Source organism: Euphorbia lathyris, chromosome 3 (genome assembly GCF_963576675.1).
Source record: "Euphorbia lathyris chromosome 3, ddEupLath1.1, whole genome shotgun sequence".
NCBI classification, from domain to species: domain Eukaryota; kingdom Viridiplantae; phylum Streptophyta; class Magnoliopsida; order Malpighiales; family Euphorbiaceae; genus Euphorbia; species Euphorbia lathyris.
Genome location: NC_088912.1, coordinates 70,498,542 through 70,570,630, shown reverse-complemented (window position 1 = coordinate 70,570,630; position 72,089 = coordinate 70,498,542). Strand labels below are relative to the sequence as shown.

The 72,089-nt window shown below is 37.2% G+C and overlaps 5 protein-coding genes and 2 pseudogenes across 11 annotated transcripts; 1 reads left to right on the top strand and 6 right to left on the bottom strand.

Moving 5' to 3' along the window:
• The window catches only part of LOC136222713 (ATP-dependent Clp protease ATP-binding subunit ClpA homolog CD4B, chloroplastic-like), a 1,645-nt pseudogene extending 1,568 nt beyond the window's left edge, over positions 1-77 (bottom strand).
• A 15,856-nt stretch (positions 78-15,933) lies between these two features.
• Positions 15,934-28,924, bottom strand: LOC136223049 (putative disease resistance protein At4g10780). 5 transcript variants are annotated; one of them, XR_010685797.1, is made up of 7 exons: positions 28,888-28,924; positions 28,726-28,783; positions 28,472-28,599; positions 28,060-28,194; positions 27,876-27,956; positions 20,051-22,885; positions 19,074-19,949 (listed from the first exon to the last, which is right to left on the bottom strand). XR_010685797.1 is itself a non-coding variant. In XM_066010833.1 (3 exons), exon 3 carries the CDS (start codon positions 18,311-18,313, stop codon positions 15,974-15,976), a length of 2,340 nt encoding a protein of 779 aa, XP_065866905.1. In that variant the 5' UTR covers positions 18,314-18,372; positions 19,578-19,949; positions 20,051-20,478; the 3' UTR covers positions 15,934-15,973. The 5 variants fall into 5 exon arrangements, 3 of the variants coding, with proteins under 3 accessions (XP_065866905.1, XP_065866904.1, XP_065866906.1); XR_010685798.1 differs by lacking the exons at positions 28,472-28,599; positions 28,726-28,783; positions 28,888-28,924 and having other exon boundaries at positions 27,876-27,938; positions 28,060-28,074; XM_066010833.1 differs by lacking the exons at positions 27,876-27,956; positions 28,060-28,194; positions 28,472-28,599; positions 28,726-28,783; positions 28,888-28,924 and adding an exon at positions 15,934-18,372 and having other exon boundaries at positions 19,578-19,949; positions 20,051-20,478.
• Positions 28,925-29,071: 147 nt separating this feature from the next.
• LOC136223048 (probable disease resistance protein At1g12290) lies at positions 29,072-31,846 on the bottom strand. The gene has a single exon (XM_066010830.1). The coding sequence runs from the start codon at positions 31,659-31,661 to the stop codon at positions 29,280-29,282; it is 2,382 nt and encodes a 793-aa protein (XP_065866902.1). The 5' UTR covers positions 31,662-31,846; the 3' UTR covers positions 29,072-29,279.
• Positions 31,847-40,199: 8,353 nt separating this feature from the next.
• LOC136221964 (probable disease resistance protein At5g63020) lies at positions 40,200-43,773 on the bottom strand (annotated as a pseudogene).
• A 7,806-nt stretch (positions 43,774-51,579) lies between these two features.
• On the top strand, positions 51,580-55,952 carry LOC136222126 (uncharacterized). Of its 3 annotated transcripts, none has more exons than XM_066009616.1 (2): positions 51,580-52,742; positions 54,721-55,952. In XM_066009616.1, exon 1 carries the CDS (start codon positions 51,580-51,582, stop codon positions 52,645-52,647), a length of 1,068 nt encoding a protein of 355 aa, XP_065865688.1. In that variant the 3' UTR covers positions 52,648-52,742; positions 54,721-55,952. The 3 variants fall into 3 exon arrangements, with proteins under 3 accessions (XP_065865688.1, XP_065865687.1, XP_065865686.1); XM_066009615.1 differs by lacking the exon at positions 54,721-55,952 and adding an exon at positions 52,988-53,280; XM_066009614.1 differs by lacking the exon at positions 54,721-55,952 and adding an exon at positions 52,979-53,280.
• Positions 55,953-57,854: 1,902 nt separating this feature from the next.
• Positions 57,855-60,875, bottom strand: LOC136222127 (probable disease resistance protein At1g52660). Its single transcript, XM_066009617.1, has 3 exons — positions 60,669-60,875; positions 60,163-60,301; positions 57,855-58,958 (listed from the first exon to the last, which is right to left on the bottom strand). The coding sequence occupies exons 2-3, from the start codon at positions 60,189-60,191 to the stop codon at positions 58,463-58,465; spliced, it is 525 nt and encodes a 174-aa protein (XP_065865689.1). The 5' UTR covers positions 60,192-60,301; positions 60,669-60,875; the 3' UTR covers positions 57,855-58,462.
• Positions 60,876-63,781: 2,906 nt separating this feature from the next.
• On the bottom strand, positions 63,782-67,651 carry LOC136222125 (probable disease resistance protein At5g63020). The gene has a single exon (XM_066009612.1). The coding sequence runs from the start codon at positions 67,352-67,354 to the stop codon at positions 63,977-63,979; it is 3,378 nt and encodes a 1,125-aa protein (XP_065865684.1). The 5' UTR covers positions 67,355-67,651; the 3' UTR covers positions 63,782-63,976.
• Between the last annotated feature and the right edge of the window lie 4,438 nt (positions 67,652-72,089).

Genomic DNA, 72,089 nt, shown 5'->3' with positions numbered 1-72,089 from the left:
TCCTCGAATTCCCCCACGATGGAAGCGCCAGCAATAAGTCTACTCATCTCAATAATAGCAATATGTGAACCGGTCATGTTTTGTGTGGGATCACGCGGAACAGTCAATGGAAAATAGAGGAAAAAGCCATGACGTATGTGAGTGGTGAATCGAAGTTTCTTCGGCTTTCAACAAAAATCAACTTTGAGATTTTATAAGACAGAGTCTACACTTCCACACGTATTGATTCAACCTCATTTGACCTACGTATGGACATGCAAATAACTTACGATCCAAATAAAGTTCTTGGCTTAGTAGTACCTATTATTGACTCCAGTGATGTTCAATGCTTCATAGAGTATTGTTGAATGAATCTAGGCGATGTGATCCCACTATATGTTACTTTTGAAGTGCGAACAATAGATGTAAAAATACCGTGAGTTATGAAGAAGGAGAATATCGGGACGAGTAACCTCCCGGAAGATATTACACGTTCAAACCTTATGTTAGCTCAATCAAGTCGTGATCCGACCATTGAAGTCGACACTCGCCAGCTAGGCAAAGAAAAGATTATGTATTTCAACCTCACATCCAATCCCAGTTTAGATGATATAACCGAGAATCCACTTTTTATCCCAAAGAAACAGTATATGAAGAAGATAGTTGGAGTCCTTATAACCCCAATGTGATGCGGGGCATCTTTCCTTAGGATCAGATCCGGACGAGGGAAGTCGGAGGAAGCATCAAGCACGAGCAACAAGCGAGTAAGGAGGCCAAAACTGTGCCACACAACAAGTGGGGCACGCTCCGCGTGGTTTATTACACGCTCCGCGTACTTGAAGGTTTGATCCGGAGAAAAGTCCAGGAGGTCATCTACGCTGGGCTTGGATCAGGCACACTCCGCGTAGAGGGAAAACACGCTCCGCGTGAAAGAAGAAATGACCCGAAGAAAGTTCAGAGACCAATATACGCATCACGTAGAATTAGGCACGCTCCGTGTACCTTCATTTTAAGAACCTACGCTCCGCGTAGAATGGGTACTGATCCGGAGAAGAGCTCAACAGCCAATCTACGCTCCGCGTAGAATTAGGCACGCTCCGCGTACCTTCACTTTAAGGAACTTGTTCCTTACTCCAGCTTCCTCCTTATTTACAATCATATCACTCCTTATTTACACCTTTGCCACTCCCTTATTACAACCATGCTACTTCCTATTTACCATCCATGCCACCCCTTTATATTTAACCCATTTACCCCTTATCTTTATGTGTTAATTAGTTATGTAATTTGCCCTTTATGTAATTTGGCAATTAGGGTTTTGAGATGATATAAATACATCTCTTTCTATTGTAATCTTTAACTTTTTTATCAATCAATATTAAAACTTCTTCAAGAAGCTTGTTAAGGTTTTCACCTTCAACAATGGGGAATTCTTATTTCCTATGGAGTTAGTCCATAAAACCCGGGATTAACTCCTTCTAGTTTAGCTAGAGAAGAAATAACTTTGTAAGTTTACGAGTTATTTGGTATCAAAGCCGATCGTTTTCCTTGAACGGAGACTTCTTTCGACAATGATTCAACCGAGTTATTCGCAAGCCTTAAAGGAACGTCTTGAAGCCGAGACACGTGAGATGGAGCTCCAATATGTCGAAATGTTGAGAAAGACAAGAGAGAACTTAGAGCAAGAAGAAATGGAAAGGCTCTAAAGAAGAACCCGAAATAGCCGGAGACGACAACGTCGAGCCCAATGGAAAAGAGATGGAGAAACCACTATTTCACCTCCTAAAGATTCATCCCAAATCTGTCCTATATTACACAAGGAGGAGGTAAATCCAAAGCTTTCAATTCTTGATGTGGAAGTTGTGGGTATGCCTATTATTAGTGATGATTTGGTTGTTTGTGATATTGAAGTAGATTTAAGTTCTCATTGTGGATTTATTGTTAATGAAATTGTTGATGAGAATTTAAATGCATGTGTGAATGAGGTGGAGTGGGGATTGAGAGGTGGAAGTTTTGAGGAAACCCATATTGAGAAGGGTACTCCCCAAGTGTTTGATGAAATGCCCATTAGGCATAGCCACATATGTATGCTTAAGGACATTAAAGATATTTGTCTTGAAGAGGGGGAGAATGAGTTTGGGCTTATTAATCTCTTTAAGGGGAAAGATGAAATTAGTTTATATATGGAGATTGATGGCTATGGTGATGGGAGAGATGTTGGTGGTTCTACCATATTGGGTTGTAACATGTCTTTTGAGTCGGGCGACTTGGCACGTGAATTAGTCGGTTCGAATTATGAAGAGGAGTGGGAGGAAACGAAAGGTCATGGGAAAAGACGGATCGTGGATGAAGATGGAAATGAATTTGAATACAACCATGAAGAAGATGGGTTAGAAGAGGAGATTGATGAAGAGGAGGACCAATCCGAGAATGAGCTAGAAAGAAATGAGGAACGTGAATATTATGAAGGCGAATTCGAGGATGGGGTTGAAGAGAGAGAGCGCGCTTCCGAAGATGAAATATGTGAAGATGGTGAACTATGTCATAGTGCATATGAGTTTGATTATGATGAAGATGGTAGAGTTTGCCATGGGAAGGATGAACGTTGAAGCATTGAGTGGAACCAATATGGGGCCGCTTATGAGGAAGACGAAGATGGGGTCTACTATGATGAGAGTGGGCGTCGGTGTGTTGAGTGGGATCGGCACGGGGCTCCTTATGAAGATAATGAAGGTAGATTCTATTGTGATGATGAATTGGAGGATGTTGAACGGAACTACCATGAAGATATCTATGAGTATGATGGAGGTAAGTTCCATCATGATGATGAGTTGGGAAATGTAGAGTGGAATCGAAGCGAAGAAGCTTATGATGATGAAGATCGGTTTCGAGACGACTATGGGTCGGGAAATATTGGGTGGAACCGAAATGAAGGCACTTATGAGTATGATGAAGGTCGGTTCCGAGATGACCATGAGACGGAAAATGTAGAGTGGGACCGAAATGAAGATGTTTATGATGAGGAAGAAAATCGGTTCCAAGATGAGGAAGAGTCGGGAAGTGTTGAGTATGAAGACACGTATGAAGTTGATGATGATGGCAATGAGGATAATGTGTATTTGGTAACTAGGGTGCCAATGCCTAGTGAAGAGGAGCCTTAGTCAACGTCGTCGATTATTTAGAACTCGATGCTTAGTTCTTGGGAAGAAGTGTGAGATGGTGATCGACGGAGGAAGCCAAGTGAATATCATTAGTCGGTCCACCGTAAGTCAGTTTGGGTTGGTTCCCGAGCCACATCCTAGACCTTACCACCTTGGTTGGGTCAACGAGGTGGAAAAGCTTCAAGTTACTCATTGGTGTAAAGTTTCTTTCACTATTGGAGCTTATGGGGATGAAGCTATATGTGATGTTGTGGAGATGGGTGCTTGTGATGTGCTACTTGGTAGTCCATGGCAATTTGATTGTGATGTCTCACATGCGGGAAGAAGCAACACCTACACCATACGCAAAGGCGGAATCTGATATGTCCTTACACCTTTGAAGAGTTTTCCTAGTAAGAAAATGGAGACCACTTTGGAAGATTGTCCAACTCGGGAGTTGAATGTGAATGGGTGCATTGGTGGAACGGTTGAGACATTAAATAATCTTGACTTGGGTTCCATGGATGAGCTAGCTAGCCACTCTCCTAGTGAAGTCAAATCCAAAGAGGAGAATGAGGTTGAGAATGGGGGTAGCGAAGTTGGAAGTGAGGAAGTTGAGCCGATGTCCGAGGGTGACAAGCACATGTTTTCCAACGAGCCACCTAAAGGGCTTCTTAAAGGGCTTCCACCTTTTAGAAACCTACCACATGACATAGCATGGGATCCGGGAGATAGTGCACCTAGCCCTACATATGGTGAGATGAGCTCTAGAGAGGAGGAGGAAGGATGCTCTATGAAGCCTATTGAAAACACTGAGATGCCTAGCACATGCCATATGCAAAGGAATCGAGTCTCTCATTGGGTAAAATCTGAACTTATTCTTTTGTGCTTTGTTGAGATATTTGTGTTGGAATCTTGAGTGTGTATGTTGAGGGAGAACCTTCCCTATGATGAGCCCATGAGAGGTGATCTTGTTGTGAGAAAGGTGAGCTTTATGTTGAGGGAGAACCTTCCCTATGATGGGACCATGAGGGGTGATCTTGTTGTGGGCTTTGGTGATTGTTCATTGAAGGGGAATGGCTTCCTGGGGAATATAGAGAAGATGGAAGGAAGTCAAGACTTGGTAAATCTGGAATTCACTATTGTGTGCCTTATTGACATGAATGTGTGTGGGTATGTGTTGTGCTTATTGAGGAAATATCAACCTAATGAGGAGTCAATGAGAAGCGGTCTTGTGATGAAAAGAGTGGGGTTTATGAAGTCTTTGATGAATGGGAATAGCCGCTCGAGAGATGTTGAGGAGATTGACGGAATTCAAGACTTGGAGAATAATGGCCAAGTTAGCAAAGTGGCAAGTCTTGAAGTTCCGAGATTGTTAACCCAAGGTGAGGGAGGAGCTACTATGTGTGTGTTTGGGTTCACTATAATATGGGTTGACGAATGTCGCCGGGATATTCCGTTTGATGTGGGTCATGGGCAAGGAGAGATTGAGCATGATAGCCGAGTTAGTGGAATGAGTAATAGCAAAGTCCGGGCATATTCAAGTCAAAATCATGTTTGGGTTGTGAAGAGTACTCAAGGGATCGCTCCAATTTGGGTTGATATATGGCATTGGGACATGGCATTTGAAGTTGGCTATGAGCGAGTAGAGGTTGAGCCTAGCATCCGGGTTGATGGCGTGAGGTATATTGAGGTCCGGGCATATTCGACGCAAGGCCATGTTGGGGTTTTGAAGAGTGCTTATGGGGTTGATCCTAGTTGGGTTGATATATGTCGTCGGGACATTCCATTCGAAGTAGGCCAAGAGCGGAAGATGAGCGTGTTGATTCCTCAAGTTCGTGATGGGGGGATCAAGAGGATCCAATGGTGGTCCGTTCAACGAAGTGAGGGGTATTGGAAGACCATCCAAGCATTTATTGGGAAAAGGTTTGACAAGCTTCGCCAAGACATACCATTCGATGTTGGTAGAGCATTCGATATTGGTGGGGATTGGGAGATGAGTACCACGGAAGATGAGGTCCGGGGTGCGGCACTTATGGAGATATGGGGAAAAGCTCGTGAGGAGAAGGTGAGTCCGGCAATATGTGGAGTGGACTTCTTGAATTCATCTCGAACAACACTTTGGTTCGATTTGAGGGCTTGGGTTCATTCACAACGAACACGTCTCATCAATATGTGGCAAGAAACTTGGGGTCAAGTTCTTTTTAAGAGAGAGTGTATGATGTGGGGCATCTTTCCCTAGGATCGGGTCCGGACGAGGGAAGTCGGAGGAAGAATCAAGCACGAGCAACAAGCGAGTAAGGAGGCCAAAATTGTGCCACACAACAAGTGGGGCACGCTCCGCGTGGTTTATTACATGCTCTGCGTACTTGAAGGTTTGATCCGGATAAAAGTCCAGGAGGTCATCTACGCGGGGCTTGGATCAGGCACGCTCCGCGTAGAGGGAAAACACGCTCCGCGTGAAAGAAGAAATGACCCGGAGAAAGTTCAGAGACCAATATACGCATCGTGTAGAATTAGGCACGCTCCGCGTACCTTCATTTTAAGAACCTACGCTCCGCGTAGATTTGGGCACGCTCCGCATAGAATGGGTACTGATCCGGAGAAGAGCTCAACAGCCAATCTACGCTCCGTGTACCTTCACTTTAAGGAACTTGCTCCTTACTCCAGCTTCCTCCTTATTTACAATCATGTCACTCCTTATTTACACCTTTGCCACTCCCTTATTACAACCATGCCACTCCCTATTTACCATCCATGCCACCCCTTTATATTTAACCCATTTACCCCTTATCTTTATGTGTTAATTAGTTATGTAATTTGCCCTTTATGTAATTTGGCAATTAGGGTTTTGAGATGATATAAATACATCTCTTTCTATTGTAATCTTTAACTTTTTATCAATCAATATTAAAACTTCTTCAAGAAGCTTGTTAAGGTTTTCACCTTCAACAATGGGGAATTCTTATTTCCTATGGATTTAGTCCATAAAACCCGGGATTAACTCCTTCTAGTTTAGCTAGAGAAGAAATATCTTTGTAAGTTTATGATTAAAACTTTCAGATAAAACCAATCTGTATCATAATGATAATGATGATGATGATGGTGGTGGTGGTGGTGAAGAACAACCTATCCGGCAGAAACAACCTCGTCGTAAGGGTGTTTCTGAAACAAATGCACAAGTTGACCATGTCCCATTAAGTATCTATGAGATGGATGATGAAGAAAGAAGAATAAGGATGACTGGTCCATTTCGATGGTGTCAGAGGTCTATGATGCACGTATGATTTCTATCGTATTTGGTGCATCAAAAGGGTTGGTCAGTTTAAAGGTGCATGATATATTATCAAATAAGAGAATTGCAAGATGCACTTGGAAAATATGCAGTTAAGAATAGGTTCAAATGGAAATTGTGCAAATCTAACAAGTCATTGTTTGAAGTTAGATGTAAGCATGATGATAAATGTAAATAGTGGGTTAGAGGTATTTTGATACATAATTCTGATATGTTCAGGCTTCGAAGAATAGATGAGATGGACCAACATACATGTAGCAGAGATCAAATATTACCACATCACAACAAGCGGGGAAACAAATTGTCGGTATACTACTTACAGATAAGTTTATTCTCGAGGATAGAGTATATCGATCAAAGGACGTTAAAGATTTTGAGAAAGTGTCTAAAATCAACATGTCTTACATGTAAGCTTGGGGAGCAAGAGGTTGAGCTTTAGACGATGTTGGTGATTCACTAAAAGAGTCATATATGTTATTACCAGACTTCTATGAAACATTGAAAAAAAATTAATTTAGGTATGATGACCCATATTGAAACTGATGATGATGATCACTTTAAGTACTTCTTCATGGCTATAGGTCACTCACTTAAAGCATTTAAAGAACATATTCAACCTGTTATTTGTGTTGACAGAGCTTTTTTTGAAAGGTAAATATCACAACCAATTGCAGTTGTCAAAGATGGTAATACCCATACCTATCCTCTTGCTTTTGGGAGCTGGATCGAATGAAACCAATGAAGCATGTGTTGAAACACCTTTCCACATGATTTTGATTTGACAAAATTATCTAAGTAAAATTAAATATATTCTAAACACACTAAGTTTAAATGCTTTGATTTATTTAACTAATGTGTTTGTTCAATGTTGAGTTAAATTGTTTATAAGACATAAAGACTAAAAGACTTAAAGCCCAATACGAAAGTCAAAGCCCAAGTCAAACAGATCAAGACAACTCGGCCCGTGTGTGCAAAACGCTGTCGTTATGATCAAAACGCAACTCATCAAGAGAAGGATCTAGAAGACCTTCGTTGAACAACTTCGGAATGAAGCTGCTGAGTTGAATCGACAAAGAGTACAAGACAGCAGCTGAGCAAGAACAACTTCCAGACAAAGTGTTTCCACTTTGGGTAAAGTTCAGAAGACACAAGACGCTGTCTAGTAGACCTTACCATAAATGGAGAGACATTCTGCCGAGCTGACTAAAAGTTGCTCAACACTGACCGAGGACAGAAGATACTCAAATCTGATTGGCCGAGAGCTCTGAGCAAAACTGAGTGACAACGACAGGAAGCCGTTTCTCTCCAACGGTTATTTCGAAATTTGAAATGACTGATGTCTCAGACGTCTCTATAAATAGTGCCCTTCAGTTGCTTCATTCCAACACAGAACATTATCAAGCCATTACACTGACCAAAATTCTACTCAAGTTCTGTGAAGAAAAGCAAAGCAAATTCTTACACCAAATTATATATCTTTCGTGTAAAAGTCTAGAGTGATTATCTAATCATCTAAGGTGTCTTAACAATTGTTGTTTAGGACAAATCTTTATCATTTCTAGAGATTAGAAAGGAGAGGCTGAGTACTCGGTTATAGTACTCAGCGAGAGATTAGGAGTGAGTAGAGGTATAGAGGAAGGTACTCTTGTTATACTCAGCTTCTAAGTTGTAAAAGGTTTGATGCTCTACCGTTAAAGAGCTCAGTAGAGAATTCGAAAGCTCGGAACGTGTTCCGGGGACATGACGTAGGCTTAGAGGCTGAACCTGGATAAATCTGCTGAGTAACATCTTTCTAACCTTAAACTCCTTAATATATATATTGCTTGCTTAAACAAAACTGACCAAGTAAAGAGGTCACACTGAGTTGTGTGCATTGAGTATCTGAGTTAAGGAATAGACTCAAGTGCTATCTCCTGACTCAAAGAAAGAAGCTGACTTAGTCACCAGTTGACTAAGCTAATGTCTTAATTAACTCAGCGCGCTGTGTAATCCTTTTTCAAAGAAAAAGAAGTCAGCCTTAACGTACTAAAATTTTAAATAGTTCCTACCCCCCCCTTGGAACTAACTTTTTACGTTATAAGGAACCAACATCATGGACCTAGTTTATGGTCAAGTTAAGAGAATGTATTGGCAATGTTGATAATTTTGCCATAATATCAGATAGACACAAGGGAATTGATTATGCAGTGAATTTGGTGTTTCCAAATGTGATATATGGATGTTGTTGTTAGCATCTGAGAATGAATGTGAATGCCAAATTTAGACAAATGAATTAATTTTCAACACTTCAACAACTATATGGCCCTTGTAGAATATTTAGAGCAAACTGGCATTGAGAAATGGTCATGTGCATACTTTCATACTCGTTGATGTAACATCATGACCACAAACATAACCGAATCATGGAATGTAGTTATGAGTATATGTAGACGTTTACTTATCATAATATTGGTAGAGTACATAAGAGCTACTCTTCAAAGATGATTTTATAAGAGACAACAATTAACAAGTTAGAAATTTCACCAGTCGGGTACTTTCTGTCATCTTTACTCAAACTTTAGCTAATCAACTAGAAATAATAAGTTATGTATTAAAATGCAACAGAATTAACTCAACTAAGAAACAAAAAGAACATTATAGCAGTGAATCGTTCATACCAACGAGGAGAAATGTGATTTGCAAAAAAAATGGAATTTCAGAAACATAAAACAAACTAAATATAAATTCAATCAAAACACAACGCTAAAATCCAGTGATGAACACCCAACTTCTGCTTCTTCACCAAGTTGTAAGATTATTAATTTCGAGTTCACAACCATGATTCAGTTGAGAAATCTCATACAGTTTAGATGGAAAGAAATCTTTATCTTTGTAAAATTTTAGCGTTCATATGCAAAAATCTGAGATTGAAAAGAGCAGATTATCAATCAAGAAGTACAACAAATAAATTAAACCAACTTGTTTATGGCTGGCGACTGATTGAAATTAATTTCGGCGACCAGAGGTTGGCTGAGATCGAATCATTATGGCCATCCTAAGGGGCTGAAGGAAAAATTAACACATAGAATAACGTGTTTGAAGAGAATATGCGCGTGAATATCAATTTTCTTGAAACTAGATATGCATTATATATCATACTTACGATGACAACATCAAATATTGACCTTAAACCCTAAACCCTAAATTTTAGCCCATAAACCCTAAACATTACCCTAACATGTGAATTTTAATTTTAAAACCCTATTTTAAACTACAAATTATATATATATATAGTATCTAATATGAATTTATAATATATATAAGGGATTGTGAAATTTCTGCGAGATCTTGATTATATTTTATATCAATTAATGGTTAATACATCGACCATCGTTGAACTTATCTAAAAATCTTGATGATCCTTTAAGTTTGATTAATTTATGCTTTAAAATCAACAATAATTGGAGGAAGCAATGGTTTGCGAACTTAATTCAATTGATTTTAGCTTTCTTTCTCCAGCAATTTGATTCACCAATTGCTTTATTTTGTTTTAAATTAATATTTGGGGTCGTAAACAATTGTTATTTATTTTGACTAAGAATATTTATTTCGTAGAGTCTATTTATTTTGCAAAAATAATTTGATATTTATTTTGTTATTAGTATTAAAGTTTTATGCAGTTGAGATTATTAAAGCTTTATTGTTATATTTTTCTTAAATGTTATAAAAATGAATATTATTTAATTGAAGTTATGTATGACAATATATTTTTATATTTGATTTTCATGTAAATTGTATTTTTAACTTATTTTTAGAATTAATTTTACGTAAACAGATGTAAATAATCAATAGTCATAGTGAGGAAAAACCGACTAAGGTGGTTTGGCCATGTAAGACGAAGAGTGTTACGGGTTTCCTTTGTAACCCCGACATGCCTAATAGATTGAAGGAAAAATTCTACCGCACGACAATCAGACCAACACTGTTATATGGTACGGAGTGTTGGGCAGTGAAATACTGTCACACTCATAAGATGTCGATGGCGGAGATGCATATGTTGAGATGGATGTGTGGTCATACGAGAAAGGATCGGGTGAGTAATAAAATTATTAGGACAAAAGTAGGGGTTACATCTATGAAGAATAAAATGAGGGAAAACCGACAAAGGTGGTCTGGCCATGTAAGACGAAGAGCGCTTGATGCGCTGGTTATGAGGACTGAAGGGTGGCAAAGGGATGTGGTGGTGAGGGGTAGGGGGGAGACCTAAGCAAACTTGGAGGAGGGTGATCGAGAGTGATATGAGTTTATTGGGGATTGAGGAAAATATGGTAGTGGATAGGATAGAGTGGAAGGAGAGAATTTGTGTTGCTGACACAACTTGATTTCACGGTTTTATACGATGGTTCATGTTAGCCGACCCCGAATCATTTCGGGACTAAGGCTTTGTTGTTGTTGTTTTATGTAGACAACCATCATCAGCTTCATGCTCTCTCAATTGTTTTTTTTTTCCTTGTAGGATAAAACTCTGATTTCACAAAACCTAAATAGAATTCCCTTTTCAGTTTTCTACATTTTGCCTAAGCTATGGTGAGACAAATTTGTATAGTTCAAACTCTAAGGAACTGATACGGGTGACGATAAGTTACAACATATAATAAACAATATTTCAAAACATATACGAGTAACAATTTACTCTTGCAAAGACGACTACGTATAAACTGACCAACCCCGTGAAGTGCTTAGATCGTGGCTCCCTCTTAAGATGATTCTAATTCTATGGATCAGAAACTAAGGCTCGTAAGTTCTGTAGCTTGTCAATTTCTACATTTTCCAGGTTGTTAATTCCGGTAGGGCAGCACCTATATAGTTCCCAATTGGTTTCGGAGTTCGTAATCAACCTACACAATAGTCAATTATGAGTATCAAAGCAAGTAATAAATATCAACACGTGTACAGAAACTCAAATTGCAAATCATATATTATAAATGTGGAACGCGTAAATGTGGAATACAACCAAGTCTAGTACATAGGAAGAGTGCAAGCTAATTAACAAGTAGAAAGGGAAGAAGAATCGACCCTTGGAACTAGCTAACCGGAATCAAAGTCGTCTCATAGGACTTGGAGGTAGAACTCTTGAGCTTGGAGAATGAGGATGGAACGGAACTTCGATGGAGTGGCGGAATGAATACACAAGCTCTCAAGGTGGTAGAGTTTTATTATACAAAATCTGAATATCTAAATGAGTGCTAAGCACTCCTATTTATTCAAATCAAGCTCGGGGGCATAACCGTAATTACATAGAGCTTTGGGATAGTTCACACTTTCCAGTTGATTTTTCAAACCACGCTCCGCGTGGATCAGGTCATACTCCGCGTAAAAGAGGTCTTCCTCATTCGTTGCAGATTTCACACCTTCGAAGACTGGATCCCCAAATCTTGACCGGTCCACGCTATAGAGGCCGGATTGGAGTGAAACGAAGGCTAATATATAAACTTAGTGTGCAAGGGAAGGGTCTGGAACTGGAATTTTAGAAAAACATTGAGTAATGGAGTCGGAATAAATTATTGAAAATGAGTATGACAGAATAGTTGTTTGATGGTTGAAAAACCAAAAGCTTGATTCTGTTTCATGGATGATACTTTAAGGGAGATTTTGAAAGCTATAGGAGGTCGTTTTTTACGAAATAAAATTGGGAGTTCTAGAACTGATGTAACTAAGGAGATTAAAATTAATTTGGGATAAAATGATAGGCTAATGAACTCGGAATAAATTTTGGAAAATGGGTCTCCAGAAAAGTTGTTTGATGAATTATTCAATAATGAAAAATTCAAAAGCTTGTTTTTGGGTCTTTTTAACTTATTGAGATCAATAAAAAAAAGTTTCTAAACATGATTTGGAATAGGTGTGTAAACTAAGAATGACTCGAAAATGGGATTTCGATGATCTCGGTTTCAGAAAAAATGCTTAAAGCTTTGAAGAAGATGATAATGGTGAAATTCGTTCTAGACTAAAAGAGCTTGAATTGAGAACTAGGTAATGATCTTACTGACTTAACTAAGAGATTGCATAGAACGATTTGGGAATTGATCAAGTAAACTGAGAGAATTTCGGAATTGAAGCTTCTGAAAATTGGAAGCTTTGCTGAAGAACTTGAGATTGAAGAACGAATTCTGAATATTGAGAGTTTGGTTAAACTAATTAGATACTAAAGAATGATTTCTAAGAATCTAATGATTGATAAAATGGTCGATTTTGCAAGGAATTTGATAGACAAATTGGTTTGTTGTGTTTGATTGATTTGAGTGGGAGTTGAAAATGAGAGAATTGAACTTCATTTATAGGCTTTTGAGCAACAAATGGTCCTTAAAATTCTCATCTATCATTCTCGTTACCTTTCCATTAGTTAAAGGCAGAACATGGGTGAGTTAGGAGCTAGAAATGTGGAGTTGAGACTATAAAACACGTTCTTGAAAGCGGTAGAAAAATTTAAACCCATTTTTCAGCACTAGTGCTCTTTGTAAAATTCTACCGGCTTCGTTACGGCACCCTTTTGCTCCATTTTTTATATTCCGGAAAGCTAACATCCCGTACTTTCTGAGAAAAATACTCTTCGTCCAATATTTCACTGTTTTGGGGTCCGTTTTTGTCCTCGAAGTTGCTATACTGGTTGTTGAAAAAATTGTGCAAATCTGCCCCTGATTTTTATTATTGCTTTTTCTTTTTTATTTCTGTTTTCTTTTTTGATAATAATCTTTGATATTATTTCTTATTTTTTTATCACATTTTTATTTTATTGGGATATGAATTTAATTAAATAAAAATAATTATATAGTAAAATTATAACATATGTTAAAAATATAAAAATTAAATTACCCCCAACAGTTTTAAATTAATATTTGGAATTGTAAATAATTGTTATTTATTTTGACTATGAATATTTATTTTGCAAAAATAATTTGATATTTATTTTGTTGTTAATATTAAAATTTTATGCAGTTGAGATTATTAGAGATTTATTGTTATATTTTTCTTAGATGTTATAAAAATGAATATTATTTAGTTGAAGTTATGTATGACAATATATTTTAATATTTGATTTTCATGTAAATTGTATTTTTAAGTTATTTTTAGAATTAATTTTACATAGTCATAGTCAATAGTTATGGTCAATAGTCAACGGTCAATAGATGTAAATTTATTAGTTTTTAATAGCTTTCCTTGTTTAGCTTTTTAAATTTTGTATAAATACATATAGCTAATCGGTAATAGTAATATAGAAGAACATTTTCCAAACTCTCTATTGTTCTTTACATAGTATTAGAGTCTAGTTAAATTCTCGGTATGTAAGTCCCCAACGTAACCTAACCTCCCCTCTTCAATCTCTAACGTCTAGCTCGTATTCACCGTTGAATTCGCTTACGTTGATCTTCACTACTTTTTTCGTAACCTTACCATCATTTGCTTTATTTTATTTTATTTTATTTTATTTTATTTTTGTGAAATTTCAGTAGAAAGACATTGAGAAGTGTATAAGCTAATTTGCTATTTGATTACTCAGTGAGTGCGGATTAGTACACCTTGCATATATCATTTTGAATTTGGTGGCAAAATCATGGAGTTTAAATTGGGTTTTTATCAATTCAAAAGCTATGGTGGATGATATGGTTGAATTGAGAGCAATATAGCTAAGCATTTTGTTTTTCAATTTTGGTTGCATAGCTTGAAAGAGTTATTTGAAGCCTAATACTATAGAATAAGATTTAGAAACAAATGACAAGAATCATAATAAAATAGAATAAGATTCAGAAACATGGAGGATGATATGATTGTCTTGAATTACTCAAAGATGATGGTTTGTTTTGACTTTAGCCCTCATTTTTTCATGTTGTTTCAACTTTTGGGTTAGTACCAATATTATTAAATCCGAACCGGCCGGTCTGGTCGAACTGGAAACCAGCCAAATATCCGGTCTGGATGGCTAATAATGCAAAAGGAGGCCTTAATTTAGAAGTCCATATTGTGTTTCTTGAGTAATAAAAAGTTTAATCCCCCTAGAAGTATGCATAATTTTCTTGAGAATCATGATGTTTAGAAGAAGCACCCCTTGACTCTTCAATTTCTTCAAAGTCTCTCTATCTCTAGCCGGGAACTCTTCTTCTTTGTCTCTGGAAATCTAGTCATCCCTATTTTTCTCTCGCTTTTACTCCGGCCTCCAGGTATGTGCTCCCACTCTCCATTGTGGTTCACTGTGTTTTCTAATCTATTATAGGCTGGGTTGGTTTTAATATATTCCTTCAATGCTAAACACCTGAAACTGAAAAAGGGGGCTTTCCATTTCTTGAATACCTTTTTGAGTTTGAGGTGATAGCATTGAAGGAATATATTAAAACCATAGTAGGTTAGAAGATGCAGTGAACCATGATGAAGAGTGGGAGGACATACGTGGATGCTGGAGTAAAAGAAAGAGAAAAAGAGGGATCACTAGTTTTAGAGGGAGAAAGAAGAAGAATTGCAGGCTAGAGACCGAGAGATTGTGAACAAATAATGCTAGAGTCAAGAGATGTTTCTTCTTCCATTGAGAACATCATTATTTGACAAGAAAATTCGTGCGTACTTTTAGCTCATCTCAAAAGTATCTCAAAGGTGATGATTGCCTCACATATTTAAGGAGCCAAAAGTTTTCTCATTTAGCAATGTGAGATGTCTAACACATTTTCGCTCAAATAATAGCCAAATTGAAAGCGGATGAAATTTACACAACTGTTTATATAGATGTGTGAGGAAGTTCTGTTTTGAGTTTTTATATGCAAAGTTATTCTGTATCTTTTTGTTTTTTCCTTTTATGTGTTCTAATTTTTTTCTAATATATAGTTAATATTGTTTATCTTCATTGAATTTGTAAAAGATTAAGTGGCATATATGTTTCTGAATTTACTTTGGTATTTTTGAAAGTTAGCATAACACATTAGACATAATCATAGTAGAATCAATATAGCGTGTGGTCTTTGACTTGTTAATACATAAATACGTATGTAATCAAAGATGAGTTAAATTAGTGTGCATATAAAAGTAATATGCATTTGTATGCATCTCATAATTTACAAATCAATAAATCAGCAATGGAGAATCTTGAGAAGCAACAGAGATAGAGATGCTGAACAAATATAGGAAAGATTTAACAAACATGGCACTAGAGGTATATATGTTCGCTGATAGATGAACACTAGTAGGAAAATAGTCCTTTGGGGACGATTTATTGGTGATGGTTTGTAAGGAAACAGACGGCAAAATTGCGACGGTTTGTATTTTGCTCGATGCTATGGCATCGGTTATTTGTAAACAACTGACCCTCCGGTTAAATTATGAAGTAAACACACAATCCGTTGAAAACATCATGATTTGACAAGAAAATTATGCATACTTCTAGGGGATTGAAGTTGAATTTATTACTCAGAAACACATATATGGATTTTAAGAACACCATCATAATTCTGACTTCAAGTATTATGAAAGACATTGGATACCAACGGAACTATATAATTAAAATGACAATACTTGATTAATTGAAGTATATTACATTCTAAACAGTGGGTTTAAAACAAGGTAAAAAAGTAACTCTGCTTTCATCGTCTTCCCATTCGATATTTTTCCACCAATCTTCCTCTGCTTCGATCATGAGTTGTTCATTTACATTGGCACTATGAGAGTCTAACGGAAGTCTTTTAAGCAGACAACATTCAACTACCTCTATTTTCTTCAGATACTGAAAACCCAATGTCTTCCAATATATACTCTTCAATTCTGGCAGATTTTCTAGTCTAAGAATTTCCAGTTTATCAAATGGCTCCCAATTCTCTCCATTACAATTTTCGCTCATTCTTCTACTGCTAATTACCTCTTCCATTTCTTCACAATTTTGTATTTTTAAGATTGCAAGATTCGGAACCAGAATAAGCCATGTCACGTCTACCAAACTTGAGCATTTATTCAAGCTTATTTCTTGAAGTTTTTCAAAGCATCTCCCCCTTTCTAACTCAAAATGGTGCGGGTAGCAATTCAGCTCATTCAAATCTTCAAATTGATGGATTTCCAGAATCAGTAGATTTTCCATAGCTGCTAAAGGAGAAATATCAACAGACTTGCAGCCCCAAAAAACCTCAAGGGACAAAGATTGAGTACAACGTAAGAACTTACGACTGCTGAAGAATTTGTGCAAAGCACGAGAACAGGTTATGGTGATGCTCAATACTTTCAAATGTTCTAAACAAAACAATGAATCTATATCCATATTGTTAAGGGACAGAATATTATCATCAACTTCCTCCACCGAAAATCCACATCGAAACATTTTCAAAATTCGTAACCAAGACAATTCAAGTATCAATTGCTTGGGAATCACACGCAACTGATCATTGTACTCCAAGTTCAAACACTTCAACTTCACTAATTTTTTAATCTCAATTGGCAGGTGATCTATCCATGTGCCTGACAAATTAAGATACTCCAATGAAACCAATTCTGCAATTTCCTGAGGTAATTTTTCCACTCCACTATTTGATAAATCTAAAACTGTTAGGGAACCTATAAATTGATAAACATTTTCTATTATCCGGGTACTGGTAGATTGGTAAAAACCTTCTTCTGTTTTGTATGTTGACTTTTTCTTTCTTCTGGTACCAAATTTGAAGATTGAAGATGCAGAATTTCGGAAGGAAAACCTGCCACTTATACTTTCCTCTTCATCTTGTGGGGATACATGAACTAGGCTAAATTTAGCTTTGAGCATGATCAAAGGATTGTGACTGAGTAGAAAGGTAAATAGATTATTTGGAACATAATGTCTCAGATTCCGGATTGAATTTCTCATTGCTAATATCCGTCCCACTGCCCTCCTTCTAGCTATATCAAGAATATAAACACGAAACATGTTTTTTAAACCGAAGTCGCGAATCAAATCTAGCAATTTGACATAATTGACTTGTTCTTCTTCTAATAAACAAGCTCCAATGAGTGCATCTACAGTCTTATATCCCAAGTTTAGAACATCTAATACCTCTAAAGGATAAACATGAAAAACTTCTTCACAAATCCAAAAATCAATCAACTCATTTTTAAGGATTGTGAAGTCCTCCGGAAAAAAGCAAAAGTATAACAAACAGATTCTACTCACCGTATCCAAAAAATCAAAGCATAATTCTAACAAGATAAATACGTACTCTTTGCTTCCATCTAAGAGCACTTGAGTTTGTACCCTCTCAATAGCACTAACCCATTCATGGTATGTTATCATGCTGGCCATGGCACGACCAACAGTACACAGCAACATCGGCAGACCTTTACATGTTCTTGCAATGGTTTTAGCCAGCTCCAGAATTTTTGGATCGCTAAGTCGATCTTCCCCAACCTTATTCTTGAACAACTCCCATTGGTATTTCCACTCCAGAGCTACCATTGGTATAGTAGATTGAGCTCTCATTCTGGTGCACACGTCCTTAGAACGAGTTGTGAATATTACCTTGCATTTGTTTTCTTCCGGATCAGGATTGGGAACTCCGACTTCTGTAAGGTTGAGTTCCTTCCCTAGATCATCTAAAAGCAACACCAACTTCTTTTTGGACAAGACCTCAAAAATGGCTTTGGCTTTGTCTTCAAAGGTTTTGTCCACCCATTCAACATTCAAAACCCCTATTTTTTTCCAGATGTCATCCTGGACCTTCTCCACAGACAAATTTTGGGACACAGTGACCCAAATTACAGTATCAAAATGAAGGGGTGAAGTGGTTAATTTGGTGTAGATATGTTTGAGGAGGGTTGTCTTGCCAACTCCCCCTGTACCATATATGCCAATTATCGCCGTTCTTACATGTACCACTGATCTCCAAACCTTCATGATCATGGATTCCAATCCCACCGTTGACATTGATCTGAAGGAAATAGAATATCACCACAAGAAACAATTGAATACAGAGAGTTTTTGAACTGCAAAAGAAAGAAGAAAAGGTATGCTGTCAATTAAGTTATATGAAGATAAACAGTTGGGTTATGGAGTTTTTAAATTAATTTTTATTTTTCCTCTTGGACGGTAACAATATTTAATATTTGTTTTCAAGTTTAAAGGGGGATCCATATCTCTATCTAAAGTTTTAATTAAATTGCATACCATTGACTCCATCAGCTCTCACATGGCATTTCAGAATATTGGAATTTCAAATACCAACTGTCAAGAATAATATATAAAAAAATATTATAGGAAGATTAAGAACATACATTTTATACATATTTGGTGATTAGTTCTAGTGTATTTTTAGTACATTTCATACGTTTTGTCATGTATTTTATGTTGTTTGAAATTTTCTTTAGCATTTATTCACTACAAAAAGAAACAGGACTTTAACAGCCACTTTATACCAGCACATATAAACACAGGGTATCCAGACAACCTTCATCAGCTTCATGCTCTCTCAATTGTTTTTCTTCTTGTAGAGTAAAACTCTGATTTCACAAAACCTAAATAGAATTCCCTATTCAGTTTTCTACATTTTGCCTTAATGCGATCTTCTCTCATTCTCTCTCAGTCTCTCTCACATTCAATCTTCAGTTCCAGTCATTGTGACCTGCCATGATTGTTTTTGTTTCAATCAGGTTACAATTTTTGGATTTCAGACTTGTAAATTGGACAAGCTATTCGTATTTTGAATTGCTACAAATTCCAGGTTTTGGTCTCTGCATTTATCATTGTGGGTTTCATTTTCATATGTTGAACTATAAGTTATGAGAACTTGGGATTTACAAAAGGTGATTATACACAGGAGATTACGTTGTGTTGCTAGAGATTCATAGAATCTTGTAAAATTAAAATTTATTATTGTGTGAACCCTTGGATTAGTGGAACTTTATAACAACAATCATCAAATTACAGAAAAAAAAAATGAATACATAAACTCATTTTTCTGAAATAGGTACTAATGAATAGAACAACCAATTTCAGAAAAAGAAATCAACATCACAACTGTAAATAAGCTCTAAAAGTAGCCTATTTCAACTGTACGAAAACCTGAACGACACTAGGGTCTTTGACTAGCAAAACCTGGCTGAAATATGTAATTAAAAATGGGTGCATCAGTTGCAAAACAGAACGTAGAAATAAAATGATATGAACATTAGAGAGAAAAAGATCAGTTTACCTGAAGAAGCTTGGAGGGAGCAACCTCTGCTGTTACATGGCTTCTGGTTTTATAGTATCAGCTCTTCTGTTGGCTGTTATTATGTCCCAAAAGCTTTGTTTCAATTCACTAACATTTATTTGGGAAAGGATGATCCTTCTTCATGTATATAGCTGCGAGTTAGGCATGGTTGAAATGGAACTTAAGGAATTTTTTCTTAATCATATATATATGCCTAGTCAAACTAGTGATTTATGTGGTCTACACAAACCACTCACTAATGATCTTTAGATTAAGCAGGTGTCATTATAACAACAATGCATATAACTCAAGTATATATTTTTCCTCAATCGGGTTGCCCTCTGTACTTTTCCTCTTTCTGGTCTTTCACCTCTGCATATATTGAGACAACATTTCTTCATATCATTTTATTTTAACTCAAGTTTTTAATGGATGAAAAGGTTTCACAAGACGATAGAGTTAAGTAAGCATACCAACACAGTGAGCAGTGTCTGATTTTCGAAAACAGACATCACATTTGCAGCAAGGCCAAGATCTCCAATCTTCACCTCCTCTTCGTTTCCATTAACAGACATCACATTTCAGATCTCTATGGATCACAGGAAGGTCATGGCTATAGAGATAGAGAAGTCCTCTCAAGATCTGTCTACACCAATGCTTCACAACTCTAATGAAAAGAAAAATGATGTACTAATTTCAAACTAAAAGCTTAAAAATGAGTGGTGGATTGTATAATCAGAGAACTCCTCGTCAAGAGTTGAGAGACCATTCATTCTATAGAACTTCAATTTATTGAGGATAAACAAAGATGATTCCACAAGCCGCAGAACCATAAAATGAAGTAAAACAAACTGAAATGGAAATCCTCGATTGCAATTAAAATATTACATTCTAAACCTTAATCAAACAGTGGGTTTAAAACAAGGTAAAAAAGTAACTCTGCTGTCATCATCTTCCCATTCAATATTTTTCCACCAATCTTCCTGTGCTTTGATCATGAATTGTTCATTTGGATTGGCAATATGAGAGCCCAGTGGAAGTTTTTTAAGCAAAGAACAATCTATTACCTCAATTTTCTTCAGATTTTGAAAAGCCAACGCCTTCCAATATATACTCTTCAATTCTGGCAAATTTTCTAGTGTAAGAATTTCGAGTTTGGCAAATGGCTCCCAGTTCTCTCCATTACAACTTTCACCCATTCTTCTAGTGCTAACTACCTCTTCCATTCCTTCACAGTTTTGTACTTTCAATATTGCGAGATTTGGAACCAAAATAACCCATGTCACCTCTACCAAACTTGAGCATTTATCCAAGCTTATTTCTCGAAGTTTTTCAAAGCTTCTCTCCCTTCCTAACTCAAAATGATGTGGATAGCATTTCAGCTCAATCAAATCTTCGAATTGATGGATTTCCAGAATCAGTAGATTTTCCATTGCTGCTAAAGGAGAAACATCAAGAAACTTGCAGCCCCAGAAAACCTCAAGGGACAAAGATTGAGTACAACGTAAGAACTTATGACTGCTGAAGAATTTGTGCAAAGCATGAAAACAGGTTATGGTGATGCTCAGTACTTTCAAATGTTCTAAACAAAACAATGAATCTATATCCATATTGTTAAGAGACAGAATATTATCATCAACTTCCTCTACTGAAAATCCACATCGAAACATTTTCAAAATTCGTAAAGAAGACAATTCAAGTATCAATTGCTTGGGAATCACACGCAACTGATCATTGTACTCCAAGTTCAAACACTTCAACTTCACTAAATCTTTTATCTCAATTGGCAAGTGGTCTATCCATGTGCCTGATAAATTAAGATACTCTAATGAAACCAATTCTGCAATTTCCCGGGGTATTTTTTCCACCCCGCTATTTGATAAATCTAAAACTGTTAAGGAGTGTTTAAATTGATAAAGGTTTTCTATTTGGTAAAAATCTTCTTCTCTTGACTTTTTCTTTCTTCTCATAGAAAATTTGGAGATTGAAGATGCTAAATTTCGGATGGAGAACCTTCCCGTACTTGTACTTTCATCTTCATTTTGTGGGGACACATCAATGGAGCTAAATTGATCTGAATTTTGTCGTGATATATCAAGTAAGCTAAATTTAGCTTTGAGCATGATAAAAGGATTGTGATTGAGTAAAAAAGTAAACAAAGTATTTTGAACGTAAAATCTCAGATTCCGGATTAAGTTTCTCATTGGTAAAATCCATCCCACTTCCCTGCTAATAGCTCTTAAACGAATATGATCATTCAAAAACTTGTTCACTGAAGCAAAGTCGCGGATCAAATCTAGCAATTTGACATAATAGACTTGTTCTTCTTCTAATAAAGAAGCTCCAATGAGTGCATCTACTGTCTTATATCCCAAATTTAGAACATCCACCTCCAAAGAACAATGACCTAAAAGTTGTTCACAAATCCAAAAATCGATCAACTCATTTTTAAGGATCGTGAAGTCCTCCGGGAAAAAGCAATAGTATAACAAACAGGACCTCACCTCCCCATCCAAACAATCAAAACATAATTGTAACAAGGTAAATACGTTCTCTTTGCCGCCTCCGTCAGCCACTTGAAATTGTACCCCCCTAATAGCACCCAACCATTCATCAAATGTTGTCATGCTGGCCATGGCACGACCAACAGTACACAGCAACATCGGTAGACCTCTACATGTTCTTGCAATGGTTTTAGCCACATCCAGAATTTTTGGATCGCTAAGTCGATCTTCCCCAACCTTATCCTTAAACAACTCCCACGCGTATTCCCACTCCAGAGCTTCCATTGATATAGTCATTTGAGCTCCCATTCTGCTGCACACGGCTGCAGAACGAGTTGTGAATATTACCTTGCACTTGTTTTCTTCGGGATCCGAAACTCCGGCTTCTGCGAGGTTGAGTTCCTGCCCTAGATCATCTAAAAGCAGCACCAACTGCTTTTTGGACAAGACCTCAGAAATGGCTTTTGCTTTCTCTTCAAAGCTTTTGTCCACCCATTCGACATTCATAACCCCTATTTTTTTCCAAATGTCATCCTGAATTCTCTCCATAGACAAATTCTGGGACACCGTGACCCAAATCACAGTGTCAAAGTAATGGGGTGAAGTGGTTAATTTGGCGTAGATTTGTTTGAGGAGGGTTGTCTTACCAACTCCACCTATACCTTGTATGCCAATTATCGCAGTTCCTACATCTAAGAGTGATCTCCAAACCTTCATGATCATGGATTCCAATCCCACCGTTGACATTGATCTGAAGGAGATAGAGTATCACCAGAAGGAACAATTGAATACAGAGTTTTTGAACTGTAAAAGAAAGAAGAAACAGTGAGCTGTGAAGTTATAGAAAGATAAATACTCGTGGAGTTCTTAAATTATGTAATTTTTATTTTAATAATAGTTGGCTTGGTTGTTGCCTAATTGCTTCATTGTGAACCCCGCTGAACCGGAGGACTACTTCCAATTATTATTATTTTCCTCAATTGTTTGTACTTTATAGCAGAAACTTCTGTTAATCGTTATATTTACAAGTGGCCGGCAAAAATAAATTTTGTTTTTAAATCTAAAAAGATAGTTACAAGTGGCCGGCAACAATAGTGTATTTGTTTTTAAATTTAAAAGCGTACCCATCTCTATCTAATCACATATCGAGTTTTCATTAAGTTGCAATTGGGCAGAGCATTTACTTGAGTGGAAATTCAGCATAACTGTATAGCTATCGACTCGGATAGAGATCCTCCGGAGTTGAAATTCTCTAGAATTGGTGGAGTTGTATGCTATCTCAATCATTAATTACAAAATGAATGGATGGGATTTGATTGATCAATAAATAACTAATTAAATATTAAAATTTATCAATTAAATCTCATCCATTAATGTTGCAATTAATGGTTGAGATTACAACTCCACCAACTCTAGAGGCTTTTCAACTCTAGAGGATCCCTACCCGATCGACTCCATTAATGCCATTTCAGAACACTGGTGTCATGAAACCATTTGAAGGTCCACTACATATTAATATCAATACGGGCTCATATTACCATGTACTACATTTAAATCAACAAATGAGAGTTGTCAGGAATCAAAAATTCTAACTAATTGGCACCTTACAGCGACAAGAAACAGATTAAAGACAGTATAAATGAGACAATAATTCAAGAAGAAAATTTAGGAGGACAAGAAAACATATTGCATCATACCAACATTAAGATGTGCATAACTCAAAACATTGTTCATCTAATTAAAACATAACTCAACCAGACTCAAACTAGCCAGTTTGTAGACTATAAGCTAGGACTTCTCAATCAATAGTAAAGATTCAGCGACAAGCAATAAAAACCATAGATATGTGTGAGAGACAAAAATGTTATCTTCTATTTCCTCCACAGAAAATCCACAACGAAACATTTTCAGAACTTGTAAAGAAGGCAATTCAAATATCAACTGCTTGGGAATACTCGCAACTGATCATTATACTCCAAGTTCAAACACTTCAACTTCACTAACTTCTTCTTTATCTCAATTGGCAAGTGGTATATCCATGTGCCTGATAAATTAAGATACTCCAATGAAACCAATTCTGCAATTTCCGGCTGTACATTTTCCACCCCGCTATTTGATAAATCTAAAACTGTTAGGGAATCTATAAATTGCCGAAGGTTTTTTATTACCTGAGGATAAGTCGGACTTTTTCTTTTTTCTCATAGCAAATTTGGAGATTGAAGATACTAAATTTCGGACTAACAACCTTCCACTTGTACTTTCATCTTGATTTTGTGGGGACATGTGAACTGGGCTAAATTTAGCTTTCGCCACGATAAAAGGATTGTGACTAAGTAAGAAAGTTACAAACAAATTATTTGGAACATAATATTTCAGATTCTGAATTGAAATTCTCATTGCTAAAATCCGTCCCACTTCCCTCCTACTAGCTATCTCAAGAATATGATCATTGAAAAACCTGTTTTCTGAACCAAAGTCGCGAATCAAATCTAGCAATTTGACATAATTGACATGTTCTTCTTCTAATAACCAAGCTCCAATCAGTGCATCTACAGTCCCAAATTTAGAACATCTAATTCAAAAGCATAATGACCTAAAATTTGTTCACATATCCAAAAATCGATCAACTCATTTTTAGGGATTGTGAAGTCCTCCGGGAACAAGCAATAGTATAACAAACAGGACCTAACCTCCCTATCCAAACAATCAAAGCATAATTTTAACAAATCAGAAACGTACTCTTTGTCGCCTTCTCCATCCACTTGAAATTGTACCCCCTCAATAGCATTTAGGCATTCATTGTATGTTGTCATGCTGGCAATGGCACGACCAACAGTACACAGCAACATCGGCAGACCTTTACATGTTCTTGCAATGGTTTTAACCAGCTCCAGAACTCTTGGATTCGCTAAGTCGATCTTTCCCAACCTTATCCTTGAACAAATCCCAGGCATATTCCCACTCCAGAGCTACCATTGGTATCTTTTGAGCTCCCATTCTGCTGCACACGTTCTCAGAACGAGTTGTGAATATTACCTTGCACATGTTTTCTTCAGGATCGGGAACTCCAACTTCTGTAAGGTCGAGTTTTTCCCCTAAATCATCCAAAAGAAGCACAAACTTCTTTTCGGACAACACCTCAAAAATGGCTTTGGCTTTCTCTTCAAAGGTTTTGTCAACCCATTCAACATTCAAAAACCCCTATTCTTTTCCAGATGTCATCCTGAACATCTCCACTGACAAATTTGGACATGTGACCCAAATCACAGCATCAAATGAAGGGGTGAAGTGGTTAATTTGGTGTAGATTTGTTTGAGAAGGGTTGTCTTACCAACTCCACCTATACCGTATAAGCCAATCATCGTGTTCTAACATCTACGACTGATCTCCAAACCTCCACCATCGTGGATTCCTGTCCCACCGTTGACATTGATCTAAAGGAAATAGAATATCACCAGAACGGAGAGTTTTAGTATTGCAAAAGAAAGAAGAAACGGTGAGCTCAAGAGCATTGGGTTTGGGTGCTTCGTGGAAATTCAGAACAACTGTACAGCCATTGACTTCATCAGCTATCACATGGCATTTCATACAACAACAACGCCTTAGTCCCGAAATGATTCGAGGTCAGCGACACAAATTCTCTCCCTCCACTCTGTCCTATCCACTACCATATTTTCCTTAATCCCCAATAAACTCATATCACTCTCGATCACCCTCCTCCAAGTTTGCTTAGGTCTTCCCCAACCCCTCACCACTACATCTCTTTCGGTCCTCCTAACCGGCACATCAAGCACTCTTCGTCTTACATGACCAAACCACCTTAGTCGGTTTTCCCTCATTTTATTCTCAATAGATGTAACCCCTACTTTTGTCCTAATTATTTCATTACTCACCCGATCCTTTCGCGTATGACCACACATCCATCTCAACATACGCATCTCCACCACCGACATCTTATGAGTGTAACAGTGTTTCACTGCCCAACACTCCTTACCATATAACAGTGTTGGTCTGATTGCCGTGCGGTAGAATTTTCCCTTCAATCTATTAGGCATGCCGGGGTCACAAAGGAAACCCGTAGCACTCTTCCACTTCGCCCAACCAGATTTAATCCTATGAGCAACGTCTCCATCTACTTCTCCATCCGTTTGGATAATAGATCCTAAATACCAAAAGCAATCCGATGCCTGAACAACTCTAGGGTGATTGTCCCTGCCTCCCTACTTACACTCCAAATATTCTGTCTTACTTCGGCTCAACTTAAAGCCTCTGTATTCTAAAGTTTGTCTCCATAGTTCCAACTTCCTCTCCACGCCTTCTTTCGTCTCATCAACCAACACAATATCATCTGCAAACAACATGCACCATGGTATTCATCTTGAAGTGAACTCGTTAGTTCATCCATAACGATGGCAAAAAGAAATGGGCTTAGTGCAAAACCTTGATGCACTCCAATCGTAATAGGGAACTCTTCAGTCTTCCCAACACTCGTGCGTACACTTGTGCATGCTCCCTCATACATGTCCTTTATGATGTTAATATATTTCCGCGAAATGTCTTTCCTTATTAAGGCCCACCAAAGTACTTCTCTTGATACCTTATCATATGCCTTCTCCAAGTCAATGAAAACCATATGCAAGTCTTTCTTCTTATTTCGATAGTGCTCCATTAATTGTCTCATTAAATGGATGGCTATCATAGTTGATCTTCACGGCATAAAGCCAAACTGGTTTTCCGAGATCACATGGCATTTCATAATACTGAAATTTCAAATACTAAGTGTCAAGTATAATATTAAAAAGAATTGCTCACTAGACAAAAAAAATGTCCCTCAGTTCTTTTGCATACTCAGCGAGTTCTCATGGAATTCCAGCATACCTAGCTCGCCAACTACAAGAAAAAATCACCTATGGAAATATCTGCTGGTAAATGTCATAATTCCATCCGAAATTACAGTCAGACAGATCTCCAACAGACGAGAATCTGTCGAAGATACCCTCTTTCTGTCGGAAAATTCTCGTACCGCATAAATTATTATACAGAACATCCCTAGGAGAAATCTCATACAGAAAATATTCCTACAAAATGTAGTAGGAGAGTTTTCAACCTTTTATAAATATACAGAACTAAAAATGATATTTGGATTGAAGGGGACTCAACAAATAAATATACTTATACAACATTGATCAAGCCCTGTCGTATCAGTATAAATCTAGGAAGCACCGAAATTTTTAGGAGGTTAACGTACGAGTATCGACACTCTGACTCTCAGGACACACGCACCTTACACTCCAAAATAAATGTCCCCTCTTTTTTCTTTTTTCTTTTTTCTTTTCAATATGGGCACGTTTCTTGGACACGGCTTTTGAGTTAATTAAGTAGAATATGGGGTTAAGTTAATTCAAAAATCAAAATACCTGAAACTGAAACCAGATGGAAAATGACTAGTGTTAAGTTAATTCTTACAAAGAAAAACATAGCTACCATCTTTTCTTAAATATTTAGATGGTCAATTCAACCATCTAAATGAGCATTGTACAAATAAGAGCATCTGCGACATGAAGAATAGTCATCAAAGGACGTGCCACGGTGCCACAAAGAAGGCAGTTACCCAAAACATTGGGATCTGAGCTCCCAACATGAATTAAAGAGGTCACAAAGAATAGCACATCATCAATAAGTCTAACTACAAATCTACAATGCATTTATAAAAGTACGGTAACTGCAAATGCAAGAACATATATCTCGTATTAAATCATAACATAACGTAGAGAAGCAGAAAAAATAATCATACCCATTATCAAACACAATAATTTCCTTTGAGAAAGCCGCCACCAGGGAATTGTTCCAAATATCGCTGTATTCCACCAAATAACTGCAATGGAGCCCGTTACCAAGTACAATATTATCATCAGCGTCAAGGAATGTTCCTTGAACTGACATTCTGAATACTAAGCAACACCGAGTCTAAGATGTACCTTCATGTATGCAGCAACATGATCTCCATAGATGTACTTGCGTTGAACTTCAGCATCAAACTGCTTGTTATCCTTTAAAAAGCCAGCAAACCTCTTATCACTATGAGGTACATCCAGACCACCATCCACCGCTCCCTGCAAACAGTAACCAATAAGACTGCTTCACGGTGCCATTTGCAACATCATAGATATACAACTCCAAAACTCTAATCTATCACCAGACAGTTTTTTAATAAGCAGCATGTGGTCTTCAAATAAAAGACAATTGATGACATTCACCAATGTAGTCACAATTTATTAGAACAAATAGTTAATGTAAGGGAAACTGACATGATTAAAAACTAAATTACAAGAGAATATTTCTATTAAAAAATACTTTCTTCCACAGACCAGAAAAGGAACAAAAACTGACATATTTGAAGATACTTTGGGGCACCAAAGACCAAGTTCCCTGACGCGGTTTTGAATGCCCAGCATCAAGTAAAGCACGGAAGAGCCTCCTAGTATTTGTGCGTTCAACTGAGAAGTCCTCTCCAGTAGCTTCTTGACAATAGAGAATATAAGTTCATTAAAACAACTATTGTTATTCTTTTTCATGTTATACCAGTTTAGTATGTCACTAACTTCTTTCTTTAATCAAAAATTTAGTAAAGAAGACAAACATACAAGTCCTTATAGGCTGATGTCATCTCACATCTGACTCCTCCAGGCTCCATTGCAATACCTATAGCACATTGAAGATAAGTCAATAGAATTTCTCATATCCAATTTATATTAGAAAACTCAAGAAAAATTTATATAAGAAAACTTAAGCATTTTTTACTTTACTTGTCAGAGTCTTCTGAAACCTTTTTCTATAAGCAACTTTGAATCCTGGAAATGTTAGTAGATAATCATGGACTGGTTGCTCAAGGTGAAATATCAAAAAACTTTCAACTCCAGAATAACCTCGAATGATAATATTTTAACAATTTAGCAAAGCAATAAAGATTGAGTAAAATTTAGCAATTCAGGATATGGGACAATTTTATTGTGATGCTCAGTACTTTCAAATGTTCCAAACAAATGTTGGATCTATATACATATCATATGTATTTCTATTTCCTCCACAACGAAATATTTTCAAAACTTGTAAAGAAATCAAACCAGATACCAACAGAACCATAGCATTAAAATGACAATCCTTGATCAATTAAAATATATTACATTCTAAAAATTAATCAAAAAGTGGGTTTAAAACAAGGTAAAAAAGTATCTCTGCTCTCATCATCCTCCCATTCAATATTTTCCCACCAATCTTCTTGTGCTTCGATAACGAGTAGTTCATTTGTATTGGCAGTGGCACTGTGAGAGTCTAGTGGAAGTTTTTTAAGCACACTACAATCAATTACCTCCATTTTCTTCAGATTTTGAAAAGCCAACGTCTTCCAATATATACTCTTCAATGCTGGTAGATTTTCTAATCTAAGAATTTCCAGTTTTGCAAATGGCTCCCATTTGTCTTCATTACGATTTTCGCCCATTCTTCTACTGCTAATTACCTCTTCCATTTCTTCACAGTTTTGTACTTTCAATATTGCGAGATTAGGAACCAGAATAAGCCATGTTACCTCTACCAAACTTGAGCATTTATCCAAGCTTATTTCTCGAAGTTTTTCAAAGCTTCTCCCCCTTTCTAACTCAAAATGATGTGGATAGCAATTCAGTTCATTCAAACCTTCAAATTGATGGATTTCCAGAATCAGTAGATTATCCATAGCTTGTAAAGGAGAAATATCAAGAGACTTGCAGCCCCAAAAAACCTCAAGGGACAAAGATTGAGTACAACTCAAATATTTATGATTCCTGAGAAGTTTTTGCAGAGCAAGAGCACAGGTTATGGTGATGCTCAGTACTTTCAAATGTTCCAAACAGAATAATGAATCTATATCCATATGAGTGAGAGACAAAATGTTATCTTCTATTTCCTCCACAGAATATCCACAACGAAACAGTTTCAGAACTTGTAAAGAAGACAATTCAAATATCAACCGCTTGGAAATCACTCGCAACTGATCATTATACTCCAAGTTCAAACACTTCAATTTCACTAAATTTTTTATCTCAATTGGCAAGTGGTCTATCCATGTGCGTGATAAATTAAGATACTCCAACGAAACCAATTCTGCAATTTCCCGCGGTACTTTTTCCACTCCACTATTTGATAAATCTAAAACTGTTAGGGAATCTATAAATTGATGAAGGTTTTCTATTACCTGGGTACTTATAGTAGTCATAGATTGGTTAAAAGCTTCTTCTATTTTGTATGTTGACTTTTTCTTTCTTCTCATTGCAAATTTGGAGATTGAAGATGCTAACTTTCGGGCCAACAACCTTCCACTTCCCCTTCCACTTCCACTTGTACTTGTACTTGTACTTTCATTTTCATTTTGTGAGGACACATGATCTGGTCTAAATTCAGCTTTCAGCATGATAAAAGGATTGTGACTGAGTAAAAAGGTAATAAACAAATTACTTGGAACATAATATCTCAGATTCCGGATAGAAGTTCTCATTGCTAAAACCCGTCCCACTGTCCTGCAACTTGCTATCTCAAGAACATGATCATCCAAAAACCGTTCTGCACCAAAGTCACGGACCAAATCAAGCAATTTGACATAATAGACTTGTTCTTCTTCCAATAAAGAAGCTCCAATGAGTGCATCTACAGTCTTATATCCCATATTCAGAACATTTTCCTGAATATGATAATGACCTAAAAGTCGTTCGCAAATCCAAAAATCGATCAACTCATTTTTAAGGATGGTGAAGTCCTCCGGGAAAAAGCAATAGTATAACAAACAGGACCTAACCTCACTATCCAAACAATCAAAACATAATTGTAACAAGGTAAATACGTACTCTTTGCCGCCTTCATCAGCCACTTGAAATTGTAACCCCCTAATAGCACCCAACCATTCATCGTATGTTGTCATGCTGGCCATGGCACGACCAACAGTACACAGCAACATCGGCAGACCTTTACATGTGCTTGCAATGGTTTTAGCCAGATCCAGAATCTTTGGATCGCTAAGTCGATCTTCCCCAACCTTATTCTTGAACAACTCCCAGGCATGTTCCCACTGCAGAGCTACCATTTCTATAGTCTGAGCTCCCATTCCGTGGCAAACGTCCTCAGAACGAGTTGTGAATATTACCTTGCACTTGTTATCTTTCGGATCGGGATCAGGAACTCCAACTTCTGTAAGGTTGAGTTCCTCTCCTAGATCATCTAAAAGCAGCACCAGCTTCTTTTTGGACAAGACCTCAAAAATGGCTTTGGCTTTTTCTTCAAAGCTTTTGTCGACCCATTCAACATTCAAAACACCTATTCTTTTCCAGATGTCATCCTGAACTGTCTCCACTGACAAATTTTGGGACACAGTGACCCAAATCACAGTATCAAAATAAAGGGGTGGAGTGGTTAATTTGGTGTAGATTTGTTTGAGAAGGGTTGTCTTACCAACTCCACCTATACCGTAAACGCCAATTATCGCCGTTCTTAAGTGTACCACTGATCTCCAAACCTCCATCATCGTGGATTCCAATCCCACTGTTGACATTGATCTGAAGGAAATAGAATATCACCACAAGAAACAATTGAATACAGAGGGCTTTTGAATTGCAAAAGAAAGAAGAAAAAGTAAGCTCTCAACTAAGTTATAGGAAGATAAATACTTGAGCTATGGAGTTTCTAAATTACTGTAATTTTTTATTTCTTCGGGTTTGCAACAATATTCAATATTTGTTTTTAGGCGTAAAGCCTATTAGCCCTTAAACTATAAAAAGCAAAAATCAATTAACCCCTCATTCTACCTAAATCAGCAATTAAGCCCTTCACTCACCCAATTTTCATCCATTCAGCCCCTAAAGTCATGAAAGTGGGATCCACCATTAGCATGCAATTCTGATCCATTCTCTTCCTATTTGTTCTTTTAGATCAAACTACCAAGTTTTTTATCTTTTTAAAAGACATTTGATACCTATTGAAGCTTTTGATAGATAGAAATGTTTTGACACATAAAATTTACTATGAACTTGTTATTTGATTTTATTTTCATATGAAATCTGAAATTGGAGACTTTTGAACTGTACAGTCTCTTAATCTCAAGTAGTCTTCTGTTGATTTATAGGAATTGCAAATACCAAGTGTCAAGAATAATATTGGAATTGCAAATACCAAGTGTCAAGGATAATATAAAGTCTTTTTGTACAATTTGTTATTTAGTTTTTCTCTCTTTTTAATGTACTTTTATGCATTTCATATGTTTGCTTTGTGTTTTATCTTGTTTCAATTTTTCTTTAACACTTATATTTTTTACTCATTTCAAGTGTTTTGCAGTTATTTCGAATCAAATCCTCGAAGAGGAAGCAAGTAGGAAGCGAGATTCTGTAGATGGAAAAAGAGCTGCTCGCTCGACAAAAAAAAGTCCCTAACTTCTTTTGTATACTCAGACTGTTCTCATGGAATTCCAGCATCCCTAGCTCACCAAACTACAAGAAAAAACACAATCACCTATGGAATTATCAAACTCACTAAGGTAAAGTTTCAGCAAAACAAGAGTTACAGGAACAATGAAGGAGCAATGGAGGTTTTTCGGTACATGAGGAAGAGGAAGAAGAAGACCTTTGGTTTTCCCAGAGAGAAGAAGAAGAGTTGTGTCAGGAAGTAAATGAGTTTGGATTCCCAAACTCTTTCTTCCGGTTAATAAAAGCCAAATTGCTTAAGGGCAATTTGGTCCTTTCAACAACAATAAGGGCGTAATGGTAATTTCCCATTAATAGCACATTCCAGAAGCATTGCACCTCCTTATGATGGACCATCCTCACTTAATCAAAGCCCTAGCAAATCACCACCATCCATTTTAATCAAGACCATCACAAGGCTCAATTATTGGCACTTGTCATGTCCTTTGTTTTCTTAATTATCAAGTTTGCTTGGTAACCACACCTAGCAAATATATAAAACAATGTATGTAAGTATTAATTTCTTAATGAGAATATGTCAATTTAGTGATTCACTCATTCAAATCATTATGGTATCAAAGCAGACTTAAGATAAAAGGCTATCCTTTTACTTACCCATTATGGCCGGACCGATGATCACGTCCAGCAGCCCTTACCACCTTCCTCAGAATGAGACTCCGGCGTTGTCGCTGGTCTCGCAGGTCCTCACCGGGCCGAACTATCACCAATGGTCTAGAGCTTTCAAGGTAGCTCTAATGTCGAAGAACAAATTTGCGTTTGTTGACGGCACCATCACCGCACCTGCGCCCGAAGACAACATGTTTAGTCAATGGGAAAGGTGCAATAATATGGTCATATCCTGGCTAAATCATGCAGTTTCACCTACCATTGCAAGAAGTGTAATGTGGCTCGATAAGGCAGACCTGAAAGAGCGATTTGCGCAGACAGACTCACTGCGGATACTCGAACTGCGAAGGGAAATACACAGTATGAAGCAAGGAAACGGGAGTGTTACTGAGTATTATACAAACTTGAAAGTTTTGCAAGATGAGCTAACAAACCTGAGGCCAATGCCAAAATGTGTTTGCCGGCAGGCATGTAGCTGTAATGCCTTCAGGATCCTGCGGGATCAACAAGATGCTGACCAGGTTATTACCTTCCTTCAAGGGTTGAATGAGTCTTACTCTACTGTCTGTTCGCAGATCCTATTGATCGAACCAATCCCCTCTTTGAACAAGACCTACGCACTGGCCATTCAACACGAGAGACAGCTTGGTCTTGTACCTGCGAAAGGAAATGAAGGAAATGAAAGCAGCATGTTTGCAGGGTTCACTAACACCAATGGCAGACAGGGTAAACAGAACAAAAAGCTCATCCTTATGCACTTATTGTGGCAACACTGGACACACAGAAGAAATATGTTTCAAAAAGCATGGATATCCGCCGAACTACGGTAACAGAAACAAGAATCCTTTCAGAACAAATCAACCCAGGGCAAACTCAACAGTGAATCAAGGCAACGAGGAAAACTCAGGAGAAGAAGACAATAGGCAAACTAATCCAGAACCATTCACTCTAACCAAAGACCAGTACCAATCACTTGTTGCCCTATTGCCCATGAATCAAGGAAAGACCCCGGCCTCGGGCAACAGCGTTAACACCTTTGTCAAGGGAGACAGTTCTGGTAACAGTTTTAACCCTAATTTTGTCTCATCATGTTGGATAATTGACACAGGGGCTACAGATCATATCATTTGTAATAAACAAATGTACAGCTCATACAACCAAATTGAAAAATGCTGGGTAAACTTGCCAAACAGAGAAAGGGTCAAGGCAGAATATATTGGCACTGTGACTCTAAGTCCGCAGCTTGTTTTGCATAATGTTCTGTGTATACCTGCTTTTGATTACAATCTTATATCGACTAGTAAGCTATTGAGTACTAATGGACTATGTGTTGTGATAACGAGATCAATGTGTGTGATACAGGACACAACAAGTTCGAAGAAGATTGGCTTGGCTAGAGAACATGGAGGCCTTTATTACCTGGAATACCCACTACCAAATCACATTTCTGTTTTTCTGTTAAAGCCAGTATGTGGCATTTACGTTTTGGTCATCCCTCTCATGAGAGGTTGAAAGGCCTCAATCTATCATGTAATGATTTTGATTCCCTTAAAGAAATGCCATGTGACATTTGTCAAAAAGCCAAGCAAAAGAAAATGCCTTTCTCACTGAGTCATAGCATAGCAGATGAATGTTTTGATCTAATTCATGTAGATATATGGGGTCCAACACAAGAGTCACATTCTAGTAAACGATATTTCCTAACCATATTAGACGATCACAGCAGGTATATATGGGTCACATTAATGCAAACAAAGGGGGAATCAAGCACAGCACTACAACAGTTCTGCACATATGTAAATAGACAGTTTGGCAAGAATGTGAAAACAATCCGAACGGACAACGGCCCTGAGTTCATCATGAAGGATTTTTACGCAGACAATGGAATCATACATCACACATCATGCCTAGAGACACCACAACAAAACGGCAGGGTAGAACGCAAACATCAGGACATCATGAATACCACCAGGGCACTCATATTTCAAAGCTCACTGCCTCATATTTTTTTGCCAGAAGCGGTTAGTCATGCATTTTATCTCATAAACCGATTACCATCCACACCAATTCGGGGCCAGACGCCTTACGAGCGACTGTATGGGAAAGGGGCACATGTAGACGACCTTAAGGTTTTTGGGTGTCTTGCATACGCCTCAGCTTTAGACAGACACAAAGGCAAATTCACAGAAAGAGCAATGAAGTGCATATTCTTGGGATATAGACATGGCACAAAAGGATTCAAACTTTTGAATCTAAGCACTAACATTGTTTTCTTTTCCAGGCATGTGAAGTTTTTTGAAAACTTCTTTCCTTTTTCAGAGGAACATAAGAAGAATGACACATCATGTTGCAGTGAGGCAGAACTAGAGTCACTTCATAAAGCATGTGTAAATGAAGATGAGGATGAATCATACAGTACAAATGAGGAACAAAAAGGCACATCGGAAACAACACAGCATGTTGATGAAATACAAGAAATTGAAGAAAATATCGAACAACCAGAGACATTAGCATATGAACATCAACAAACCAACACAAGACCATAAAGAGCAAGGAAACTTCCAACCTATCTCAGACATTATCACTTGACACTGGTCTAAGGCTCTACTCTGCCATGCTTGACTAATTCCCCGCATGCCTTGTGTAAACATCTATCTTATGATAGACTCTCTCCGGCCAAGAGAATTTTTTCCATCAATCTCACCTGTCATCGGGAGCCTGCAACATATCAAGAAGCAAAGTTAGAGAAAGGTTGGGTAGAAGCAATGAATAAGGAATTAGCTGCGTTAGAAGCTAATCAGACCTGGAGCTTAGTTACCTTGCCAAATGGTAAAAGGCCCATAGGCTGCCGATGGGTCTACAAGATCAAGCACAAATCCGATGGGAGCATTGCCAGATTCAAGGCCAGACTAGTGGCAAAGGGCTACACTCAACAGGAGGGAGTGGATTTCACTGCAACCTTCGCCCCTGTAGCAAAATTCACCACCATAAGAACTCTATTGACAGTAGCAATTGCAAAAGAATGGCATATACATCAACTCGATATTGATAACACATACTTACATGGGGAGCTGAGCGAAGATGTCTATATGACAATGCCACCAGGGGTAATTCCGGAGAGCCCACAGCAAGTATGCAAACTCAATAAGGCCCTCTACGGGCTCAGGCAAGCAGGCAGGCAGTGGAACGCCAAGTTGACCAGCACCATCAAACAAATGGGATTCTTTCAGTCAGTAGCCGATCCGTCCTTGTTCACAAAGGAATATGCGGGACAGGTAACCATGTTACTAGTATATGTTGATGATGTGGTTCTCGCAGGAAACAACATGCAATCCATCAACCAGGCCAAGCAACACCTAAATGATGCTTTCAGCATCAAGGACCTTGGGGTCATACACTACTTTCTGGGCTTTGAGTTCTCTCGCGGCAGTCAGGGACTCCACATGTCACAAAGAAAGTATACATTAGAGTTGTTACAAGACCAGGGCTTCATCGACTGTAAACTAGCCTCGTCCCTGGCTTTACCAAACTACAAACCGAGCCAAAATGACAAACCACTTCTAGAAAACACATCATATAGACAGTTAATAGGGAAACTGCTCTATCTCACACATACAAGACCAGACATCACATATATTGTAAATCAACTATCCCAGCATCTCATGCAACCAACCATAGAAGACCAAAACAGAGCAGAAAGAGTTCTGTGTTACCTCAAGGGGACCATAGGTTTGGGGTTGTTCTTTCCCGCATGCAAAGACTTGAAATTATAGGCTTTCACCGATTCAGACTGGGCAACCTGTCAAGAGACTCGGAAATCAATCACCGGGTACGCCGTCTTCCTCGGGCCAGCCCTTATCTCCTGGAGATCGAAGAAACAGAACACTGTCTCTAGATCTTCCTCGGAATCGGAATATAGAGCCATGGCTTCCACGTCCTGTGAACTTCACTAGCTCACAAACCTTCTGACAGACATGAAAACACCACCGGCGACGGCCTCCCTCTTGTTTTGCGATAATATTTCGGCCATGCACATAGCCCAGAACCCGGTTTTTCATGAGCGGACGAAACACATAGACATCGACTGTCACGTAATCCGTGAACGCGTTCAAGCCGGTTTGATTCGTCTAATGCCGATTCCGTCGGCTTTGCAGGTGGAGAACCTTTTTACAAAAGCCCAGCACTCTCCGCAACTTAGGTTTTTGGTTAGCAAACTAAGCTTGACGAATCTGTGCCAAGCATAGTTTGAGGGAGGATATCAAACTCACTAAGGTAAAGTTTCAGCAAAACAAGAGTTACAGGAACAATGAAGGAGCAATGGAGGTTTTTCAGTACATGAGGAAGAGGAAGAAGAAGACCTTTGGTTTTCCCAGAGAGAAGAAGAAGAGTTGTGTCAGGAAGTAAATGAGTTTGGATTCCCAAACTCTTTCTTCCGGTTAATAAAAGCCAAATTGCTTAAGGGCAATTTGGTCCTTTCAACAACAATAAGGGCGTCGTGGTAATTTCCCATTGATAGCACATTCCAGAAGCATTGCACCTCCTTATGATGGACCATCCTCACTTAATCAAAGCCCTAGCAAATCACCACCAACCATTTTAATCAAGACCATCACAAGGCTCAATTATTGACACTTGTCATGTCCTTTGTTTTCTTAATTATCAAGTTTGCTTGGTGACCACACCTAGCAAATATATAAAACAATCTATGTAAGTATTAATTTCTTAATGAGAATATGTCAATTTAGTGATTCACTCATTCAAATCATTAGGAATTATCTACTGGTAAATGTCATAATTCCGCATGAAATTACAGTCAGCGACGGATCTATTACAGATGAGAATCTGTCGAGAGACCCACATAGGAGATGGTCGTATGTTCTGTTAGAAAATTCTCCTACACACTATCTGCTACACAATGTTGCTGAAGATTCTCATACTGCATATCTACTACAAAACATACATAGGAGGAATCTCCTACATAAAATTTCCTACAAAATTTAGTAGGAGATTTTTCAACCTTCGTTTTTGTACATATAAAAAACTAAAAATGGAAATTGGATTGAATGGAACTCAATAAACAAATATACGTCTGCAACAACATTGATCAAAGTCTGTATAACTATGATTTTCGGCATAGATTGTAAGGACAAGTTTTAAGCTATAAAGAGATACTTCAGAATGGCAATGCATGTTTCCCATAAATATACAATCAAAATACCTGAAACCAGATGGAAAATGACTAGTGATAAGTTAATTCTTACCAAAAAAAAAATTATATCTACCCTCATTGCTTAAAACTTTAGATGGTCATTTTAACCATTCAAAACTTGAAGGACAGTAACATACCTGACAGCAGGACAAACCAAAATAAGCATTCTACGATAAAGCATCTGCAACGTGAAGAATAGCCATCAAAGAACGAGCCACAAAGAAGGAAGTTACCCAAAACGCTGGGATCTGAGCTCCCAACAATATCCTACAGCCCCAAACAAAAAAAAAAGAATAGGAATTCAACGGTCACAAAGAATGCCATATCATCAATAAGTCCAGCTACAAATCTACAATGCATATATAAAATCACAGGGAATTTCAAATGCCAGAGCATATATCTCATATTATATCATAACATAATGTAGAGAAGCAGAAAAAATAATAATACCAATGATCAAACACAAAATAATTTCCTTTGAAAATCCGCCATCAGGGAATTGTTCCAAATATCGCTGTATTCCACCAATTAACTGCAATGGAGCCCGTTACCAGGTACAATATTATCATCAACGTCAAGGAATGTTCCTTGAACTGACATTATTAATACTAAACAGCACCGTGTCTAAGTTGCACCTTCATGTATGCAGCAACATGATCTCCATAGATGTACCTGCATTGAACTTCAGCATCAAGCTGCTTGTTATCCTTTAAAAAGCCAGCAAACCTCTTATCACTATGAGGTACCTCCAGACCACCGTCCAGCACTCCCTGTAAACAGTAATCAATATCCTCCAATTCAGAGTGAAGAAAAGAAGAGACTTGCAAAACACATATTTTTACAACAAAATAATATTTTGGATGGCAATAAAGGAGCTAAAGACTTTTTGTATGTTGACCTTCAAGTCCTAATACGAAAAAAACATACCTTTTCTGTGGAAGCTTTCCCAGATACACGTCATCCTCCAAAAAAGACAAACCAGTATCAGAATTATGAGTTTGAATGCTCGTATAGGCTTCAAGTCCAACCATGAGACTCTGAATCTCCTCCAGAACTTGCTGCATATAAATGTCGTAGATATACATTAACAAATTGAATGAGTGTGTGAGAGAGAACATCTATTGACAGCTAAAAGAAGGTCATTAAAAGATAAAACCATGAATTAATAGGAGATGCTAAAACAAAAAAGCCATAGGCTGACAAGGCAAAGAAACTAAAAGAGTGAATACTCCAGTACTTTGAAAGAAGCAGACTAATCTTAAATTCTTAAATACAAATACCAGAATTCTATAAAATGATGAGACAGAATATCCTAAAAATAAAATCTCATGGTAATTAATTCTCAAAAAGATTAAAAAAAAATGAACGCGTTCACCTCATCCAGAATCATATTTACCATGCATTAAGCAAATCAAGCATCAAGTGTTTTCCATTACTTCATTACCACATTCAACATATCTTCCGTATGCAACTTGAGAGGGACACTTTAAAAGTTCAGAAGGTTCTTTTTGAACAAGTTCAGAAAATGTAGAAACCATTCATCATAATTTTAACTCCTGAAATCAGAGAAACTTGTTTCAAAATTATTGTTAAACTAGTTGCAGCGACAATGAATCAATCACTAAGTTGCAGTGGTGAAATCAGAGCTCCCAAAAATTAGATCACCTCCAAGCACTTTGCAATTATACCTATCAGGATTTGCATTTTAAAAGGAACTTTCCGTAAATGTGCCATAAATTGCAGAAAAAAAATAACATTAAACATCAAAAAAAGTAAAAATAATATTCAAAATTGGAGTTTACATGAATTTTGACAAGCAAGTGGAATAACTAACAACACACACAAAAATTCTTGTAGTTCGGTAATACCTACATCCACAATAACTTACACATTACACTTTCACACAGGCTGGTAAAAGAAAAACTTGAGCAACAAAAATACCAAAAACAGCAAAGGAATCAAGAATAAATTGAGTTCCAGATATCAAAATAATGATGCGGAGCGCGACAATTTCGTGTTCTTGGTGGATAACTTCTGAAGCATGATTGAAAGGCATCTTTCATACCTTGATCCTTCTTTTCCAATTCCTTCCACCATTGATCTTCTGCTTCAATCACAATCACAATCTTACGTGAGAATCTCAGAGTTCAATGGAACCTTCTTTAGCAATGGACAATCAAGTACTCTTATCCTCTTTATACATGGCAATAATGATGCTTTGCAGCATATGTTTTTCAGTTGAGGCAGGTCCTCTAACTCCAATACTTCAAGTTTCGTAAATGTCATTGCATTATCACTTATTTCCACCATTTTCTCACAAACAGCTACCCTCAGTACTGCCAAGTTCGGGGCACGAACAAGCCAGTTCAAGTTCAACAAACGAGGACAGTACTCCACGACTACTTCCCGTAGACTGCTGAACCGGAACTTGGGACTTAAGTTAATCTGTTCCAAATGCTCACTTGCACTGATCTGCAGTGTCTCCAATTGGTCCATATCTTCTGTTGGTGAAAACTCGATCAACTTTGGACCGTCTAGACATTCAAGGGATAGAGATTGAGTGCAGCTTTGTACATTTTCAGTGCTGAAATAGAGCATAAGAGCATCACTAGATCTTATTGTGATGCTCACCACATTCAGATGCTTCAGCTACTGGATTTCTTCTATATCGACTTTGCTGTCGCACAATATGTTATCATCCTCTCCCCCGTAGAAAAAACCAGACCGAAACATTCTCAAAACTTGCAGAGATAAGAAACTAGATATAACTCCATTTGGAATCATACCGAGCAGATCATTATGCTCTAAGTTTAAGTATATCAACTTCCTCAGCCTTTTCAATTCAGGTGGCAATTGTTGAATCCATGTGCGAGATAGATTAAGATACTGCAAGCAGAACAATCCTGTAACTCCCATTGGCAATACATGTATTCTAGTGTTGGACAGATCAAGAACTGTTAGAGCACGAGAGTACTTGAAGATGCTGCCATTGATTTCGTACAAGCGAGGATTGCGACCAAGAAGCAACGTTCGAAGATCACGACACACAGAGACCTCAGGTAGATTCCGAATTGAATTTTCCATCAATGAAGCTCTTCTTACCCCTTCCCATTTCACCACATCTGGTGCTTTATTCAATTGTTTACCAGCTTGCACCAAGAAGTTATATTTCTCCTTATCAAGGTCACATGATATCCACAAAGCCATATCACGAATCATATCATGCAATTTCACAAATTTCCCTTCTTCTTCTAATAAACACACACTAACAAGATCACGAACAATTAGATGCGCCTTAGCCCGAGTAATATGTTCTCCATCATTATCAGATTCAAATTTCTCAGAAATCCAATAATCTACCAAATCATCCTTGTTAATTTTATAATCTTCCGGAAACAAGGCACAGTATATGAAACAAGATCTATATTTATCATCAGGCAATCTATCATAGCTAAGCTTCAATCGAGCAAATACCAAATCTTTGATGCCTTGTAAATCTGAGGCTGATTGCTGCAAGCCAGAAAGAGCATATCTCCATTCTTTAGCTGTCTTGCTGCAAGCCATAGTACGAGCAACCACAATAAGTGCCAGAGGAAGACCATCGCACTCTTTAGCCACCAATTCCGCGACAGGACGGATGTCTGGATCAGCAGAAAAGGTATCTCTTCCAACCTTGTCCTCAAACAATTGCCAAGCTAGATCTGGGGGCAATTTCTCCACCTTGATCCTGTTTTGTGCATCCATCAAGCTGCATACTAGCTCAGACCGTGTAGTGAGAACGATCTTGGAACCATTTTGTCTTCTAGTAATGGGAACTCCGGCTTTTTCCAGATGGAATTTCTCCCATAAATCATCCAACAACAAAACGAACTTCTTTTTCCGCAGTAAGTTGCGGATATCTTTTGATTTTTCACCAATCTCCTTCTTCTTCCAATCATTGACAGCAATGCCTATCCTCTCCCCAACTTCTTCATGAACCTTAGAAAGTGTAAAATCCTTGGAAACCACAATCTAGATTACATAATCGAAATCACTTGGGGTATGAAGGAATTTGTTGTCGATATGAGTCAAAAGTGTAGTTTTACCAACTCCTCCGAGACCATATAAGCCCAAAATTCCAACTTCTGGTTTCATCAGCACCCTCCACGCCTCATCTAACTTTGTCTGCAAACCCACAGTTTCCCCATTGTGATCAAAGTCCCTTTCAACCACTGTTTGTGGAGGTGCTGCAGCAGTTACTTCAGAGAACTCTCCTTTTTTCATTTGATAAACCACATCTTTTAGCATGTTCTCCAACTTTTTCCCAAAGCTGCTGGAAGAACAGCCGTGACTCAGTTTCTCAATTTCTGCCGAATCTTTATGCAGCAGCTCATCAGCAGCAGCTATTGTGGTTAACGCACTTTCGTGCCACACTTGGACATGTTTTAACCGATTCTTTTTCACCGTTTCTTCCTCATATTTGACTCTACTCATTATGTCGCCGGCCAATCCCGATAGTTCTCATCGATACCTTTTCAATTCTTTCATATCATCCTCCACTTTGCTTTTGTACTCTGATTCTACAGATTCAACCACTACTGGAAACTTTCCATCTTTCATTAGCCTTTTTACATCTTTTAAGCTTTCGGCAACTGTTTCCCCAATTCCCCTATTGGAGAAATTTCTGACTTGTTACCATTTCTGAATTTCTTGAGGACCCTCCATTAGTAGTAGGTCTACTTCAGTAATCAACTTTTCCGCCTCTGAAATCCATACTCGAACTCGTTTCAATAGCTTCATTTTTCCTCCTTCCTCGCTGTTGACCCTCCTCACCAAATCGTCCTTGGTAGCCTCTAATTCGTTTCTGGCAATCCTCAAATCTTTAAGATTTCTCTTGAGTTGGCGAATGTAATCCGGTTCGTCCGGAATCCTTTCGACCAATGACTCGAACTTCCCATTTTGAATTAGCTCGTCAAGTTGTTGCTTGGCATCGACGATATTCCTACCGAGAGAGTAGGTGGATATGGTGTTCTTGTAGCAACAGCCTCCACAGCATGATTTCTCATTAATCTCAACTTGAGCATCAGTGATTAGCTTATCAGCTTCGGTCAGCTTCTGTTCCACCGATGTGAACCAGAGGTCAGCTACATGAAGCCGCTTGATTGGTGGGACTTCCTGGTTTTGGACACTTTGCTTGAGATCTTGCATGGATGCCCTTAGTTGAGCTCTAGAAGTCTTCATAAGTTCAAGATTATCCTTTAATTGCCAGATGTACATGGCCTCCTGAGCAGCGCGATCAGTACAGCAAGTGAATAACTGATCCAAGCCCAATTGGAGGGACACGCAGTTTCCCATAGCCTTTGATGATGATTAAGATGAAGAAAGTTGGTTAAAAGTTAAAAATTGGACAGAAAAGCTGGAGACATGAAGCAACTTTGGAGAATCAGACTCCTTTATATAATGTTTCCCCACCAACCTTTTCTTAAAATGGGATAACTGTTTTGTTTTTGTTTTTTCCCCTACCCACCCGTTCTCCTTTTATTTTGTTTTATTTTATTTTATATTATATTGCTTTTTCTTTTTTCGTTTTTCTTCTCGAAGTTACTTTTCTTTTCTTTTCTTTTCTTTTATATCAAAGTTTTAATATCAATTCGGTCTTAAAATTTGACCTCAAATACAACCAATTTTCATACCTAAAAACTTACCCAATTTAGATTAATTTATCAAATTTTACTAACTTCAAAACTAAATTAACACCTAAATATTAATTTGAACTAAATCGAATTTTGATCATTAATTCCTTTTTTCTATTTATTATTTTTTAATGTAGTGAAAAAAGAAAACAAAAATTTTAAACATAAAAAAGAAAAGGATATGCGAAACTTTCTATTCGATGTTTTAGGGGCGCCAATCTAGTTGGGATGTCTAGCCACTTAATTGCGTCTCAATCTTTCATAAAAAAAAATGAAAGAAAGAATAAAAAATTTATATATTAAATAATAAAATCAGTGAAAAACAATTCAAACATTTAACGTTTTCTATGTACAGGAAACAATACTTAACTGTTTCCAAAATACAGGAAACATCATGTGCAAGGTAAATTTCATTAATGGTATACAATTTTTATCCTAAATCACACTTGGTGTACCACCTCAGAGGTGACATTTCACTATAGTATACCACATGTAAAATTGACCGGTCAAAACAAAATCAACGCGTCATTTTCAGCAATCTGACCGGTCAAAAAGTTAAAATTTGACCCACCTAATATAAGATTATTATTATTATACCCTCTTGTTCTTCCTTTTCTTTCTCATTCTCCTTCCCCTTTCTCTCTCCAAATCGCTCTATCTTATTCGTTTGTTCGGTGTAAAGAGAATTAATATGGAATTAGCTCAAGAAGGATTCGTAGCCTCCAATGATCTTTCTCAGATCGTTAAAGGCAAGCGTCACACCAACGCTCGTCCTCACTAGACAAGCCGGCTCCAGGCCCAGCTACCGTCGCTTCTAGTTCATGAAGCGGATGCGGCGACGGAGATAGAGATAGAAACAATAATATTGCTGTTTCGGAGGAATATGACGGCTCAATTTCTTCTCCAATGAGTTCTAGTGAAGTTTATTAGAGCACAAAAGAAGAAGAAGATATGAGGGAAAGATCTAAGAAATAGTTTCTACAAACAAACATTATTTGCATGATACGAAGGTTTAATAGAAAAAAAAAATGAAATGAATAAAGGGCTTAATTGATAAAGAAAAACCAAACAAAATACAAGGGAATCATCTATTATTGCACTATAAACACTGAAACCATATATCCAATTCAATTCTCTTTGCTTTCAATTACAATCTATGATCTGTCAAAGTGCAACATAAGATTATAACTTAGAAGCTGTATAGTATAATGTTTTCACAGTAAGTTAAAAATTTAATACGAAATTGAAAGAGAAAAAAACAAGGTAAATGTATTTCAGCAAGTATAAATACTGAAGTAACCTGTATAATAGAGTCCAATTACAGCTCTATAGTGAGAAGGATAAACAATAATGGTTACCACTGTCTAGTTTACATCAATTGCCTAATAGCACATGTATCCTATCCCATAAATCTTTCAAAAATTCTTGAACAGTAGAACCAATGAGACAGAATATCCTCCAATTCAAAGGGAAGAAAAGAAGAGACTTGCAAAACACATATTTTTACAACAAAATATATTTTGGATGGCAATAAAGGAGCTAAATTCTTTTTGTATGTTGACCTTCAAGTCCTAATTAAACAAAGTAAAAATGACAGTACCTTTTAATGGAAGAATACAGTTGTTTATGGTTTGGATTGTAGAGTTTGTATTAGATTAGGACTGAGTCTTGGACTAGCAGTCCAGTTGTTTCCTGGTTAACCTAAGTTTGGATTACAAGTATTGGACAAGGATTTGTCTCCTTGAGATAGTCAGACACTTGATGTCTATATATAGGGGATCAGCTAAATATTAATATTGTGTCTATAAATATATCAGAGATATTATTCTTATACCTTTGAATGCAAATAACATCTAATAGAAAGAAAATATACCTTTTATGTGGAACCTTTCCGAGAATTATGATTTTGAGTGCTCATATAGGCTTCAAATCCAACCATGAGACTCTCAATCTCCTCCGGAGCTTGCTGCATATAAATGTCGTATATTGGTCCCTTATAATGTGAGAGATAGTTTTAAAGGGGGTTAATGGAACTATTACTAGTTTAAATATTTATCTAAGTAAAACGACTTCTCACAGTTTCAATAGCACGGTACAGAGGCAGTATTTTAAAAATAAGAAGCAACTTTAGTTGACTAGCAACTAAGATTGTTTCTACCCTTGGTTCGGAAGGTAGTGCCTCAGAGGGGCTTCCGAACTTCGTACTTTTAGACACAACCCAGACTGGTCTAAATTTGAGGCTTCCAAAACTAAAAAACAAGCAATAATAGAAAGTAAGAGAGTTAGAAAATGATACTCAACAATTTATCCTGGTTCGGCCATCTGCCTACCTCCAGTCCCCGGAATACCCTCTTCCGAGCTTTAATCCACTACTAAGCTCTTTGATGGTAGAGCACAAACTCTTACAGCAGATATTGAGATATTACAGAGTATCTTCCTCTATAATTAATCTACACTCAACTATCTATCTCTCTGTTTGCTTAATACCACAAACAGAAGAGCTTCTGAACAATTCTAAACTATTGATGGTTTTATTCTAACTTAGAACACAATGAATGAACTTAGAAATATTACATAGATGAATAGAATAAGTGTGTAAATGATTTTTGTTTTGCTTTTTGGAACTTCAAGAATGATTCTCTTTGAATTTCAGCATTGAAGATCAAGTTCTAATGTAGCAAGTGATGGGGCTTGTATAGTGACACTTCAAGGCTTTGTTTTTTCGAATTTCAAAATAACCGTTGGAGGAAAACGGCTCTCCTGTCCCTTTCATCCTCAGAGCCTAGTGTCTTCAGCCATTTTTATTCCTTCTCTTTTCCGTTATTTTGTCTGGTATGCCATGCTTCAGATCGTGGTCAGAGGCAGGTTGTTTGTCTAACCAAATCAGGCAAAGTTTCCAAGTTGACCAGGGGACAGGCCGTCTGGTGCTCCTGTTTCTTTTCTTATTTGGTGATGCATTGTCAGTTACACAGAGTCAACGCCTGAGCATGTCTCACGTGCCTTCATCTTTTATCCTCCGAATTCGACTTGTCTTGTGACAGGTTTTGAGCTTCTGGATCCTTCTGTTGGTCCCTAGTGAGATAGTATTAGTTCCAAAAGGGGGTGAATGGAACTATTAGGTAATTTTACCTCTTTAATAAATTCTCACTTAGTTAGCATAAGATTCGTAGAATGCACAATAATTGGAATTAGAGGCTGACTTAAGATAGACAGGGGGGTTGTTCAGCCTTACGGCTCTAATCACGATTATTGCCTTCTGAGCTTGATGTTAAACTTATTAGATGACAGAACACAATGCACTACTCAGATAAATAAATGATGAGGCAGAAGTAGTAATACAGTTTTATGCAAGATCAGTTATAGCATGTAAATGATCAAAAACAGCACAGGTCAGAGATTAGAAAATAGTTACTCAATAGACTTATCCTGGTTCGGCCTCCAGCCTACGTCAAGTCCCTAGAATACCTTCTTCTGGGCTTTAATCCACTAGAGCACTCTTTTAGAGGTAGATCATAAACATTTTACAAATAGATAGAGCCTATGTAAAGTACGTTCCTCTACAATCACTCAACTATCTATACTTCTATTACTTGCCTACTACCAAAGCAAACAACAGGGCTTCCGATAAAAAAATATTACGAACAATGATTTTTCTTTTGCAAGAAATACAATAAAAATCTAGAAAATATCCTTGGACGAATAAACTAAGAACAATACTTGAGTGTTTGAATATTGATTTTGAAGATTGATTTTGCTTGAGAGCTTTTTTATTTCGTCAAGTTGAATTGGAGCTTGTGAGCTTCTATTTATAGCTAGAGGAATCAAGAGATTCGTTTGAAATTGAAGTTACCATTCTGAAAGAACGGAAGTTGTCTTGTCCGGTCCTGACACCTTTTTGTCTGGTAGGTGGAAAGGTCTGCCACACGTCCACAACTTCAGTCTTAGCCTGTGTAATTCTACCACCTCTGTTTGTGAGCATGGCAGAGGTATGCTGACCTGACATGCCCACTGTATCACTTATCCTTTTAGATCAAGCCTTGGGAATAAGCGTGCCAGCTGTTTATCCCTCTATCTTGCGACTCCAAATGTGGATATGGTCTTCCGGGTGGATAATTAAGCTCAAGTCCCTTCTATTTTACTTTGCTACAACTTAGTTCAATACATTCAACATACAAGATTGGTAAATAAACCAATTTGAGCCTTAGTTTATTTATTTGGGGTTCTGATTAACTTATTTTTGTCATATTCAATAACTTTGTGGAAAATTGTGTTTCAACACCTTCTAGTTGTTGGGCTGAAGTTGATCCATGGGCTTTTGATCCTTCTCATGAGGCCTTTGATTATTTACTTTAATCTTACACTTAATTTATCAGGAAAAAAACAATTAACAAACACATTAGTCCAAATAAATCAACATTTAATTTTAATGTGTTATTAATTATGGAGATATTAATTTCTTTTAATGTTTTTGTCATAATCAAAATTAACGTGGAAATATGCTTCAACATCGTAGATATACATTAACAAATTGAATGAGTGAGAGAGAAAGAGAAAACATGACAGATAAAAGAAGGGTATTAAAACATAAAACCATGAAGTAATAGGAAATGCTAAAAGAGTGAATACTTCAGCACCTTGAAAGAAGCAGACTAATCTTAAATTCTTAAATACAAATACCAGAATTCTATAAAATGATGAGACAGAAGAATATCCTAAAACTAAAATCTCATGGTAATTAATTCTCAAAAAGATAAAAACGAACATATTCACCTCATCCAGAATCATATTTACCATATGCATTAAGCAAATCAAGCATCAAGTGTTTTCCATTACTTCATTACCACATGCACCAAGCAGAATGAAGGAGTAATTCCAAACAACATGGAATACAAGCAACACAGCAAGAATGCAAGGATAATTATTGAAAGGACTCAACTGAAGTGAGATCTAATTAAAATGATGGAGCAATAGATGTCTTATGTCTATATTAACCAACTAGATAACTCAAAATTAAGATATTTAGTACACGCTAGTTTGAGTATACTAGTAAGGCAGTCATCGGGGAGAGGGAGTTGGGTCGTTCATCTCAATAATACGTTATGTGGTAAATTTAGTCTTGCATGTTGATGTGTGCTTGGTGAGGGTGATTGTTTAATTAAGTCCTCACTTTCTCAACATAAAATAGAGGACCGACAAATGGTTTATATAACTACGCTCGATTTCAAGCTGAAATCGGCACAAATCTATTAGAATATACATTTATCTGTTATTCAATTTGTATTATTGATATAGTCAATTCCTTATCTATAGCCTAGAAGATAGGTTAGTGCACTACAAGAAAAATGTTTTTTGGCAACAACAGAAGTAGTTGTTGCTAAAAATGAACTTTAGCAACAAGCATTTTCATGTTGTTACTAAAAGTTGTTGCTGTAAATTTCTTATCTTTGCCCAAATAAAAATGTCAGAGGGTGAGATTTGTAGAAAAAAAGCAACAACTTTTGCAACAATAGCCTCGTTATTATAAATACTATTATTTACAGCAACAACTATGTGTCATTGCTAAAAATCATAGCATTTATAGCAACGATCATGTGTTGTTGCTGTAAATAATTGCATTTACAGCAACGACAACGTGATGTTGCTGTATATGATAGCATTTACAGTAATGAGTGCCTATTGTTGCAGTAAATGATAGTTTTTACCGCAACAACTTCGTATTATTGTGAAGAAATTGAACATTTTGATAACAAAAAAGGTTGTTGCGGAAGGAAAAAATTAACTAAAAAATAAATAATATGTATTTTTTATAATATAAAATAAATTAAGTATTTAAAATAATTTAATATATTTAATAAGTTATATAATTATAATATGTTATTATTTTATTTATATGTTATAAATGTAAAAAATAATAAACATTTAGGTTAAAATCTATATATATATATATATTATGAATAATCATTTTTTGCAAGAAAAATTTTGTTGCTGAAAATTTCTTTTCATAAATGATTTTGGTGGGAGTTGTGAAATAAGCATTTTTCATAACAGTAATTTTTTACACTGTCTATAACAACAACTAGATGTTGTTATGTTTAAAATAGCTTTTTGGGCAACAACATATGTTGTTGCTAAAGAAAGTTATTAGATTAATTAAAAAAAGTAAAATACATTGTTTCAAAAAAAAAAAAAAAGTAAAATACATTAATATATATTAGTTATATAAATACATTAATATTAAAATAGTTTTGATTTAATGACTTATTATGAATAATATAAATATAAATAGTTTTTATTTTAGGTTTTAGTATTACTAAATTTCAAGTAGTATTTTTTTTTTTTTTGAAATTGAAAATTTCAAGTAGTATTTAAAATTTAATATACATACAATAAATTTTATAAACTTCAAATAAATTATATCATTCGGAACTTTTTTTTTAATTTATTTAATTTAATTTATTTAAAAACCAACACTTAAGTTATAATTCTATTAGAAACTAAATGTCAGAGAAAAAACACGATGTGCCTCTCGATAAGAAAACGGATCTGACGCCGCCTCCGCTGACCTAGCGCCGCTGCTACCGCCACCTTCGCTCAGTTCCGAGCCGTCGCCGATCGTTCTTCCTTCCGATGAGAGCGGTCCTCCGTCGCGGTGGGGGTTGTCTCAAGCTACTTTGAGTTCTTCGCGTCTTGGTGAGTTTGTTGTTTCTTTCGCACCTGTGTTATTCGAGTTCCTTGATTTCGATCTGTCTTGGCTTCGAATTTTTGCTGCTTTGGTTGTTTTTCTGCCTACTGTGTCTGTTGTGGTTGTTTGTATCGTGGTTCTTGGTGACTGTATTCTGGTTACCGGATTAATTTCGATCTGGATTGGTTCGAGTTCTTGCTGTTTTTGGTCGATTTCCGCAGCCGTGTCTGTGTTGGTTGTTTCTGCTGTGGTTCTTGGTGACTGTGGATCTAATTTCCGAAATTTTAGTGGTAATATTCCTCTGGTTGTCGTTTCTTTGCTTGCCGAGCTCGGTCGCTGGGTTTGGTAGTCTTTTGCTGTGTGTTCTGGTCACCTGCTTGCTGATTGTTCTTTTATTGTATTTGTTTAAGATCGGCTGGAGCCTGCTTTCTGGTTGTGTTGGGTAGTCTTGCTGCTGGTTTTTTCTGTAAAGTTGGTTGCCTGGGGAAAATGGAGAGGCTTAGAGGGGCTGACATTGGGGGATGGGTAGTCTTGCTGCTGGTTTTTCGTGTAAATTGTATTAGCTACTATTAATGATTAAAATCAATGGTTTGGGGGCTGACGTTGTTATACATGTATATATACTACATTACTCATTAATACCAATCGCTGAGATTTCACAATCCTACATGGTATAAGAGACCAAACCCTAAACCTATCTTATCCCCCTCTCATCCGATCTCCCTTCTCTCTTTCTCCCCACCGCCGCCCCAAACCCTAAATCCACCGCCGCCCACCATTGCCGCCGCCCAACCTAGCTGCCGCAACCCTCAATTCTCACCAAAATGACAAACACTTCAGAAACCTCAAACACAAACACGCCAAACACCAAAAATTCTAACACAAATTCACCCAATACCGATACACATATCACCACTCATCCATCTCTCACCGTCTCTAATATTTCCACATTCATCAAAATCACCCTGGATATTGAAAAGGGTCACTACCCAACCTGGGCCGCCTTATTCAAACTCCATGCCAAAGCCTTTCAGGTCCTAGACCACATCATTCCTACCTCACACCCGGATACTGATTCTCTTCAAACCACAAATCTCGAACTCAGGTCTCGCATTGACGCTGTAGTCCTCCAATGGATTTATAGCACCATCTCTATTGATCTGCTTCACACAGTTATTGAAGCCGAATCATCCGCAGCCACAGCCTGGAACCGTCTACAGGACATATTTTTAGACAATAAACACTCTCGTGCTCTCTTCCTCCAACAAGAATTCTCCAAAACCAAACTAGACAATTTTACTGATATCTCCTCCTACTGTCAGCACCTCAAGTCACTTTCTGATCAACTATCCAATGTCGATTGTCCTGTCACTAATGATCATATTGTTCTTCAACTTACTTCGGGCCTCACTAATGCCTATGATACAATTGGCACCCAGATTCGTCATGGAGACCCCCTTCCTCCCTTTCACAAAGCCAGGTCCATGTTAATTCCTGAAGAAACAGCCAAGTCCCGCAAAAATTCACCGTCCACAGAACCAATTGCACTGATCGCCTCCTCCGTCGACCCTGCCGCTGCACCATCTCATCAACATACGGCAAGGCCTGTGCATCAACGCACAACCTCGTCGTATCGTGGCGGCAGACACGGTGGCCGCAATTATCGAGGCAGAGGTGGTCGTCACCACTATCGCCCATCGTCGTCGCACCACTACCGTCCCTCCGCCATGGGCATACACTTACCCTTGGGCCCCACGGCAGCAATGTTCGACTCCTCCATGTCCTTATCCTACATCTGGCAGACAACCGTCTCAATCAGGAATTCTTGGACCTCGACCCCAAATTCCACAAGCACACCTCCATATGGAATCACCGTCATACATGCCCACTGACATTGCAGAAGCTATGCACACCATGACAATTGCACCACCTCTAGATCAATAGCACATGGATACATGAGAAACAGCTCACATGACAGCCAACAAAGGTACACTCACTTCTTATTTTAATTCGAGCCTCAATGAAAATATAATTGTTGGTAATGGTCATTGTATGCCTGTTTGTGGATCTGGTCATGCATATCTATCTGCTAAAAATCACCCATTAAAATTATCCAACGTTTTGCATGTCCCTCACCTCATCAACAATTTGATCTCTATCCGTCCATTTACTAAAGATAACCAAGTTTCTGTAGAATTTGATCTCTTGGGTTTTTCTGTGAAGGATTTACAGACGGGCACTATTATCATGAGATGTAAAAGTACCGGCGATCTGTACCCAGTCACCTCCACCTGTCACACCTCACCATTGTCTCATTCAGTTTTTGCTGCTTTGTCTTCTGATGTCTGGCATAGTCGTCTAGGACATCCAGGGCCTCCTGTTTTGAATGTCCTGTTGAATAAAAATTTGATTTCTTGTAATAAAGTTAGGGATATTTCTGTTTGTTCTTCATGTATTGATGGAAAACAAGTAAAATTACCTTTTCAGTCCTCAAATAATTTTGCTTATATGTCATTCGATTTAATTCATAGTGATATCTGGACCTCCCCCGTTCTCAGTTTAGAAGGACATCGTTATTATGTGTTATTCTTAGACTCTTACACAAACTTTCTGTGGACATTTCCATTAGCCCGTAAATCACAAGTGTATTCCGCGTTTCTTATTTTTCGTTCGTTCATTCGCACTCAATTTGAACGGGATATTAAAGTTTTTCAGTGCGACAATGGTGGTGAATTCAATAATAATTCCTTTCAGCAATTCTGTCAAACTCACGGAATGCAATTTCATTTCTCATGTCCTTACACTTCTCCTCAAAATGGTAAATCAGAACGCCCAATTCGCACCATAAACAATCTAATTCGCACAGTCATGCATCATGCCTCTATTCCCTCCAAACTATGGCACCATGCCCTTGAATTAGCAACATATCTCCTTAATATATATCCCCACAAAATATTGGGATACCAATCCCCCACCACCATTCTATATAAACAGGATCCTAGCTATTCTCACTTACGTGTCTTCGGATGCCTTTGTTTTCCCCTTATTCCATCCCAAACACGACGCAAACTTGAGTCTCATTCCTATCCTTGTGTGTTCTTAGGCTACCCAACAAATCATAGAGGATATAAGTGTTTTGATGTGTCTCGAAATAAAATAATAATTTTCCGTCATGTCGTATTTGATGAATCGTCATTTCCGTTTGCCACCACGTCTGTCAATTCCAGACCTCCAAACCAAAATTCAGCAGCGGCAGACGCAAATTTGCTTCCTGCTGTCCCTTTTTGACATCCTTCTCAGAAACCCGTCCCACTCGAATCTGCCTCGCCCCTATCAATCCCCTTTCTATCACCAAATGCGTCGACTCATCCCACTCCGTCCGTCGCGTCTGCTGTCCCGTCGCACCCAACCAGCCCGTCCGTATCGTCTTCATTTCTGTCGTGTCAAACCAGTCCTCCCGTCTCGTCTTCTGTTCCGTCGCGTCACAGTACACAGTGCGCCTCCTCTCCTGTTCGAACAACGGTAACACCCATATCGGGGTCAGCCCCTGTTTTTGCGTCTTCACCACCCGTCTCTGTTCCACTTTCTCCTGTTCCTTCTGAGTCGTCCGGTTCGACGGACTCCCTGCCATCTCCTCTTACCTCTAAATCTATCTCTTCGACACACACAACATCTGATGTCGAACCATCCATAGCACCGCCCACCACATTACCCAATTCTAATACTCATAACATGACCACATGAGCCCAACATGGCATCCACAAACCTCGTCGTATGCTCAATCTCTCAACATTAGCCCAGCCTGCCATTTCTCCTATCCCAAAATCACCTTCCCTCGCATTGAGTGATCCAAACTGGGTACAAGCCATTACTGATGAATTTGAGGCTCTAATTGAAAATAAGACGTGGGTACTCGTACCCCGTCCAAATTGTGCTAATGTTATTCGTAGTTGGTGGATTTTCAGGCACAAGACGAAATCTAACGGCTCATTTGAGAGGTATAAAGCAAGATTGGTTGGTAACGGGTCCGGACAGTTGGCTGGTGTTGATTGTGGTGAAATGTTCAACCCTGTGGTTAAACCGGCCACCATTCGTGCTGTCTTGAGCATAGCTCTGTCTAAAAATTGGAAAATTCGGCAATTAGATGTCAAAAATGCCTTCTTACACGGGGATCTTCATGAAACAGTATACATGCACGAACCACTATGGTTCAGAGATTCCAGATATCCTGATCATGTCTGACTGCTCCAAAAATCGCTGTATGGCCTCAAGCAGGCACCTCGGGCCTGGTATCAGCGGTTCGCCAATTTTGTTATCAAGATGAATTTTTCAAACAGTATATCTGACAACTCCTTATTTTTATATAGACACGGCTCTGACATAGCCTACATCCTTCTGTATGTTGATGACATTGTGCTAGTAACATCTTCTGACAAACTTCAGGCTTCTATACTGTCTCAGTTGAATTCCGAATTTGCAATGAAAGACTTGGGACCTCTGCACTATTTCTTGGGCATCTCAGTAACTCAATCTCCTGGCTCTATATTCCTTTCTCAGCGGAAGTATGCATCCGAAATTATTGCAAAAGCCGGTCTCGAAAAATGCAACTCGGCTGCTACTCCGGTCAACATTAGGCTACTGTGTTTTTCTAGGGGACAATCTTATTTCTTGGTCAGCCAAGCGTCAGCCAACACTATCCCGATCCAGCGCAGAGGCAGAGTATCGTGGCATTGCAAATGTCGTTTCCGAAACCTGTTGGATCCGCAATCTGCTTCTTGAACTTGGGTGTCCGATTCAGAAATCTTCAATAGTGTACTATTATAATGTCAGTGATGTGTATCTCTCCGGTAATCCAGTTCAGCACCATCGCACCAAGCACGTCGAAATGGATGTCCATTTTGTCCGGGAAAGGGTTGCAAAAGGCAAAGTCCGTGTTCTACACATTCCCTCTCGGTATCAAATCGCTGACATCTTCACTAAAGGCCTTCACCACTATTTGAAGATTTTCGACATAGCCTCAATGTTCGGCCTCCGAACCTTTCGACTACGGGGGTGTATTAGAATATACATTTATCTGTTATTCAATTTGTATTATTGATATAGTCAGTTCCTTATCTATAGCCTAGAAGATAGGTTAGTTGTTATACCTGTATATATACTACATAACTCATTAATAACAATCACTGAGATTTCACAATCCTACAAAATCTACAATATAATATACATTTGCCTTAGTTAGGAGAATGCTTGATAGAGTTCCTAGAAGGCCGCATGAAGTTCTATGTAACTTAGTTGTTATATACATTTATTTTGTTAGTTTATTTTTGCCTCAGATACACTTTCTGAATTTCGACTCGATGCATGTCATGTGATAAGCCTCTTCGTATTCCGTGTAAACTCCACGAAACCGAATATTATTATTAGGGAATCAGGCCAATTCATGGAAATTGATAGGTGTTAAAAATTAAATATATACAAATGGCATCAAAATAAAATTTCTTGTATCCAAGAGGACCGCTCAATCAAACGACAACATCTTTCATTGAAATCTCAAGACCAATTTATATTAGAAAACTTGAGCATTTTTTACTTGTGTCAGAGACTTATAAAACCTTTTTCTACAAGCAACTTTCAATCCTGATATTTTTTAGATAAGCATGGACTGGTTGCTCAAGGTGAAATATCTAAAAACTGTCTAACTCCAAAGGAACCTCAAATGATAATATTTTTAACAATTTAGCAAAGCAATAAAGATGGAGTTAACTTTAGCAATTTAGGATATGAGACTATTTTATTGTGATGCTCAGTACTTTCAAATGTTCCAAACAGAATATGGGATCTATGAATGCATCTTCTATTTTCTTCACAACCAAATATTTTCAAAGACTTGTAAAGAAATCAAACCAGATAACAACGGAACCATAGAACTAAAACGACAATCCTTGATCAATTAAAATATATTACATTCTAAAAGATAATCAAACAGTGGGTTTAAAACAAGGTAAGAAACTAACTTTGCTCTCATCATCCTCCCATTCAATATTTTCCCACCAATCTTCTTGTGCTTCGATAGTGAGTGGTTCATTTGAATTGGTACTGTGAGAGTCTAGAGGAAGTTTTTTAAGCACACAACAATCAATTACCTCCATTTTCTTCAGATTTTGAAAAGGCAATATCTTCCAATATATACTCTTCAATTCTGGCAGATTTTCTAGTCTAAGAATTTCCAGTTCGTAAATGGCTCCCAATTGTCTTCATTACAGTATTCGCCCATTCTTCTACTGCTAATTACCTCTTCCATTTCTTCACAGTTTTGTACTTTCAATATTGCGAGATTAGGAACCAGAATAAGCCATGTCACCTCTACCAAACTTGAACATTTATCCAAGGTTATTTCTCTAAGTCTTTCAAAGCTTCTCCCCCTTTCTAACTCAAAATGATGTGGATAGCAATTCAACTCATTCAAACCTTCAAATTGATGGATTTCCAGAATCAGTAGATTTTCCATAGCTTGTATAGGAGAAATATCAAGAGACTTGCTGCCCCAAAAAACCTCAAGGGACAAAGATTGAGTACAACTCAAACATTTATTATTGCTGAAAAGTTTTTGCAAAGCAAGAGCACAGGTTATGGTGATGCTCAGTACTTTCAAATGTTTCAAACAGAATAAAGAATCTATATCCATGAGTCAGAGAAAAAATGTTATCTTCTATTTCCTCCACAGAATATCCACAACGAAACATTTTCAGAACTTGTAAAGAAGACAATTCAAATATCAACTGCTTAGGAATCACTCGCAACTGATCATTATACTCCAAGTTCAAAGACTTCAATTTCACTAAATTTTTTATCTCAATTGGCAAATGATCTACCCATGTGCCTGATAAATTAAGATACTCCAATGAAACCAATTCTGCAATTTCACACGGTATTTTTTCCACGCCACTATTTGATAAATCTAAAACTGTTAGGGAGTCTATAAATTGATGAAGGTTTTCTGTTATCTGGGTATTTATAGTACTCATAGATTGGTTAAAAGCTTCTTTTATTCTGTATGTTGACTTTTTCTTTCTTTTCATTGCAAATTTGGAGATTGAAGATGCCAACTTTCGGACCGACAACCTTCCACTTCCACTTGTACTTTCATTTTCATTTTCATTTTGTGAAGGCACATGAACTGATCTAAATTCAGCATCGAGCATGATAAAAGGATTGTGATTGAGTAAAAAGGTAATAAACAAATTACTTGGAACATAATATCTCAGAGTCCGAACAAAATTTCTCATTGCTAAAACCCGTCCCACTGTCCTCCAACTTGCTATCTCAAGAACATGTTCATTCGAAAACCTTTCTGAACCAAAGTCACGGATCAAATCGAGCAATTTGACATAATAGACTTGTTCTTCTTCTAATAAAGAAGCTCCAATGAGTGCATCTACTGTCTTATATCCCAAATTTAGGACATTTTCCTGAATATGATTGTAACAACGTAATTGTAACAACGTAAATTCGTACTCTTTGCCGCCTTCGTCAGCCACTTGAAATTGTAACCCCCTAATAGCACCCAACCATTCATCGTATGTTGTCATGCTGGCCATGGCACGACCAAAAGTACACAGCAACATCGGCAGACCTTTACATGTGCTTGCAATGGTTTTAGCCAGATCCAGAATCTTTGGATCGCTAATAAGTCGATCTTCCCCAACCTTATTCTTGAACAACTCCCAGGCATGTTCCCACTGCAGAGCTACCATTTCTATAGTCTAAGTCCTCAGAACGAGTTGTGAATATTACCTTGCACTTGTTTTCTTTCGGATCGGGATCAGGAACTCCAACTTCTGTAAGGTTGAGTTCCTCTCCTAGATCATCTAAAAGCAGCACGAGCTTCTTTTTGGACAAGACCTCAAAAATGGCTTTGGCTTTTTCTACAAAGCTTTTGTCGACCCATTCAACATTCAAAACACCTATTCTTTTCCAGATGTCATCCTGAACTGTCTCGACCGACAAATTTTGGGACACAGTGACCCAAATCACAGTATCAAAATAAAGGGGTGCAGTGGTTAATTTGGTGTAGATTTGTTTGAGAAGGGTTGTCTTACCAACTCCACCAATACCGTGTACGCCAATTATCGCCGTTCTTACATGTACCACTGTTCTCCAAACCTCCATCATCATGGATTCCAATCCCACCGCTGACATTGACCTGAAGGAAATAGAATATCACCACAAGAAACAATTGAATACAGAGAGCTTTTGAATTGCAAAAGAAAGAAGAAACAGTAAGCTGTCAATCTTCTCCAAAAAAAAAAATAAGCTGTCAATTAAGTTATAGGAAGATAAAGACTTGGGCTATGGAGTTTTAAACTACTGTACTTTTTAATTTCTTCGGGTTGGTACCTCTTGGCCGGCAACAATATTCAATATTTGTTTTTAAGTTTAAAAGGGTATCCATCTCTATCTAATCACAAATTAAGTTTTAATTAAATTGCAAATGGGCATTAGCATTGGGTACTTAGTGGAAATTCAGCACAACTTGATAGCCATTGACTTCATCAGCTATCACATGGCAATTCATTATATTAGAATTTCAAATACCAAGTGTCAAGGATAATATATTAAAAATATTATGGGAAGAATCATACAAGTATTTTTGTACAATTTGTTATTTAGTTTTTCTCTTTTTAATGTACTTTTATTATGCATTTCATGTGTTTGTTTTGTGCTTTATCTTGTTTCAATTTTTCTTTAACACTTATTATATTTTTGACTCAATTTCAAGTGATTTGCAGCCATTTCGAATCAAGTCTTCGAGGAGGAAGCAAGTAGGATGCGAGCTTTGGTAGACGGAAAAAGAGTTGCTCCACAAAGAAAAAGTCCCTGACTTCTTTCGTATGCTCAGCCCGTTCTCATGGAATTCCAGCATCCCTATCTCACCAAACTACGAGAAAAAACACAATCACCTATGGAATTATCTACTTGTAAGTGTCATAATTCCACACGAAATTACAGTCAGCAACGGATCTCAACAGACGAGAATCTGTCGAGAGACCCATGTAGGAGATGGTCTTATGTTCTGTTTGAAAATTCTCCTACATAGTAAATGCTACACAATGTTGCTGAAGATTCTCTTACTGCATATCTACTACAGGACATACAGGAGCAATCTCCTACATAAAATTTCCTACAAAATTTAGTAGGAGATTTTTCAACCTTCTTTTTGTACATATACAAAACTAAAAATGGAATTTGAATTGAATGGAACTCAGTAAATAAATATACATCTACAAGAACATTGATCAAAGCCTGTATAACTATTTTATCAAAAAAAAAAAAAAAAAAAGCCTGTATAACTATTAAATCTTAGATAGTCAATTCAACCATTCAAAACTTGAAGGACAGTAACATACCTGATAGCAGGACAAACCAAAATAAGCATTCTACAATAAAGCAACTGCAGTGTGAAGAATAGCCATCAAAGAACGTGCCACAAAGAAGGAAGTTACCCAAAACGCTGGGATCTGAGCTCCCAACAGATATCATACAGCCCTAAAAAAAATAAAAAAATTTTATCAAAGGTCACAAAAGAATGCCATATCATCAATAAGTCCACCTACAAATCTACAATGCATATATAAAATCACAGGGAATTTCAAATGCCAGAGTATATATCTCATATTAAATCATAACATAATGTAGAGAAGCAGAAAAAATAATCATACCAATGATCAAACACAAAATAATTTCCTTTGAAAAAAACAGCCATCAGGGAATTGTTCCAAATATCGTCAATAATTTCAACCAAATAACTGCAATGGAGCCAGTTACCAGGTAGGTACAATATTATCATCAACGTCAAGGAATGTTCCTTGAACTGACATTATTAATACCAAACAGCACTGAGTCTAAGATGTACCTTCATGTATGCAGCAACATGATCGCCATAGATGTACTTGCATTGAACTTCAGCATCAAGCTGCTTGTTATCACTATGAGGTACTTCCAGACCACCGTCCAGCGCTCCCTGCAAACAGTAACCAATAAGTCCTCTCCAGTAGCTTGCTTGACAATAGAAATTATAAGTTCATTAAAACAACTATTGCTATTCTTTTTCATGTTATACCAGTTTAGTATGGCAGTAACTTCTTTTTTATCAAAAGTTTATAACATATATTAGTAAAGAAGACAAACATATAAGTCATGCCATCTCATCTGACTCCTCCAGTCATTGATACCTATAGCACATTGAAGGGAAGTCAAAATGGATAGATACAAGTGTTGAAGCAAATAATCACATAAACTTTTAGTCAATACAAGGTTTTAAATAATAGAAAAATGAATCAATAAAAAATAGGCAACAGAAAGTGATTACTCACATAAGCACATTTTTGCCTCACAATCATTTATCCAGGAAGATAGATCACTATACTGCCTGATTCCCAAACATGAGATATTAATGTCTTCCATATCGAGAAAATTAGAACCTGGTAAGAAGCATTTGGTGTTCTAAAAGGAAACTATGCTAGAAATCTGCTTCACTCTAAATGAGAATTCAGCTGGATATTTGCTTCCACTTAAGTAAGCCTCCCAAAGATTCTGCTATACAAATAAGTTGCAATGCAGCAATAGGCCTATTAACTGTTTAAACCCTTAACCTCCTTTGATTTATTAAAGACAAATATATCTCAATAGATTATTTTTTATAGAAGCCATGCCATAAAATAAATGCAGCAGCATCACTGACTTAAAAAGGCCCAGCTCCGACCATTGCTGACTCTGTGTCGAGAACTCACGTCCTCCCCCGGTTGGTGTTACTAAAGTTAACTGTGATGCTGCCATGGGGGATAATGGCCAGTTATGCAGGGTTGGATTGATTGCCCAAGACAGTGAAGGCAACGTACTTGGCTCAGTAGGCATCCCTATCCATGTCTGTCAGCAGCAGATGCAGAACAGCAGGCAGTGATATCGGGGCTCCAATTTGCCAAAGACCGCGGTTTCTTTGAAGTGTGTGTGGAATCCGACTCCAAAGTAGTTATAGATACTATAAAGGGGGTAGATCCTTCTGAGTCTTGCCTCAAATTTGCCTATGTTGATGCTATTAGCATGAATAAACTGTTCAATACCTGTTATTTTTCTTTTGTCAATAGGAATGGGAACAAAGTAGCTCATAGTATAGCTCAATGGGAAAAAGCCCTCTCTTCTCCTATTTTTCTTATGGAGGATTGCCCAGAATCTATATGGAACCTAGTGGATAAGTACCAATGTTTTTCCTCTTAATTTAATATATTTTCCATAAAAAAAAAAAGGCAATACAATAAAATAAGTCATCCTATTCCTATCTGATATGCTTCCAAAGACCTAATTCATGAGATTCAACAACCAGTTGAGCTTCAAATGAGAGTTGAGGTCTTGGAACTACCATCGATTAAAAAAATACGATCATCATAACTAAGACAAAAAGTGAAATGAAGGGACAGATTGAAATATTAAAGTATCCACAGTTACAGTAACATATCTTGAAACATTATCCTAATAACATTATGTGAGTTCCTACCCTTCTTCCTCCAATTTGAAACTTGCTAATTTCTTTTCATATGGCCAAAAGAGCAAATTACTTAAAAGAGAGTATATCATGAGGGAAAGATCTAATCTAAGAAATAGTTTTTACAAGCAAACATTATTTGCATGATATGAAGGTTTAATAGAAAAAAAAAAACTGTAATAAATAAAGGGCTTAATTGATAAAGAAAAACGAAACAAAATACAAGGGAAACATCTATTATTGCACTATAAATGTATTTCAGCAAGTATAAATGAAGTAACCTGTATAATAGAGTCCAATTACAGCTCCATGGTGAGAAGGATAAACAATAATGGTTACCACTGTATAGTTTACATCACTTGCCTGATAGCACCTGTATCCTATCCCATAAATCTTCCAAAAATTCTTGAACAGTAGAATCGATGAGACAGAATATCCTCCAATTCAGAGTGAAGAAAAGAAGAGACTTACAAAACACATATTTTTACAACAAATATGGCAATAAAGGAGCTAAAGCCTTTTTGTATGTTGACCTTCAAGTCCTAATACGAAAAAAACATACCTTTTCTGTGAAAGCTTTGCCAGATACACGTCATCCTCCAAAAAAGCCAAGCCAATATCAGAATTATGAGTTTGAATGCTCATAGAGGCTTCAAGTCCAACCATGAGACTCTGAATCTCCTCCAGAACTTGCTGCATATAAACGTTATACATTAACAAATTGAAATGAGTGAGAGAGAGGGGAACATTTATTGACAGCTAAAAGAAGGATATTAAAAGATAAAACCATGAATTAATAATAGGAAATGCTAAAACAAAAATGCAACAAAAGCGATAGGCTAACAAGCCAAAGAAACTAAAAGAGTGAATACTTCAGCACCTTGAAAGAAGCAGACTAATCTTAAATTCTTAAATACAAATACCAGAATTCTATAAAATAATGAGACAGAATATCTTAAAAATAAAATCCCATGGTAATTGATTCTCAAAAAGATAAAAATGAACATGTTGACCTCATCCAGAATCATATTCACCACGCATTAAGCAAATCAAGCATCAAGTGTTTTCCATTACTTCATTAGAACATTCAACATATCTTCCGCATGCAACTTGCCTTTTTGCAACCGAATTATTAATTGATTACATTTTACGCAAGTTCAGGAGGCTAACTGAACATTTTATGCAAATTGAGAGAGCTATCGGGACGCATTAAAAGTTCAGAAGGCGCTTTTTGAACAAGTTCAGAAAAAGTAGAAACCATTCATCATAATTTTAACTCCTGAAATCAGAGAAACTTGTTTCAAAACTATTGTTCAACTAGTTGCAGCGACAATGAATCAATCACTTAGTTGCAGTGGTGAAATCAGAGCTCCCAAAAATTAGATCACCTCCAAGCACTTTGCTATTATACCTACCAGGATTTGCATTTTAAAAGGAACTTTCCGTAAATGTGCCATAAATTGCAGAAAAAAAAATAACTTTAAACATGAAAAAAGTAAAAATAATCTTCAAAATTGGAGTTTACATGAATTTTGACAAGCAAGTGGAATAACTAAGAACACACAGACAAATTGTTGTGGTTCGGCAATACCTACATCCACAATAACTTACACATTACACTTTCACACAGGCTGGTAAAAGAAAATTGCTGAGCATCAAAAATACCAAAAGCAGCAAAGGAATCAAGAATAAATTGAGTTCCAGATATCAAAATAATGATGCGGAGCGCGACAAATTCGTGTTCTTGGCGGATAACTTCTGAAGCATGATTGAAAGGCATCTTTGATACCTTGATCCTTCTTTTCCAATTCCTTCCACCATTGATCTTCTGCTTCAATCACTATTTTACGTACCTTGAGGATCTCAGAGTTCAATGGAACCTTCTTTAGCAATGGACAATCAAGTACTCTTATCCTCTTTATACATGGCAATGATGATGCTTTGCAGCATATGTTCTTCAGTTGTGGCAGACCCTCTAACTCCAATACTTCAAGTTTCGTAAATGTCATTGCATTATCACTTATTTCCACCATTTTCTCACAAACAGCTACCCTCAGTACTGCCAAGTTCGGGGCACGAACAAGCCAGTTCAAGTTCAACAAACGAGGACAGTACTCCACCACTACTTCCCGTAGACTGCTGAACCTGAACTTGGGACTTAAGTTAATCTGTTCCAAATGCTCACTTGCACTGATCTGCAGTGTCTCCAATTGGTCCATGTCTTCTGTTGGTGCAAACTCGATCGACTTTGACTTTGGACTGCCTAGACACTCGAGGGATAGAGATTGAGTGCAGCTTTGTACATTTTCAGTGTTGAAATAGAGCACAAGAGCATCACTAGATCTTATTGTGATGCTCACCACATTCAGATGCTTCAGGTGCTGGATTTCTTCTATATGGACTTTGCTGTCGGACAATATGTTATCATCCTCTCCTCCGTAGAAAAAACCAGACCGAAACATTCTCAGAACTTGCAGAGATAAGAAACTAGATATAACTCCCTTCGGAATCATACCGAGAAGATCATTATGCTCTAAGTTCAAGTATATCAACTTCCTCAGCCTTTTCAATTCAGGTGGCAATTGTTGAATCCATGTGCGAGATAAATTAAGATACTGCAAGCAGAACAATTCTGTAACTCCCATTGGCAATACATGTATTCTAGTGTTGGACAGATCAAGAACTGTTAGAGCACTAGAGTGCTTGAAGATGCTGCCATTGATTTCGTACAAGCGAGGATTGCGACATAGAAGCAATGTTCGAAGATCACGACACACAGAGACCTCGGGTAGATTCCGAATTGAATTTTCCATCAATGAAGCTCTTCTTACCCCTTCCCATTTCACCACATCTGGTGCTTTATTCAACTGTTTACCAGCTTGCACCAAGAAGTTATATTTCTTCTTGTCAAGATCACATGATATCCACAAAGCCATATCACGAATCATATCATGCAATTTCACAAATTTCCCTTCTTCTTCTAATAAACATACATTAACAAGATCACGAACAATGTGGTGCGCCTTAGCCCGAGTAATATGTTCTCCCTCATTATCAGATTCAAATTTCTCAGAAATCCAATAATCTACCAAATCATCCTTGTTAATTTTATAATCTTCTGGGAATAAGGCACAATATATGAAACAAGATCTATATTTATCATCAGGCAACCTATCATAGCTAAGCTTCAATCGAGCAAATACCTCATCTTTGATGCCTTGTAAATCTGAAGCTGATTGCTGCAAGTCAGAAAGAGCATATCTCCATTCTTTAGCCGTCTTGCTGCAAGCCATAGCACGAGCAACCACAATAAGTGCCAGAGGAAGACCATCACACTCTTTAGCCACCGATTCAGCGATAGGACGGATGTCTGGATCAGCAGAAAGGGTATCTCTTCCAAGCTTTTCCTCAAACAATTGCCAAGCTTGATCTGGGGGCAATTTCTCCACCTTGATCCTCTTTTTTGCATCCATCAAACTGCATACTAGCTCAGAGCGTGTAGTGAGAACGATCTTGGAACCATTTTGTCTTCTCGGAATGGGAACTCCGGCTTTTTCCAGATGGACTTTCTCCCATAAATCATCCAACAACAAAACGAACTTCTTTTTCCGCAGTAAGTTGCGGATATCTTTTGATTTTTCACCAATCTCCTTTTTCTTCCAATCATTGACAGCAATGCCTATCCTCTCCCCAATTTCTTCCTGAACCTTAGAAAGTGTAAAATCCTTGGAAACCACAATCCAGATTACATAATCGAAATCACTTGGGGTATGAAGGAATTTGTTGTTGATATGAGTCAAGAGTGTAGTTTTACCAACTCCTCCGAGACCATATAAGCCCAAAATTCCAACTTCTGGTTTCATCAGCACCCTCCACGCCTCATCTAACTTTGTCTGCAAGCCCACAGTTTCCCCAATCTGATCACAGTCAATTTCAACCACTGGTTCTGGAGGTGCTGCAGTAGTTACTTCAGAGAACTCTCCTTTTTTTATTTGATAAACCACATCTTTTAGCATGTTCCCCAACCTTTTCCCAAAGCTACTGGAAGAACAGCCGTGAGTCAGTTTTTCAATTTCTGCAGCATCTTTATGCAGCAGCTCATCAGCAGCAACTATTGTGGTTAATGCATTTTCGTGCCACACTTGGACCTGTTTTAACCGATTCCTTTGCTCCCTTTCTTCCTCATATATGACTCTCCCCATTACGTCGCTGGCCAATCCCGATAGTTCTCGTCGAAACCTTTTCAATTCTTTCATATCATCTTCCACTTTGCTTCTGTACTCTGATTCTACAGATTCAACCACCACTGGAAATTTTCCTTCTTTTATTAGCTTTTTTACATCTTTTAATCTTTCGGCAACCGTTTCCCCAACTCCGCTATTGGAGAAATCTCTGACTTGCCATTTCTCAATTTCTTCAGGAACCACCATTAGTAGCGGATCTACTTCAGTAATCAACTTTTCCGCCTCTGAAATCCATACTCGAACTCGTTCCAACAGCTTCATTTTTCCTCCTTCCTCGCTGTTGACCCTCCTCACCAAATCGTCCTTGGTAGCCTCTAATTCGTTTCTAGCAATCCTCAAATCTTTAAGATCTATCTTGAGTTTGCGAATGTAATCCGGTTCGTCCGGAATCCTTTCGACCAATGACTCGAACTTCCCATTTTGAATTTCCTCGTTAAGTTGAAGCTTGGCAGCGACGATTTTCTTACCGAGAGCATAGGTGGCTATGCTGTTCTTGTAGCAACAGCCTCCACAGCATGATTTCTCATCAATTTCAACTTGAGCAGCAGTGATTAGCTTATCAGCTTCGGTCAGCTTCTGGTCCACCGATGTAAACCAGAGGTCAACTACTTGAAGCCGCTTCATTTGCGGACCTTCCTGATTTTGGAGACGTTGCTTGAGATCTTGCATGGATGCCTTTAATTGAGCTCTGGAAGTCTTCAGATCTTCAAGATTATCCTTTAATTGCCAGATGTACATGACCTCTTCAGCAGCGCCAGCAGCACAGCAAGTGAATAATTGATCCAAGCCCAACTGGACGGACACGCAGTTTCCCATAGCCTTTGATGATGATGATGAAGAAGAAGAAAAAAGTTGGTTAAAACTTGGACAGTAAAGCTGGAGACATGAAGCCCATATTTGGAGTCCGCCGGAACGGAGAGAGAGACGAGTGAGGTGTCAATTTGATTGGGGAATCAGATTCGTTTATAATTTTCCCCACCAACCTTTTCTTAAAAAAATGGGATGATCATGGACCGGATGGGTTCAATAGAATCGAACGGAATCGAAACCAAACTGGTTTTTGAGGCAAATGAAGAGCGATTTATGAAGCAGCTTAGAGGTGCATGAGGAAGGACAAAAAGATCAAGTAAATGCCACGTAGAAAACAAGAATTGGATGGATGTCAATTTTAAATGGAAAATTCCAAGTAAGTTTCAATCAGGAAAATGATTATTACTATTACTTTTCTAAAATAATTCTTAATTAAATGCATGTTCCGCGTATGTGGAATCCTCACTTTTTTTTAATGTGGATAATCGTCTACATTACTACATTATACTGTTTTGTTTTTGTTTTTTCCCTCAGCTATCGGCCCACCATACACGTTCTCCTTCTCTTTTCTTTTCTTTTCTTTTTTTATTATTTTTTGTGCAGTGGTAACTGTGGGAAAACAAAAAAAAATTAAACACAAATAATTTTAGCGGATTGATATTCACCATTCCGACTTATTTATCACCATCTTTATAAGGACGTTTTTTGTTCTTTTTATTTTTTTTCAATCAAAACTTTTCATTCTCTTTAATCTTTCCAAAAATCACATACCTCTATACGAGAATTCTGACGGAAAATTACGGTAAAGGAAAATGATCGATTATTGAAAATGTACGTTTTTTTTTTGTTAAATTTTCATCAAAAACACAAGTTCCTTCTTCGAATTTGGAGACAGAACTTATCATCCGCCTACTATGCGGATGAAAATCTCGTCAGCCCAAAGGGCAGGTGGGAGTTTCATCCGCCTGCCCAAAGGACATGAGGGAAGTTCATCTGCCCCCTTACGGGGAAGCTGAAATCGAATCTTTCTTCTATATTTTGGTCGGCCTCCATTTAGGAGATCCAAAATTGAAAAAAAGCCTATATCGAGTTACTGAATCGTCGGATTGTTGTTTTGACGTTAAATTTGTATTTATCTATCATTAATTTGACGTAAGTAGTGAAATTGATAGTAAATAAGAATGTAACTCAATTAGACAAAATAGTAATCGGATTGGAGTAAATAATAACGGAAATGCTTAGGGTTGAGAAACAGATTTTCAATTAGAGTAAATAACAACGGATTTTGATTTGTTTGTCATTTTTTAGGCCTTTGATGTAGGAGGTAGTTCCGGACGGTGGCAAACTACCAGACGTGGTGTCACTGCCTCTGTTTGGAGGAGCTGAGACGCATAGAGGCTGATGGCGGACGCACAAAGGGTGCACAGGGCAGAGTGTCAACACATTAGAGTTGCTGAGGAGGAGGATGTCGTCGTAGACGTGGATGGCTCAAATCATCAGGCAGCTAATAGGATCCCACTTCGTCAAGTGACAGGAACCTTGAGTCATTTTAGGTAGACAGAAACCTTTAAGGTTGAAAAACACTGATTGAAACTGAGTGAAATTCAATGAAACTAAAACTAGAACCGCAAGTGATGAAAGTGAAAAAAATGTCTAGCTTGGGATCGGAACGAAAGATTTTATTCTTCTCATTTATTAGTTTTAGGGTATCACTTGTTAATGAATTTTGAAATGGAGAGAATTTGAAGTTCTTCTTTCAACTGTTATGTCGCGTTATTCATAGTTTTTTAGTTTTGGTTTTCAATGTATTCGCATCATATATATTAGTTTTAATTCTAGTTCTCATTCTTAAAAACATTTTATCAATTTTATATATTTTACTTTTTTTTTATTGAAAGTGAGGATGAGGAGGAAGGGAGTAAAACATCCCAACAAGGTTGGCACCTCCTACGAGCTTCAAACCCTTACCCAAGATTTAATAAAAAGAAAAGGAAAAATTCATACAAGTAGAATCAAAAGAGAAAACAACTAAGTAAACCAGAATGAAGCTCGGCCTCATTCATTATCTCTAATCAAAAAATGACAAAAATCAGACGGGAGATCCCACCAACGCTCCTCGGCGCTATTGCGCCCGTAGCAAGCAAGACGATTCACCACCTAGTTTCCCTCTCGAAAAATATGTGAGACAACAATTCGCATCAGTGACATACGGCGAAGATAACTCGACCAATCATAACTCGACCAATCAGTTCTCAGTTGCCAATGGAGTACAGGATCGTAAAACAGTACCCACATAGGATGAGTCACTTTCTAACAAATGCGCGTGCCATCCTCATGAGAAAGCATGTGTAATGGCTGAGATTGTCGCTTGCAGTTCCGCCATGTGGACGAGTGGCAGAATGGACGGGAAAGCAAAAGCCCCAACTAACTGCTTAAGGCTGTTTCTGAAAATTCTGCCTCAGCCTGCAAAAGAGGATATCACTGATGCGTTAGTGTTTACTTTCGTCCAGTTTTATATATTTTATAAGAAATGAAAATTTACTTCATTAAGCAAGATACTTTTGATTAAAAATTTAGTTGATTTGATGAGATTTATTGTTGATATTTTATTATAAAAAAATCCAAGCATTATATATAAAGTTAAAATATTTTTTAATAGGAACAAGTCATAGAGGCGGTTTAAACCGTCCTTACAAAAGTAAATACTACTGCTGAAACTGTCGCAAAACCGTCGAAAAACTAGAAATTCTTATAGAAACTTACCTTACCGTCTTTTGAAAATCGTTGCTAGAGGTAGTCATGCATGTTGTATGGACGGTTTTCTGGCGGTTTGGAAACCTTCCGTAGAACTTGTAGAGGCAGTTAAAACCGTTCTAAAAGTTCTATTTTTTTTTTAGTGAAAACCTGATAAATTCATAATTGATTTTTCAGGTCCACGCTCATCACACCAGCGATAAAAAAAAAGATATTTTACGATGGATCGGATCAAACATATTAGCATGTTGATATTTTCCAAACTTGCAAAATGAGAAAAGTGTCGGGTATTCGGTTGTGGGAGCTCTAAAAGTCGGCTAACTTGTTTTCGAAAATTAGTGATAGTACTATCAAGTAGAATTAAATTGAAGAATTAAATTTGCTTTTAACTCCAATTTATTGAATATTTATTGAATATTTACTTAAAAAAGAGTAAAAAAATCTCAAAAGAAACTATCAAAAAGTACAATTTGAGGCTATTTGCTGATTGCCTCATCCATTTATCTTTTTTATAAGTCTACTTTATATTTATTTTTTTTAATTTTTCAACGTGAGATTGATTCTTCTTTATTCTTTTCATCTTTCACTTTGTGCTTCCTTGTTTATCCACTATACATAAACATTCCACATGGAAAACTTAAAAGTAAATAAAATGAGAATAATGATAAATACTCTTTTTAAATTATTGATATGATATTTATTTATTTAATTTTCATTTTTTTTCATTTAATATCATAGTTCAATTAATTTTGTAAAGTAAATTTGGCTTTTGGTTTTGCTTTTGGGTTTATTAATTGCATAATTATTACTATAAATATAATAAAATATTAGAAAAATTGTTTTATTTTATCATAATGATTTGATTATATATATATATATATATTATTTATTTATTTATGATGTTATTTGGGTCAACCAATCCGAGTTAATCAGTTGAACCTATTGACCCCAAACATTTTTATCAATCAAATTCGATATTCGATCCAGATTTTAAAACATTAGTAAAAAAAGGTCTGATGTGTCAAACCCGACCCTAAATGACCTCAATCGGCATCGGACGTGAAATGGAAAGATAATAATCAATACTTAGGAGTCTCCAATTTATCCACATATCATTATATTACAATTGCAATACCAAAGTTCTAACCATAATTCTAACAATAAGCAACCAATTTCCAAACCTCGCCTAATTGGGCGGTAACCTTCTCTCTATCATGTACTTTTTCACCTAAAAACATTAAAACATTTAAAAATGTGAGACAAAAATCTCAGTAAGAAACTATCCGCTGTAAAAACCAACTTTATTTAACATAGCTACATATATACATTTATAAAGGGATTTAATCAAAACCTTCTCAAATATACTCAAAACTTAACGTTTCATCAAACCATTTCATAATCAAATAAATATTTTATCAAACCAACTTGTAATCAAATAAATGTTTTATCAAACCAACTCGTAATCAATCAAACGTAAAACCTTATATCAAAATCAATCATAACCGAAAACATAATCCAAATGAACTTAAAACATTGTATCCATCCTCGAGTTTCTCCCCTTAAGTATCAATCCATAACCACATATATAGTCGAGACGTCTCTTAATATTGCCTATCCCATATGGTCTTACCCAACACTTCACTGCCATACCCAATAGGTCTTCAGACTGTGTACACAGGCCATGTCTCTCACTGAACATGGTCTTCAAATATGGAACCACCAATCCGGATAGCTCTCGATGGATATAAAATCATAAAATCATAACGTGCTCAAATATTCCAAACTATTTCATAACCAAAAATCATTTGGCTATAATTAGCCCTTTTGTATCATAAAAATCATATTTGGACTTCAATCCAAAATAATAACCATAATAACCGCAACCGATTTCTCAATCCAAAAACAATTCGTAATAAATCATCAAATTCATTTTGTTCAATATGGATATACATTGAAACCAAAAACATATATGTATATATGTAAAATC

Excerpts from the sequence above, each read along its gene's own strand:
- LOC136223049 (XM_066010833.1), bottom strand. The coding sequence starts at position 18,313 with ATGTCAACGGTGGGATTGGAATCCATGATCATGAAGGTTTGGAGATCA.
- LOC136223048 (XM_066010830.1), bottom strand. The coding sequence starts at position 31,661 with ATGTCAACAGTGGGATTGGAATCCACGATGATGGAGGTTTGGAGATCA.
- LOC136222126 (XM_066009616.1), top strand. The coding sequence starts at position 51,580 with ATGACAAACACTTCAGAAACCTCAAACACAAACACGCCAAACACCAAA.
- LOC136222127 (XM_066009617.1), bottom strand. The coding sequence starts at position 60,191 with ATGCTTATTTTGGTTTGTCCTGCTATCAG. Across the intron at positions 58,959-60,162 it reads TTGGTTTGTCCTGCTATCAG|GTCAATGTCAGCGGTGGGAT; the intron begins GTATGTTACTGT and ends TATTTCCTTCAG.
- LOC136222125 (XM_066009612.1), bottom strand. The coding sequence starts at position 67,354 with ATGGGAAACTGCGTGTCCGTCCAGTTGGGCTTGGATCAATTATTCACT.